Source organism: Prosopis cineraria, unplaced genomic scaffold (assembly GCF_029017545.1).
Source record: "Prosopis cineraria cultivar Desert tree isolate PC_DT_omini unplaced genomic scaffold, ASM2901754v1 PC12, whole genome shotgun sequence".
Classification (NCBI taxonomy): Eukaryota; Viridiplantae; Streptophyta; class Magnoliopsida; order Fabales; family Fabaceae; genus Prosopis; species Prosopis cineraria.
In genome coordinates this window covers 15,100,334-15,172,422 of record NW_026555343.1, presented here as the reverse complement: position 1 = coordinate 15,172,422, position 72,089 = coordinate 15,100,334, and the positions used below count along the sequence as shown (strand labels likewise).

The window sequence follows — 72,089 nt, the reverse complement described above, 5'->3', positions numbered from 1 at the left end:
TTATGACGTGAAGAGACAAAAATATTGATTTTTTTACCCATGCATGCTTGTTTTAAATTGAGGGACTAACTTTAGAATGCTGGTTGTTAACAATAGTTCTATTAACCCTTAGGGCATTATGATTAAATCCTAGCTAGGTTGGTATTTGTGAGCATCATATTCATGCTTATTATTCGTGAGCTTAATATTCATGCTTGTTATTTGTGAGTTTTGTACTTGCACTTATTTTGTGGCTTCTAGCCATGCTTTATTCTTTTGAGGTTTTAAGCCACGCTCATTAGTTACTTACACTCATGGATTATGTATCTATATTTGTTAGTTACTTACTATCATAGAATGTATATCCGTGCTTGTTGGTTACTTGCCTTCATGGATTGTGTGTCCATACATGCTTGTTAATTGTCCTAAATTCTAATTAAATCTCACTAAAAAATTGAGTTTTAAAACTTCCTATTTATTCTAGATGATATTTGTTGAATGAGTTATACTACTTTACAAAAGGATTTTGAAATGAGTTATATATTTCTTAATTGTTTAAAGCAGATATTGTAGTTTGAAAGTGAAACTCAAATGCTACGGTATCATTATCTGGATTCATACATATATGATTTATACATTTGCATAGAATCATGTGTGGCCTATAAGGTATGGGTTTATATTTTGTTTTCACATGGATGTTTCGTTAAATCCTTGACTATGTCATCAGGACACATATCCTTTATTTTTTTATCTCAGATATATTAGCTAACGTTGCACCTTTTGCTAACCATTGAGGGACTTTATTGTTGAGTTGAAGTGAAGAACTGTTGATCAAGCTCCTTCTAATGTAAATTTAAATCCATGTATTATGCTTTGTAAATCTTATGTTAGGTGTTTCACATAAGCTATAATTAGAGTCATCATTTTTATTATTTATATTTTTGCCTGCCTACTAATAGGAGCAAAGCTCCATGCTGCTATTGTTATTTTGTGAAACTCAGTTGTAGTAGGGTTTTCATGAGGTCTTTTTTACAAGGGAGGTATGCCAAAAAATAATAAAAAAAATAAATAAAAAGGCTTTTTGTTGTAGGGAAAGCATTGAAGAGTAGTCATGATTTTACTGCAAATATATTCATGATTTAAAAGAATTGGAAATTTCTTGAGTTAAAGCTTAAAGAATGTGAGTTTTGGTGCATATCTCATACCGGTCACTTCTATATTTTGGTGTTACAAAAACCCTCAAGTGTATGGCAAAGATTTTATATTCCCTAACAAGCCGTACTGTTTGATGACTCGCTAGCAACGTGACATTATTTATTAGATAAATAATTCATTTTTTAATACCAGTGCATAGCTAGGGGAAGATTTAGTTAACATTAGAGCAAATAATTCTTCTGCTCCCTATCAATGGTTTGACAAAAATTATAGTGTCTAAATTGTCATTTGACGCATGGCAAGCAATTCAATTCACACATCTATTTGCTTCTTGAAAACATGATCAAAGCTAATAATTTAGTCTCTCATAACTAGGTCTTTGATCTTATTAATAGTATTTTTGAGAGGGTGGTTTTGAGAGAAGTCTTGTTGAGTAAGTTTGAGGGCTTTAGTTGAATTGGAGTATACATGGACCTTGGTGAAATTGCTATTCCAACAAAGGTTAAGCCTCCTAAAATACCCATAAGTTCTACTGTAGTACTAGGATAATAATCAAGATATCTAGAAAAATTTTTAATCCAATTTTCTTGATCGTCTCAAGTGATACATCCATGGGTGACAGAGCCATTGCTGCCAATAGAGCCGTCAATGCCAATCTCATCTAGTGAGATTTTGGAGGACACCATTTTGCATGAGCTTGATCATATCTCAAAGAATTGCCGTTGATTTTCAATTGCAGATTAAGGTCATTGATAATGTCTTGAGTACATGTGAAGGTGGTGTCTTTGACAGGATAGTCTTCTTCAAAATAGATGAATTTGCATCTCTAGCTCCTTCCAGATATTCTAGCAAACATGAGCAATAAATAATATGGTGGGAAGGGGAGATCAGTTTCAGCAATAAATAATTTATTCTGTGTGTGTTTATAAGATGAAAACTTTCTTAAGAAGCCTTTTTGCGCAACATTTTATATTGCAACAAGCGGAGAAGAGAGTGTTTCAGCAAACTCACAGACGAAACGAGTGTGTGTGTTGCGGGTTAATTATCTTCTCTTTCTTATTCAGAAATAAAATAATATGGTAGTTAGGGGAGGCACTTCTAGTTCTATTGGATGGAGGGCCACTGATGACGTCTTGAGGGTGTTGGAAGAGTCCACAAGTAATTAATTCTTATTGACGTATATGAAATGAAATTTCGTTTCATATCTTTGAACATTCAAATAAAATCGGCCATGATATCTTAGAAAATAAAAGGCTAAGGTACATTTTTATTTATTTTTATTAAGCAGCGATGGGTATCCTATGTTAATAAGTGAGGCAATTTTTTTAAACTATTTTTTCAAAAAGTAAAAAACCCTTTCTACTAGTCAGCTATTAATTTTGTCATTTTTAATTGATGTAGCATATGTGAGGGGTGCACGCATCATGACAAGGAGTATTTTGACCATGTTCTTTGATATTAATTTATTCTTAAACTCTTTTCTTAAAAGTGCAGAGCACTTTAAAATCTTTTCCTAAAAATGTTAGACAGCTTGAATTCTTGTAAAATAAAATTTAATAAATATTATTAAGATAGTAAATATTTTAATATTTAATAATTTAATATTATTTAATAATATTATTCAAATTTATAAATTATTTTTTGAATATTAACTTTTCAACCTAGTTTTTCAAAAAAATTTAATATTAATTAAGTTTTTTCAATTTTTTAGGTCCTTCTCTACAATTTTTTTTATTAACTAATGATCTTCCTCCAAAATATTGTACTATCCAATTTTATATTTTAATATTTTGTAATTTTGTAATTTTACATTAAAAACAAAGGGAATGAACCCCAAATTGATAGAGGCATGAACCTCCAAATTTAATATATTCAGGGACAGAGTGAGGAACTTTTATTAAAAAGGGGCCAAGATGACAAAATATATATAATAATTAAAAGAAAGTTATATGTATATATATCACTGACATAATATAAATATTTCAACATATATATATATATATATGTATTCAATTTTGCACATATATAACAATCTATATATATATATATATATATATATATATCTATATTAAGTTTTGCTCATCAATTTTTCATGAAATTAAAATTATTAGTTATTATGTCTATGATAAATGCTTTGGCAATTTCTTTCTCAATATAAATTATTATTAAATTGGTAAAAATTTTATCATCCTTGAGAGTATTAAATGATTTAAATACATTATTAAAATTTAAATTTATGTTCAATGTAATAAACTCTATTACTTACTTATTAAATTTACTATTTAATTTTTTTTTCAATTGATAATCATGGTAAATAAATATATTAACACATTAATAATGCTCAATTGTCATAAAATCTTTATGTCAATAAAATTGAATTATATCATAGTAAAAACTATTTATATCATAAATTTCAATAATTTGATTATAAACAAAAAAAAAGAATGACATCTTTATCAAACTTCTTAATTTTGGATAAGTGATTTTATGATAAATATCAACCACATAGAATTTAATATATCTTGAAATTTTTGTTGCAATACTTAACAAAGAATTCTCATATTTTCTTTCATTAAATATAAAATGAAAACAAAATGACACCAATACTTTAAAAGCATGTATAACATTATCTTGTTGAAAATAAGTAGATCTCATAACAACCATATCTTCAAGCTATTAAAATAATTGTTTTATATATAAGTAAAAAAACTACATATAAAATTGAAATAAGAATTCTATTTAATGTTTCATAACTTCTATAATGTGTTAACTTATAAAAGCTGAAAATATATAACTCTTAAGTTTTACTAAAAAAAAAATTAAAAGTTAAGGGAGCAGTGGCCCCTAGTGGTCCCCCCCCCCCAATCCATCCCTTATATATTGTTTCAAGCTAAATACGTTATCAATGACATCCTACAAATAGAAATTTTTGAGTAAGAAATGATAACTTATAAATTAAACAAAGATAAATTATAAAGAGTCTAAGGTCCAATTATCACAGGCTAATTCACCATCTAACAAATTTAAAATCCCGCACCTAGGGTTTCTTGGGGAAAAAAAATCAAAGGGATCACAACCACACCTCATAAAACCCATAGCCACTAATTGCTTCTTTTATAAGCAAAATAATCAGTCAAAACTTCAGATACAGTACAATTATTACGTTCTTCCAACACAGCCTTGAAGCAAGTAGAGATCATGTGAATTATATTGAAGGAAGAAGATGTACTAGTTTCACTTAACGAAGATTTCTTGAGTCTAAAATGATTATTCTCCATTTCAGTCACATCTCTGGCTTATTTAAAAACTATATTCCAAACATATCGCCACGGCTAACACCAAAATTGGATGCGATGAACCTTCAAATTTCTGCAAAATTTTAGTTTTGTCCTTACTTCATTCCTCCATAAATTTCAAAATACCCACATTTTAGTCCTCACATGGTATTTAGGAGAATTAATTACTCTTTAATGACTTCCCATGTTACACGATCTTGTAGATTTTACACAATAAGAAATTCTTACATAGACTAAGTGCACCATATCATTTGTGGTTTGCCTAATAAAACAGAAAATTCAGGGAGCATTAAATATAAATAGATTCTATTATAATAATAAAATCAATTAAAATAATGTCATATAAAATTTTATTTAGATGTCTTGAAACATTCTAATTGGATAGACCACAACAAACCTCAAGCCATTCACTCATGGTGTACTTGGATTAATGAGGATTTGAATCAAATCTCTCATTTAGATAGAAAACAATTTATGAATTTGGATTTGGTTCAAATCCAAATTCATTTTAAAATAAATTATTTTTTTTAATTTCAAATTCTTTCTACACTATATTGCTTTGAAATTTTCTCTCTATAATTCTTGTATCTTTTTATCTCTTATTAATCAAAAAATAAAAAAAACTCATCATTTTTAATTTTTCATTTGAAAAATTTTTAAACTACCTATGAGTTTTAAATGTGAGATTTGAAATGCAAGATTTTAAATCTAAAATTCAAATTCATCAATTCAAACACTACCCTCAAGGTTTTATATGAGTAACCTAAAATTAATTAACACACATAGGGTTCTTATAGAACCAACCCAACCTAAGTACACAGGCAAATTGTATAGAAAGAGAGTAATTCTAATATCGCTATAGATGCCTCTTAGCAGAATAGTTAGGTAGCTTGAACTTCTTTACAAATGTCAACATATTTTCTTATATGTATCTGTGTGTATATTGAATGCTTGAACTTCATGATCTTTTTATTTAAAGTTCCATCTTTTAATCATGGCAAAAGAATCTTCTTGATTACATCAATAAGCTTCAACGTCCTTTTTTGTTCTTTGCTCAGCTTCAAGTAGTAATCGAATTTCCTACTTGAGATGACAACGCCTAATTTTTTTTTTCAACCATTAATTAATTAATTAATGATTATCCATTAATCCATAATTTGATTGATCATTGTGCAGATCTACGCTAACACAATAACACCAAGTAAACTTGATGCTTGTTTTCATGAACTCTTTATCATTTAATAAATTACCGAATAAAATATTATTTGAAATGATTTTCTTAATATTTTATCATCCTCACATCAATAACAAGTTATCTAAGAGTTCCATCTAACAACAATAATATAATTTTGTATTATGCATTGATATAGTTTTGATACGCATGTTAACTTAGTGACGCGATCCAGCTCATTTGTGTCGCCGGCAACTTCATGAAAGGCGCGTGTGTAATCCATGTTCATTTCACACTTTTTTTAAAACTATATTTTAGAATTTAAATTATACTTAAATTTACAACATTATCTTTCTTTTCAAAATTAAAATTATAATGATATTTTAAAAATATTCTTAAATTTAAAATTTAAAATTTTCATTTAAATAAAAAATAAAACAAAATTTAGAATTAGATGTTCCAGATTAATTTATATAAACCACTTAAATATCCTAGCTGACAACGAACGGAATATAAAATGTTAATTACTTATTTGTATATATAATACTTGGACCTTGTCATTAAATATGAAAACATACTCTGTATTATTTAGTACAAATAATTAAATTTAAATACCTAATTTAATATCTCTAGTTTTCTTTTTTTCTTTTTTTTGTATTAAATTCTACCCAGCTTTTGAAAGTCATATTAAACCCCGACTAATTTGAGCCAAGCTAAACTAGCAAGGATAATAAGGGTCACAAAACTCTTTCACCAATTATTTAATACATCTTATTTTGATGGACTAATTAGTTCTTGACATGAATCTAATTTTGGTAGAAAGTATATCTGCATAGGGTTAATTTAAGAAATGTGATATGGAGAATACCAATGAAGGACTTCTAAAAAAATTTAATATATGATAAGGACATGAAAGGATTGGATATTTGTTAAAATAATAACTTTACTTGTTAATTATTAATGTTTACTTGTTAGCAATCCTTTTATAAAATTCAACTGCTTCGGAGGTCCTTTATTGATATTCTCCCTTACCCTATTTTAATTATGAAAATAACTTCATAACATAAGGGGAAAAAAAATCAAAATCCTCTTCTGTCCATTCAAAATCATCAAGAGATCGAAATATATACATGAGATAAAAAATTGAAATAAATTAAATCACACTGTTTATAAACAAAATAGGTTTTTTAAAAGATCTCTTACATATTTATAATGAATGACATCCTTTATAAGTTAAAAATAGTATCATATGTTGTTTTATGGAGCCAAAATCTAGCTAATAAAATAAAAATATAACAAATATTAGCCACTTTTTAGTTTTATTAAGAAAAGAAATTGCACAGTTTACCAAGTGAATGCGGCATAGATGGCAGTAGTCTAGGCTCCTTAAACATTATTTCAAGGTTCGATTAGAGGTGTGTATGAAAAAATTACTTGAAAGAGAATAACCCTTTAAATAGCGTTCAGATTTTTTGAGGAATTACTCTCATAATTGCCAGTTATAGGGATACCTTAGGCAACTATAAAAAAAAACAAAAGAAAAGAAATTGGTTTTCTATCATGAATACCATATTTGCGTAAATTACTTCGTGATTTCTTTTTCTTTCTCTGCCAAATTTTCTTAATAAAATTACATTTTCAAACGTGTCAATGTCAAAGACAATGTCAAAGACAGCTAGGCCAAGCCACAACAAAACCTAATAAATTGGAAAATATATAACATAAAATCGTCAAATTTTCAAAGATATATGATGTCGCTGCTTGGAAGACTAAAAAGTGTTCGAGTATATCACGTTTCTTTACCACTTTTTGGTTTCCCTAAATATCTAATATAGTATAGCCCTCGTCAATTTGCCTCCTACATTAAACGACACTTTGATTGCGATATTATTTGCATTTATCGTAGCCGTCCAATGAATCTCCTCCAAAGTCCAAAACTCTATAAATACACAAACTCTACTCTCCAACATTCACTATAATTAAGACTTGTAGCTTCTTCCACCAAATATTTTGTGATTTTCTATTCAGAAATATTTTGTTTCTGATCACTATCTCGATCATCATCACTATCATGGGCTGTTTGTATTTATGCAAACAGGTTAGTTCTTAATCCTAGATATTTTATTTCTATATCATTTTTCATTGCATGCTGTTTTTCTTAATTAAGCTCCACTCATTACATTCACACAAATATGGGTATATATGGAATATATAATTTGGCAGACTGAATCTAAGTTGCCATATATATATATATATATATCCTTAGCTTTTGATGCTCACCTTGAAGTTTGTATAGAAGGTATTGTTTATTAGATTATTTCATAAAATCTCTAATTAATTGTTAGGTATGTTTCTACTCAATAAATCTCAGCTTTTCCACCACTTTCTATGAATTAGTCATACTTAAAATCAGTTAGAAAGTATTATAAAAAAAAAATCAGTTAGAAAGTTGAGGAAACGAAGGTGTGATTTAAAAAAACACGAAATCAAAGCATAATGTTCTTGCTTTTTGTTGATATGATGATTATTAATGACTCCAACTTTGTTAAAATTATTAAAAGCGTTGTAATAATTCCTATCAAGACATAATTATGTCATGTTTATTTTAGCCAAACCTACACTTTTGGTTTTCTAATTTTATATAATGTTTTCATTTGATCACTTAACTTTATAAAATATCTTTTCATCATCTAACTTCAACACCGTTAATTTCATCTTGTAGGTTCCATTTAAAATATATATATATATATATATATATTTACTCCCCTACAGGAGCGTTTTGGGCCTGAAAAGCTCTTGTTGATAAGACCTACTAGAGCATCGTTTACAAGAAACGCTTTCGTAGGTTGTGCCTTCTGCTTTTAGAGTGTTTCTAAGTGAAAACACTTCAATAGGGGCGCTCTGATAGCATTTTTCTGTAGTGGTGAAAAAATGACAACGCTGCAATTTTAAATACTTTCAAATGATGATCTTCCAAAACAATCATTTCTATTTTTTTTAAAAGTAAACTTAATGTGTTCGTATTTGAAAATGTTTTGTCAGCAATTAAATTACAAAGTCAGCATTTTTTATCAATGAGATTAACAGTGTTAGGATTAGAAAATTGAAAAGACACTTTATAAAATAATTAAAATTAGAACGTTGAAAGATTCACTTTTACCTTTATTTTAAACTAAAAGACTGCAAAATAAATATTTTCCAAAGCAAGAAGCAAACAAACCCCTCATCGAATATTGACGTTGCTATAAATAGTAATATACTAATAGTGCAAAAAATATAAAAGGGATTGAATATTTTAGAGTTATACAAGTCAGTGGAGATATTCCATGCATCTTTCAAAGTTCATCACCATGTGATAATATTCTGAGATTCACAGAAATCACAGTAGACACGTCTACTCACCGTCACGAATTGTTCTTATTACACGTACACCAGACAGTACTCTCGGAGCCTATGTATGAACAGAATGTTATATTAAGTCTATGCAAAGTATCTAAATCTAAAATATTGTATTTATTTATTTAGGGCATTGCAACTGTTATTGAGGAAAGGACCAAGGAGGTTGAGGAATGTACCATTGATGGATCAACTGATTGGCGTGGGCATCCTGCAGCCCGAGCAAGAACTGGAACTTGGGTATCGGGATATTTAATCCTAGGTAAAATTGTGTGTGTTACTTCCAGTGAATCGTGAGCGCATATATATTTGTGTGTGTGTGTGTGTGTGTGTGTACTTCTAATGAATGTATAATCAGGCGGTTTTGGTGTTGGTTTTATATTGTTCATTTTTGAGTCGTTGTCATGATTTTATAATCACAGCATCATTAGTGTATTGAGAGCCGTAAACGATGCAGAACAGAGACAAATGGCGACCCAAAACAAATTGGACTGAAAACTGAGTGCAACATTAGCTCTTTAAATTAATAAGTTGTGTATATAAATAGATATGTATATATATTGATTTATAATTTTTTTTTGACACAGAACAACAGGAAAACTACACATCATTTGCACGAGATCGAGCCAAAACTTCCCCTCAATCGGGAAGATGTTGATTATTGATTTATTAATACGTATGGAATTAATAAATTTAATCAACACCTACTAAACTATAAGAGTATTCAGAAGAAATTATTAAATAACAATTCTTTTACTAAACTATACACCAGATTATCCTTTTATTTCCTATAATTTCACTTAATTTTAAATTTGATTCTACAATTTAACATTTTGTATTTTTTGTTACCTATAGTTCAAATGATTTTCAAATTAACTAGTGATTGTCATTGTGTGTGTGTGTGTGTGTGTGAGAGAGAGAGAGAGAGAGAGATCTTTATATTCCTTTTGTATTACGCAAGGGCTGATGTTTTTGTCTGCTCATTATTTGAACAAATGGAATCAGTATCAAATCACGGTATACACAAAATTGATATTCCCATAAAGCATACAAACGACTAATTAAGTATTACACGATGCAGTGAATCAAGGGCTGGCAACTTTGGCATTTTTTGGAGTGGCAGTGAATTTAGTGTTGTTTCTGACGAGGGTTATGGGACAAGACAACGCAGACGCAGCCAACAACGTAAGCAAGTGGACTGGAACTGTCTATATGTGTTCCCTTATTGGAGCCTTCCTTAGTGACTCATACTGGGGAAGGTATAGGGCTTGTGCTGTCTTCCAGGTCATCCTTGTTCTCGTAAGTTCTCTTCATATATTTTTTGTATTTTACACGTGCACTTTCACATGCATGTGAGAAATGCAGTTGCCACAACATGGGGAAAAAAATAGTACTACTACCTCGGTCTCGGTTTAAAAGAGACTTTTATATGTTATTCAGTTTTCAAAATAAAGACATTTTGACAATATAAGAAGGTTTCATTTATTACACTTGCTCCAATATTATTATTCCCTTCTTATTATATTTCTCCCTTTATTTAATATTTTATGAATAATGTTATATTAAATGGAGGGTATTTTTAGAAATCTATAGTTGTTAAAAATATTATGTGGTTTAAAAAAAAATATAGTATTGCAAAACGTATTTAACAAACTTTATTGGTATATATAATTTTGACAAAAGTGTTTATAAACTGGATGAAGGGAGGATTATTCAAATCATGCCTAAATGCCTAAATATTTTCAGTTGTTCAATGAAAAAAAATAGAGAAAGTATTATCATATGACATTTCTTATAATTCGAATATTTTAGGATCGATAAAGTTACGTTCTTCCGTGCACACCGTCTTTGATCTTGTGAGTTTCAAAGCATATGCTCCAGTGAATTTCATATGTTATTATATTATCACGTTACATTCCTTAATTAATTCGAATGTTTTTGTATTGATGTCGTGTTATACGTGATAGGGTCTTGGCCTGTTATCTCTCACATCCTACAAGTTTTTACTAAACCCTAATGGTTGTGGAGATGAACAACTCAGTTGTGGATCCCATTCGGCCTTCCAAGAAGCTTTGTTCTACCTCTCAATATACCTAGTAGCCCTAGGATATGGAGGATACCAACCCAACATTGCGACGTTTGGTGCCGATCAGTTTGATGAAGGAGACCAAAAAGAAGGACACTCAAAGATAGCGTTCTTCAGCTACTTCTATTTGGCTCTCAACCTTGGATCTCTCTTTTCCAACACAATTTGTGTTATTTTGAGAACGAGGCTTTGTGGACTCTAGGGTTTTGGGCTTCAGCAGGATCTGCTAGTCTTGGCTTGATCTTGTTCCTCTGTGGCACTACAAGGTATAGGTACTTTAAGCCAGGAGGGAATCCTCTTCCTAGATTTTGCCAAGTTTTTGTAGCTGCAATCAGAAAATGGAAGGTTAACGTGGGGTCTGGTGATGACAAGCTTTTTAAGGTTGAAGAATATTCTAATGGAGGGAGAAAGACACTACACACTGAAGGATTTAGGTATTCTAATGATCTCATCAACTTATTAATTATTCTTCCTCATCAGTTACATTTATGAGAACGATAAAGTTATATTTATTTATGCATAGATATGCATATTTGTGCAAGATATCATATAGGCATCTTCGATATATATTGGCCCACGCGCTTTCTGGCTATTGTTTTTGTTCATTGTCATACGTTTTGTCTTGTTTTCATCAAACAAGTTGGATTATTGGCCAAAAAAGAAATAAGATAATTTGAAATTACCAAAGTTTTTAAATCTGTATCAGATGTATTTTAACCACTTTGTTATTTATATTTACTTAATGTCCATTTTTTGTTATCTTTGCTATTTCTTTTATTGCTTAGCCCATTTGAAACTTCGAACTTCTTATTTTACATATATACACAAGGTTTTTCAATTAATTATATGTGCATATTGTTCTTGATAGTATCTAATAAAGACGGAATATAATTTCATTCAAGGCAAATCATTGAGTTACTGATGATATATCTGCATCTATGTCATCAGATTCTTGGATAAAGCAGCATTTAAAGCACCAGAAGAGCTGAGCAAGGTGGAAGAAAATAACGTCAATCCTTGGCATCTTTGCACAGTGACTCAAGTAGAGGAAGTGAAATGCATACTAAGACTACTCCCAATCTGGCTATGCACTATAATCTACTCTGTTGTTTTCACTCAAATGGCATCAATATTTGTAGAACAAGGTGCAGCAATGGACACTAGAATTTCTTCATCTTTCAAAATACCTCCAGCAAGCATGTCATGCTTTGACATTCTCAGTGTTGCCGCCTTCATCTTCATTTACCAGCGAGTTCTTAACCCTTGGGTCAACCGGAAGAACAACAACAAAGGGCTCACTGAGTTGCAAAGGATGGGAATCGGACTCATCATAGCAATGATGGCCATGGTTTCAGCAGCAGTGGTAGAGCATTTTAGGTTAAAGAATGCTAAAAATGAAGTGTCAAGTTCATTAAGCATCTTCTGGCAGATACCACAATATGTGCTTATTGGAGCTTCGGAGGTATTCATGTATGTTGGTCAATTAGAGTTCTTCAATGGACAAGCACCTGATGGATTGAAGAGCTTTGGAAGCGCGCTTTGCATGACTTCAATGTCACTAGGAAACTATGTCAGTATTTTGATTGTTGCCATTGTCATGGAGATTTCTGAGAGAGATGAGAGCCCAGGATGGATCCCAGGAAATCTTAACGAGGGACACTTGGACAGATTTTATTACCTTGTAGCAGCATTGACGGCAATAGATTTTGCAGTTTACGTTGCTTGTGCTAAATGGTATACGCCTGTCAGATTTGAAGAGAGGAATGAAGAAGAAGACAATAGCAAGAAGATCGGCCCAGAGCGCAGCGTTTAGGATTTTTGGATCTCATAAGACCACTAGCTATATATTGAGATTTGGATCCTTCAAAGTTAACAAATGATCAAGTGCTAGAAAGAGATATATAAATAAAACAGAAGAAATATGTGAAAAAGAAAGAAGTGTGCCGTGAATGCAATCTCATCACTAGTTCGCTTATTATGTGATTCACTTCTTACTTAAGCTAAGATCGATGTGTGCTTTAACTTTAAAGGATCTAAATTTATTTATATATATTGTGCCTATTTTTTGTTGATTATATGTTTATTATATATGCATGTACAAATGTATAATCACTGTGAAATAAGAGAACTGTTTTTTCGTCTCTCTATGTGGAGCAAATAATGTATAAATCTTCATATTTTTATTGAAATTATGTATTTCAAAGACTGGAGCCTTGTTATATAGGTAGCTTCCATTCAATTTCCCTGAATTTAGAACAAGATATTGAATTTAGATTCCTTTTCTCATAAAGTCCATTATCACGTGTTTGCAAAGAGAAGTGAGAAAAGTAATTGCATTAACTTGCTCTGAAAGTACACTGTACATTGGTTTATATACACAATTTTCCTCAAACTAATTACTGTTATTTACTTAACAATAAATAAAATAGATTAACTGAACTAAATTCTGAAGCAAACTGTTACTTCCCCCGTTACCCCCCCCCCCCAAAAAAAAACAAGCTAGTGCATGAATATCACAGAGACCCAGCTTGAGCAAGAAAGAAGAAAAGGGAGTAGGAGCAAGAGATTTAGTGTAGATATCCGCAAGCTGGTCTTAAGAGCGAACAGGCAAGAGATGGATGACACCACCTTGAACTTTGTCATGAACAAGATGGCACTCAATTTCAATGTGCTTAGTTCTTTCATGGAAAGTGGGATTGAATGCAATCTGAGTGTGATAACCCATAATTCTTAAGAAAAATTTAAAAGAAGTAATGATATATTTTAAGAGTATTTTTGTTAGTTTTGAGAGCAAATTTAGCAAGAAGAAGAGCTGTTTCAGTGGAAATTATGCAATCAATTATTTAATTGGTCCACAGTTCGAACCTTCCAGGGCCAACAGTGAGAAATTTTATCCTTTTGCCAAATTATCATTTTGCCCCTATTAAAAAAATAAATAAATAAAAGAAGGCAGACACGCAGGGGCATTATTCATTTTCATCCTCTGCTTCCTCATTCTCTCGATCATTCCAGTGAGGTGAGAGTGTCGGCCCTTCTCTTGAGATCTCCTCGCCCTCTTCCTGTTTTCGATCAGCTCGCCGGCATGCTTAAGAGTGTTCGCTGTGGTTCCTCGTTTCTTTCTTTTCTAGCCACTGTAACAGATCGAAGCTTCCTTCCTCCTGTCATCGCCGGCGTCATTTGTGAGAAGAGGAGGTCGCTGGAGAGGAGGTGCATGGACGAGCATCTTGTAGCTGCTGTCGGAGGTTGCTATCAGTCTCCTCTTTTCCCTTCCTCCATCATAACTATATCTAGGAAACAGAATTTTTCCCTCCCCTGTTCTTCACTGTGTTCTTCTCCTTCCTCTTTTGTGCTGTTGGTGGTTTATGGGGGTAAGAAGCTTTGATCTCTCATTTCTTTGTTGCTGCGTGATATGTTTATGGGTTGAGATTGTGAGTTTTTCCTCCATTTTCCGCAGAACCGTGAGTAGTGCAAAGTGGAAATTTGATTTCTCTTGAGTATTAAAAAAAAATGTTTGATACAAAGTTTAAGAGAAGTAAATAAGTTGGTATGGCTAAAGTATTATGGAGGAAATTAGTGACATGAATGATAATATTTGGACATTGTTATTTGTAAATCTAGATTGTTTCTTTTCCTTTTTGCAAAGGATTTTATTTAAAAAGTTATTGAGATCTTATCTGAACTCTAGATTATTGGGAATTGCAAAGTTGAAACTTTGTAAAGTATATTATTGTTTTAGAAGTCATACTTGGATGATTGAAAATGGTTGGGCAAGAGAATTAAAGGTTATATGTTTTATTGAATTGGATTGGAATGTTGCACATTATATGTTTGGTAAATATATATATATATATATATATGTTGCTAAAACTTCAAAGTTTTTATTATTAATTTTTATTGAGTGGATTCTCTTCAAAAGAGGGACTAGTTGGTTCAAAAGTAAAGGCCATAAAGATCTTAGTATATTTTATAGGGTGATTATAAGAAGGGTAACTCGATTGGAGTTGTAAGAAGTGAATTTCAAACATTGAAAGCACTACAGGTAAGTAGATAGCGTCCCAACTGATGTTGCATTAAAATCTCCTTTATTCAAATATTATATTTTTATACAAATCCTTTTTATAGCAACAATGTGATTATTGGATATTTTGTTGATTAAAGTATTTTATTTTTGTGAAGTTATCTTTACTAGATTTGATAATTTTATTTTATCAAATATTGGATTGATACAGAGAATGATTCTTGCGAGTTCAACTTTGAAATTTTTTGATTATTTGATAAAGGCAAGCATGAGCGTTGGATATGAAATTTTATTCTGGAAAGTTTCAATGCTTAAAAGTATTCATGCGAGTTTGATTTTGAGAATGAGAACTGTATCTTGAAAGTGATGATTTTCTCGCATGTTTGAAATGATTTTAAAAAGGAACTTTATATAGAACACTGGTTGCTAACGGCAGGTCCGTTAGCCCTTGGTGCGCTATGGTACACCTAGCTAGCAGGGTGTTTATAGGAGGTGCTAGCCCCGTGCGATGGCCAACGCACGTGGAATGGAGGGATGGTTATTCGTGAGCATCGTACTCACGTTTGATTTCGTGGCTTTGAGCCGCGTTTGGTTATCATTACCCTCGTGGATTGTGCGTCCACGTTTGTTTCGTAGCTTCGGCTGCGTTTGGTTACTTATCCTCGTAGACTGTGTCTCCACGTTTGTCTTCGTGGCACAAGCCGCATTTGGATTATTTACCCTCGTGGACTATGTGTCCACGTTTGTTAATTGTTCTGATAAGTCCCTATAATTATGAATTTGATCATTTGGTGATTTTATATTCCGTTGATTTTTATTTACTAATTTATTTACAAATATTTATTTCATTTATGTGACTTCTTAAAAATCAAGTGCTATGATAGTTCAATGGTTCAAGATTTTATTCAAAATTTTATAGAATCATTTTATTTTAAAGTTTATACATTTTTTAATGGAAATTGTTGTCCCTTTAATTTACATGATTATTTCAAACTTTTCTTTTTACTCATGTTAAATTATTTATTGTTGGGACGTTATTCACTGGAGAATTATTTTTGGTCTCAGATACCTTAGTTGACGTTGATCCTCATGCTGATCTTGAGAGCTGTTACACATGCTGAGTGGAGAGTTCATGAAAGTCCCTCCTTTTGCTGTAATGTCAATTTATGTATGTTTCACTTCAAAAAAAAATATAACTAGATGCTCGACATAGACTATAGCTAGAGTTTTTATTTAATATATATATATATATATGCTGATTGCTAGTTGGGAGGAGTTGAGCTCCCAATTGATATAAGATTTTTATGGAAACTTTTGTATTGTAGAATCTTCGAAAGATCCTATTTACAGGTGAGGTTTTGCCAAAATTTCTACCAAACGTCGAATGCTATGTTATAATGATTAATATTAAAATAGATCCGATTATTTTAGAAATGGAATTAACTTATGAATTGAGGCTTACGGGAACGTGTGACATGGTTCACACCTCGTGCCGGTCACTCTCTATTTTTGGGACGTGACAGATTGGTATCAGAGCTTAGGTTTTTCATATAGCTATATGGAGCAAAGACTCTTCAATGGGGTCTCAATTATCATTATGAACTCGGGCATAATCATAATTGAGGCATCATTGAAGGCCTTATAGAGGATCTTTGAATGTGGTCCCTTTCCTTCTTATTAACTTCCCTTGATATATAGTTTTGTATTTTGAGCTAAACAATTCCTTTGTCTCTTCGAATACTAAGAAAATGTTGACTAGACACTGAGTATTAAGTAGAAGGACATGAAGTAGGGAAGTTTTTTTTAGAGTCTGAACTCAACCTAGTGATATATCCTTATTCTTGATGCTCAGGTTCTTTCATATTTTATAATTTTTGTTAAGCTTAGAGATCTTTGTGTTCTCATTTTTTTTAAGAGAAGTTAGACCCAAGATCATGAGTGCCATAGGGAATATGACTGAAGTGGTAGAACTCTAATACTCTTAATAGATGCTTCATCTCAAGGTGTTGAAGGATCCCTCTTCAATTCTGTAATAAAAATACAATCTCTACTCAAGGTTTGTGTAGGAATTACTTCAATTCATATTTAGAAGAATAAGCATATATATATATATTGAATAATTTAAGTCATGGGCTAATTTGGTATGCTCCAAGTTTTATATCATTATTAGCTGGACTGGTGGGAGCAACATTTAAACTACAAGTAGATATGTTTCAAGAAAAGGTAATATTATGTTTAGCTCTCACAAGACTTGTGCTATTTGATTTTAGTATTACTTGTTGTTATATGCCTAAGAATCATAATAGCAATTCCTATTATTGAGATGTTGTTGATGGATCAAGTGTATGAATCTTTTACCATCAATTGAAGGAAAACGATTTTTTGATGACTATACATAAGTATCATTAGGGTTTATTTGATGAAATAAGTGAGAGATGAATCCTTTATTTATTGAGACAACTAAGTGTGATGAAGGTATCTTTGAATACCTTGTGAAATAAGAGTTATTTATTTTCTATGATAAAGCTAAGGAAATTAAAGAATTTTCTTAAAGACGTATAGACTTGTGTTGGAAAGTGTTATGGAAAGATTATGAAGATTATTGGTTTAACTTAGGTTTTGAAGTGCAAAAAAAAAAAAAGAAAGAAAGAAAGAAAGAAAGACACCATTATGCTCGATGAGGTTAATTACTTTGAGTTAGAGGTGTTATGAGAGTTGTAAGTATAGGATGAGAAATTGTATGTGCTTTGAATATAGTGTACTTATAAAAGATTAGTGAAGAGTCTTAATAATAAATTACTTACACTTTATCTAGGAAAGAAAGCATGAGGGACATAGAGATGGGGAAAAATTTAATATGCCTAAATAGGATATTGGATTTGTGAATATTTGTTGGTGATTAATTGAGTCATCATTAGTTGGATGAGAGATTTATAAGTTTGAAACCCTAAATGATGAGAAATTTAAATTAATGCTTAAAGAAGAAAGTAAGGGTTGATATGGTTTAGTATCAATTATATATGATTTAGTGTTTGTTTATGTCATTCAAGCTTTTACTTTGAGTTATAATGTCAATTTTAAACAGGGAACTAGATTTAATGCCATGTGAATATTCAGAAATTCATTTATGATAGAGAATTGTAAGAGAATGTAAGTTCAAGTATTTGAGCTTTCAAAATAAAACCAAATTACTAGTAAAACATATGTCCGCACTTGATGGCCCTACATGTTGAGTTTGAAGCTGAAATTTGGCATTTATCTAGGGGACATATAAAAGTTTCATTCACCCACATATAGTAATTTTTGGAGCTCTACATAATATTTTATGAATTTTTTTTAAATTCATTTCAGACAGCTATCATGAAACAGTTCTGTGTTTTCTGTATCAGCCCTGGTGTTTTATGATTTTTCTGGACTAAATTGGCTCCAATTACGTTGAAATTTTAATAGTAGATAATGTATGGATATATCTTTTTGGGGAGTCCTAAATTGATTCAATTAGATGTTCATAGTTCAATTTATGATCATCTAAGTTTAGGATCATTTATATGTTCATAACATGCTAAAGTACGTGAAGAGGGGTTAAGCATTAATGTTGTCTTTGTTAGCTATAGTGGTTACTTATGAGATGTTTTGAGCATCCTAAGTGAGTTGGAACCTCCTTTGTTGGTGGCTGGTAGAGAGAGAGCAAGTAAAATAAGAAGATGGTAAATGAGGAAAAGCAAGAGTACTAATGTTTTTGCGTAGGACGAGCATGATGCTTAGAAAGTAACTCGATAGATTATGATAGAATTTTAGATGAAACTTTGGTGTATTTAAAATAGAATACACAATGACTTTAACAATCTTTATATATAAAGTTCTTGAAATGTGAATTCTAGCCAGTTAAATTATTATTTTTATGTTATGCCTAAAGATGAAATTTAAGCATGCCAAGTAACGTAGGAGTTCAAAACTAACAATTATCACTATGGTTGTTGGATTCAAATATTTTTGGGTTTTAACTAAATGTTATCATTGTATATAGAAATTTTCTTGACTGGCTATACTATTGACAAAGGTAATCCAAAGGAAAGTAAAATCTGTAAAGGATAAATCTGGAGAAAAGAGTATTTAAAAGTTACATGAATGTCCACCGTTCACATTGCCTTTAAGTTGCCATCAGGGGAAGAGAGATTTTAAATGGCAGGAGAAGTATGATGGAACTGTTGAAGAATTATGATTGTATTATTTAGTATTTATCATCCTACTAGTAGAGTTGATATTAAGCAGAGAATCAATGAATAATTTGGTGCATATAGTAGTAGCAGTATCAAGAGACCATTGGCAAATGGATTCATAGACTAGAGTAAAATGGAATAAAGTGTGAATTTGAAAAAGGGCATTTTGACTTGTGGGCAAATTGGCTCTTCTCTAAGTGTTAAGGTCACAGATACTTGAGGTAAAAAAAAAACAAAAACAGAGAGAGAGAGAAGAAAATCAAAATCATGCAAGTTGTCCGTAGCAATAAGAAAATAAATTGATATTAATCTGTTATTGTCTGGGAGGGAATATTAAGATGCAATAGTAAATTAGGCATACCTTAAGCAAAGGGTATCATAAATAATAGATTTAACTCAATGTACAATAAATATTATTCACAAGGTTAGCAAAAATATATCAAAATTTATTAAATAAATAAACCATTGTATTGTGGGATAATATGAGGAAAGGTGTAATGGATTTTATCTCAGGATGCTTGGGTTGTACACAAATTCAGGTTAGTAGTAGAAAAATTTTGAGTACATCAATGATTATAAGAATCTGTAGTATTGTATAAAGTTTGACCATCATAAGTGGTGGATTAAGGTTCTAGTCTACTTTGTGCCTTTGATAAGCCTTTGAAGAGGCTTTGGGTACTATTCCAAATTGAGGATCGACATGAAAGAATGTTTGAATATGTTTAAATCTTATATTTTGGCTCATAGTGGATGATTGGATAACTTGGATTTAGTGGAAAGGTGTGTAGTAATAGAGATTAAAATTGCGTTTACAATTTTTAGTTGTACGATGTAGTAAAAACCTGTATAACCCTTCCTATGTGATCGAGACTTAAGGAATACCGATAGGTTCAGATTTATCATATAAAAAAAATGTGATTGAAAGAAATAGCTTTAGAGGGAGTGTGTGGCATAACCGTCAGAGGAGGCTATTTAAGAAGTCAAAAGTAAAAATGTGTCAAGTATCCACAATTGTTCAAAAGATTGAGATAAGCATACTTAAATTCGGAGGACCGAATTTTTTTGAGGGAGGGAGAATGTGATAACCCATAATTCTTAAGAAAAATTTAAAAGAAGTAATGATATATTTTAAGAGTATTTTTGTTAGTTTTGAGAGCAAATTTAGCAAGAAGAAGAGCTGTTTCAGTGGAAATTATGCAATCAATTATTTAATTGGTCCACAGTTCGAACCTTCCAGGGCCAACAGTGAGAAATTTTATCCTTTTGCCAAATTATCATTTTGCCCCTATTAAAAAAATAAATAAATAAAAGAAGGCAGACACGCAGGGGCATTATTCATTTTCATCCTCTGCTTCCTCATTCTCTCGATCATTCCAGTGAGGTGAGAGTGTCGGCCCTTCTCTTGAGATCTCCTCGCCCTCTTCCTGTTTTCGATCAGCTCGCCGGCATGCTTAAGAGTGTTCGCTGTGGTTCCTCGTTTCTTTCTTTTCTAGCCACTGTAACAGATCGAAGCTTCCTTCCTCCTGTCATCGCCGGCGTCATTTGTGAGAAGAGGAGGTCGCTGGAGAGGAGGTGCATGGACGAGCATCTTGTAGCTGCTGTCGGAGGTTGCTATCAGTCTCCTCTTTTCCCTTCCTCCATCATAACTATATCTAGGAAACAGAATTTTTCCCTCCCCTGTTCTTCACTGTGTTCTTCTCCTTCCTCTTTTGTGCTGTTGGTGGTTTATGGGGGTAAGAAGCTTTGATCTCTCACTTCTTTGTTGCTGCGTGATATGTTTATGGGTTGAGATTGTGAGTTTTTCCTCCATTTTCCGCAGAACCGTGAGTAGTGCAAAGTGGAAATTTGATTTCTCTTGAGTATTAAAAAAAAATGTTTGATACAAAGTTTAAGAGAAGTAAATAAGTTGGTATGGCTAAAGTATTATGGAGGAAATTAGTGACATGAATGATAATATTTGGACATTGTTATTTGTAAATCTAGATTGTTTCTTTTCCTTTTTGCAAAGGATTTTATTTAAAAAGTTATTGAGATCTTATCTGAACTCTAGATTATTGGGAATTGCAAAGTTGAAACTTTGTAAAGTATATTATTGTTTTAGAAGTCATACTTGGATGATTGAAAATGGTTGGGCAAGAGAATTAAAGGTTATATGTTTTATTGAATTGGATTGGAATGTTGCACATTATATGTTTGGTAAAAATATATATATATATATATATATGTTGCTAAAACTTCAAAGTTTTTATTATTAATTTTTATTGAGTGGATTCTCTTCAAAAGAGGGACTAGTTGGTTCAAAAGTAAAGGCCATAAAGATCTTAGTATATTTTATAGGGTGATTATAAGAAGGGTAACTCGATTGGAGTTGTAAGAAGTGAATTTCAAACATTGAAAGCACTACAGGTAAGTAGATAGCGTCCCAACTGATGTTTCATTAAAATCTCCTTTATTCAAATATTACATTTTTATACAAATCCTTTTTATAGCAACAATGTAATTATTGGATATTTTGTTGATTAAAGTATTTTATTTTTGTGAAGTTATCTTTACCAGATTTGATAATTTTATTTTATCAAATATTGGATTGATACAGAGAATGATTCTTGCGAGTTCAACTTTGAAATTTTTTGATTATTTGATAAAGGCAAGCATGAGCGTTGGATATGAAATTTTATTCTGGAAAGTTTCAATGCTTAAAAGTATTCATGCGAGTTTGATTTTGAGAATGAGAACTGTATCTTGAAAGTGATGATTTTCTCGCATGTTTGAAATGATTTTAAAAAGGAACTTTATATAGAACACTGGTTGCTAACGGCAGGTCCGTTAGCCCTTGGCGCGCCATGGTACACCTAGCTAGCAAGGTGTTTATAGGAGGTGCTAGCCCCGTGCGATGGCCAACGCACGTGGAATGGAGGGATGGTTATTCGTGAGCATCGTACTCACGTTTGATTTCGTGACTTTGAGCCGCGTTTGGTTATCATTACCCTCGTGGATTGTGTGTCCACGTTTGTTTCGTAGCTTCGGCTGCGTTTGGTTACTTATCCTCATGGACTGTGTCTCCATGTTTGTCTTCGTGGCACAAGCCGCGTTTGGATTATTTACCCTCGTGGACTATGTGTCCACGTTTGTTAATTGTTCTGATAAGTCTCTATAATTATAAATTTGATCATTTGGTGATTTTATATTCCGTTGATTTTTATTTAGTAATTTATTTACAAATATTTATTTCATTTATGTGACTTCTTAAAAATCAAGTGATATGATAGTTCAATGGTTCAAGATTTTATTCAAAATTTTATAGAATCATTTTATTTTAAAGTTTATACATTTTTTAATGGAAATTGTTGTCCCTTTAATTTACATGGTTATTTCAAACTTTTCTTTTTACTCATGTTAAATTATTTATTGTTGGGACGTTATTTACTGAAAAATTATTTTTGGTCTCAGATACCTTAGTTGACGTTGATCCTCATGCTGATCTTGAGAGCTGTTACACATGCTGAGTGGAGAGTTCATGAAAGTCCCTCCTTTTGCTGTAATGTCAATTTATGTATGTTTCACTTCAAAAAAAAATATAACTAGATGCTCGACATAGACTATAGCTAGAGTTTTTATTTAATATATATATATATATATGCTGATTGCTAGTTGGGAGGAGTTGAGCTCCCAATTGATATAAGATTTTTATGGAAACTTTTGTATTGTAGAATCTTCGAAAGATCCTATTTACAGGTGAGGTTTTGCCAAAATTTCTACCAAACGTCGAATGCTATGTTATAATGATTAATATTAAAATAGATCCGATTATTTTAGAAATGGAATTAACTTATGAATTGAGGCTTACGGGAACGTGTGACATGGTTCACACCTCGTGCCGGTCACTCTCTATTTTTGGGACGTGACACTGAGGAGCTGATTAACTATCACAGCACAAAAGATCAGGCTTTAGATGAGGAATAGACAAATCTTGAAGCAAGTAAATGAGCCACTGTATTTCACAAGTACTGGAGGCTAATGCACGATATTCCGCCTCAGAAGAAGAACGAGAGACGGTTGTCTACTTCTTAGAACGCCAAGAAATCAAACAGTGATCCAAATAAACAGTAAAACCAGTTATAGATTGTCTGGAGTCAACACAGCCAGCCCAGTCAGAGTCACTAAATGCTTTGAGCTGAAAATCATAAAAAGAAGGAAAGAAGAGACCTTTCCCAGGTGATCCTTTGATATATCGAAGCACTCTATGAGTAGCTTGAAAATGCTGTGTGGTAGGACATGAAGTAAATTCGTTAAGTTGTTGGACAGCAAAAGAGAGATCAGGTCGAGTAGTGGTCAAGTAGAGAAGTCGACCAACAAGACGCTTATAACAACCAGGATCAGGAAGAGGAGTCCCATACTTATGACTGAGCTTAAGAGAGCGGTACATTAGAGTTTTATGAGGCTTACAACCTAAAAAACCAGCTTCAGAAAGAAGATCAAGGGCAAAATAGCATTGGCAGAGGGAAATACCAGACTTGTTTCGAGCAACCTCAAGGCCCAAAAAATATTTGAGTCAGCCCAGATCTTTAATCTTGAAAGCATATCAAGAAGAGACTTAATGCGAGCAATTTCAAAAGCACCATCACCAGTAAGAATAACATCATCAACATAAACCAAATAAAATAGCAATGAAAGTAGCATTTTTGCGTACAAAAAGTGAATAGTCAAACTTAGATTGAGTATACCCGTAGGAAATCAAAGCCTGAGAAGGCTTAGAATACCATTGTTAACTAGCTTGCTTAAGCCTAGAGAGACTTCTGCAACTTACAAACTAAAGAAGGATCAGGAGAAGAAAAACCAGGAGGCAAAACCATGTATACTTCCTCATTAAGATCTCCATGAAGGAAAGCATTGTTGACATCTAATTGATGAAGATGCCAACAGCTAAAGCAAGCAAGAGATGAACAGTAGTCATTATAGCAACTGGAGAGAAGGTGTCAAGATAATCAATACCTTCAGTTTGAGTATAACCCTTTGCAACTAATCGGGCCTTAGCACATTCAATAGAACCATCAAAATGATACTTGTAACAGTAGACCCATTTACAACCAATAGGCTGTTTTCCAAGAGGAAGAGGGGTAAGAATAAAAGTCTTACTAAGGCCCGTATTTCAGCATTCATAGCCTTAACCCATACATCTTGTTTGGCAGCTTGGTTGTAAGTACGTGGCTCAACACTAGAAGAAATAGAGAAAAGAAAGTGTTTGTGGGAAGAAGGCAAAGAATGATAAGATAAAACAAAGGAAAGAGGATGATTAGTAGACTTACTAGCGGATGGAGAGGCAGCTGAGATGTTGAAGAAATGCAATTCTCGCAAGTAGCCCGAATGCTTTTTAGTTCATTGTGAATGCCGCGGAGATGGAGGAGAAGAATGGTATTATGGATCAGAAACCGGAGAAGGAGAAGAGGGAGCAGAAAGAGAAGGAATAGAAGTAGGAGTAGGAGGAGGAGAGGAAGAAGGGTAGGAAGATGATAAGGGGAGAGAAGGATCATCAAGAAATGAAGGTGAAGATGTAGGAAGAGAAATGGAAGAGAAATCAGTAGAAGAGGCAGGAGAGGAAAAAGGAAAAACAAGTTCATGGAAAATGACATGATGAGATATGGAAATGTGTCTAGTGTGTAAGTCAAGTAAAATATATCCTTTAGAGGATAACCAAGAAAGCAGCACTTGTGGTCCCTAGGGTCAAATTTGTACGGTTAGAAAGGAGGGAGAAGAATAACAAAGAGAACCAAAGACTTTGAGATCTTGAAAATCGGGTAGAGTATTGTACAAAAGCTGAAAAGGTCTATTGTTGTGAATGACAGGAGATGGAAGACGATTAATGAGAAAAGTAGCATGAGAGAGTGCATATGACCAATATGACTTGTGAAGTATAGCTTGAAATAGTAAGGCTCTGGCACCATTAAGTAGATGTTAGTGTTTACGTTCAACAAGGCCATTTTGTTGAGGGGTTTCAACACAGGAGGTTTGGTGAATGATGCCTTTGGAAGCAAAAAATGAGTTCGTGGAAAATTCAAGGCCATCGTCAGTACGTAAGATCTGAAGTTTGGTATTAAATTGTGTTTCAATAAGAGAGATGAAAGTAAGTAAATGTTGGCGAGTTTCAGATTTAGCAGACATCAAATAAGTCCAAGTATAACGACTAAAATCATCAACTAAGGTAAGAAAATATTTATGGCCATGAATAGAAGGAATATGAAAGGGACCCCAAATATCAGCATGAACTAACTGAAAAATTTTATTCGATTGAATAGTGTTTATAGGAAAAGAGAGCTTCCTTTGCTTAGTAAAATGACATGTATCACAAGGAGAAGTGTTACAATCAATAAAACGATATTGATGATGAAGTATAGATAAAGTGGAATGCGAAAGATGACCTAAACGAAAATGCCAAAGATTACACGAAGATGAACTTAAAGAAGTAGAAACAGAAGCAGCAAAATGAGAACCTGAGACTTCTTGCCATAGTAAGTAAAGACCATCAATCACCTCAGCTATACCAATCATCCTCCAAGGAGTCATCGCCTGAAAATAACAAAAAGAATGGCAAAAAAATAAGGCAACAATCAAGATGAAGAGTTGTTTTGGTAACAGAAATGAGATTACATTTAAACTCAGGAATGAAGAAGACATCATGAAGGATAATGTCATCAGAAATACAAATGGTGCTAGCAATAGTAATAGTGACACAAGTACCATTAGGAAGATTAATCAATATAGGAGGAATAGAATGATAAGAGGAGAAGAGGTCAAGAGTAGAACAAATATGATCTATGGCACCAGTGTCAACAATCCAAAATAAAACTGACTTGTATTAAAAGGAGAGGGAATAAGAGGAGCAGTAGAAACATGATTTAATGAATGAGTAGAGGAAGAGGGAGGAGCCGATTGTACCAAGCTGATAAGTTTTCAATATTGTTCAGGTGTAAAGCTATAGTGCTGTTGAGCAACGAGAGATGGAGTAGGTAAAATGTCATGTGCATCAGATACAGAAATCTCAGGTACAACAGCTACATTATGGACAACTAGAGAATTGCGAAATTTAAAGCCTGGTGGATAGCCGTGCCTTTTGCAACAGGTTTCAATGGTATGTCGTGAATTTCCACAATAAGTGCAAACTTTATTCTGAGACTGAGACTTGGAAAAAGACTGAAGAGGTCAAGAAGGTTCTTTCGCTGCCAAGAGAGCCTTGTGTTCAAGACCAAAGGTTTGTTCACGTTCTTGCTGAGTAATGAGGTTAAACACTTCGCTAATCGGTGGAAAAGGCTTGAGAAGCATGATTCGGGATTTTGCAGTAGCAAAATGATCATCGAGGCCCTTGAGAAAGCGAATTACAAAATCTTGATCCTGATAAGTACTAGCACATGTACTAGCACCACAAGAACAAGCAAGAACACAAACGCAAGATTTAATAGGTTGAAGATTAACAAATTCATCCCATAGCACATTCAATTTAGTAAAATACTCACTGATCGATAGATAGCCCTGTTTGAGCATGTAAATTTACTCTTGAAGTTCAGCAATCCGAAATGCATCTCTTTGAGAAAACCGATCACAAGGATCATTCCAGATATCATGGGCACAATCAATCCACATGATACTTTCAGCAATGGTCGGAGAGATAGATTGAGTCAACCAAACCTGAACCATTGTATCACACCGTTCCCAGGCCGAATGAAGTGGATCTGTCAGAGAAGGACAAGGAAGAGTGCCATCGACAAACTTGAGCTTGTTCTTGGAGAGAAGGGCCATCCGCACGCACGTGACCAGGGATGATAATTGGAACCAATGAGAGCAGGAGTAACGAGCACAAGCGCCAGATTTCCATTGGGATGCAAGTAGTAACGACTGGCCGAATTAAGTGCTGCATCGGAGAAGGGCAGGGTGACCGAAGAAAAACCACTGGAAGTACTCATGAAAGAGAAGACGGCAAAACCGAGATGAGAAGGCAAGAAGGAGAAAAGAAGCAGAGAAAGGACAGAAACGACGAAGCAGACGAGATTTGCTCTGATACCATATCACGTGTTTGCTCAGAGAAGTGAGAAAAGTAATTGCATTAACATGCTCTAAAAGTACAATGTATGTTGGTGACTTGGTGTATATACACACTTATTCTCTAACTAATTACTATTATTTACTTAACAATAAATAAAACAGATTAACTGAAGTATGTCATTGCAATTCTGAAGCAAACTATTTCACATCCCCTATTATACATGTCACCTCAATCATTCAAGTCCACAACATTTTAAATTCGAATGCCTAATAGTGCCTCTTTAATTCCCTCACTTCTTTTAGCTATATATTATACTTGGGGAAAACACAGTTTCGATCTTCAAACTTTCACCTAACTTTCAATCTGGTCCCTCTGTTTTTAATCGCTATTTATTCAGTCCTTAACAACCAATATTTTACGCCTCGTAATCAGTTATCAATAAATTTTCCGTTTGTTTGGTCCTTATTTGTTGATCATTGGTTTATTACTTTCAGTAGTGTTACATTACATGTAAGGAATAAACCTAAATAGATTCTTTACTCAACCTTATCCACCTAACCTAACCCCACTTTTCTTGAATTCCTAAAAGAGCATTAAGAAGAAATTATTAAATAACAATTCTCCTACTAAACTGTAGATGAGATTATTCTTTTTAGTTCCTATAACTTCACTTAATTCTTGATTTTTTTTTATAATTTAACATTTTATATTTTGGTACCTATAATTAAATTGATCTTCAAATTAACTAGTGATTGTCATTGTGTGTGTGTGTGTGTGTGATCTTTATATTCTTTTTCTATTACGCAAGCGCTGAAGTATTTTTCTGGTCATTATTTGAACAAATGGAATCAGTATCAATCAAATCATGGCATACACAAAATTGATATTCCCATAAAGCATACACACGACTAATTAAGTGTAAGTGTGTGATTATGTATACGATGCAGTGAATCAAGGTCTGGCAACTTTGGCATATTTTTGGAGGAGCAGTGAATCTGGTGCTGTTTCTGACAAGGATTTTGGAACAAGGCAACGCAACTCACTTGTGGATCACATTCGACCTAGCAGACCGAGGATATGAAGGATGTGTGTTTTTGAATTAAAAATTATAATTGAAGTTTGGATTTAATTGAAGTTAGTAAATTAAGGTTAGAAGAAAATTCAGTTGATGTTACATAATTTTTATTTGAATATCATTTTTTTTAAAGTCAATGAGATAAAATGAAATTCGTTTGGATGGTTTAATTCAAAAGCTAGTTGAAATATTTAATGGTAAAAATAAACATGAGTTTTTTATCTTAAATATTAAATCTTAAATAAGCATGTTTATATTTTTTTGACTAACTAATAAATAAAAAATGTTAAACTTAAAATCACAACTAATAAGTAAAATATCTTAAATATTCAACCATGAAAATCTAAAATAAATTAATATTTAATTGATATAATTTACAAGTTGATCTTTAATTATATCACGAACACGCTGCATCTGTCTTGATGATCTGGGTAGATTTGACGAGAATGCTTCACCAATTTCGATAGCTTCCTCCTGGACTTCTACACTTTCATCTTTAGCTTGTATGAACTATTCGTCAATAATTGAATTTCTCCTAATAAAATTATGTATTGTCATTGTTGCACAAACAATTTGAACTTGTGTTTTATATTTAAATTTGGACATTTTTTGTATAATTGCAAACCTATTCTTCCACACTCTAAAAGTTCTTTTTATAGTGCATCTTAGACTTGAATGATAATAATTGAAGACCTCATCATTATTTGCAAATCCTGCAACTCGCCTAAAGTCTGGAAGGTGATAACGTTCACAACGATATGGACCAAGATACTCATTTAGTGTTGGATAACTAGAATCAACCAAATAATATTTATCTATTAAATGAAACGAAGTGATGTAAATTTGACCAACATTAAATCAATGCAATAATAATTATAGTGACTTTAATAAAATATACCTGGAGGTGGATGCGAAAAATGCATTGAAGGAGTTGATATGGCATTATCAAATACTCGAGCATCATGAGCCGTACCTTCCCATCCCGCAATGACAAAAGTAAAACACATGTCCCAATCATATATAGCCATAACATTCTGTGTTGCATATCCCTTTCTTCCAATAAATTTGATTTGATTAGCAACATTAACCACGCATGGCATATGAGTGCCATCAATTGCTCCTATAGCATCCTTAAAGAATGGCCAATGCTGTAGATCATTTTGAATTTTTGAATGATATTGTTGAAACAAAGGATCGAGTGGCTTTATGTTTGTCTTGGAAAGGTTAAGGCAGGTATCTAATACTTTATGAAAATTTCTATGAACAATTTCCCCTGAATGCTGAAATCATTCCTATATCATCCTATTACCAACTCCATGTCCAACTGTATTTAAAAACATTTCAACCATTTCTTCTACTCCCATTTTTTTAGATTTCTTAGACTAAGATCAACTAGTGTCGCACACAGTTGCCTAAACAAATATTTTTCCTTTTGAAACATTTCATAACAACGATCAGGATGACCTTGTAAAATCTCATTGACCCACATTTGTCCTGTTTGCATGCTAGTTCTCCATGGCTTTTTACACACATATGGCATCACATATTCACTAACTAATTGACATATTTCTTCTTGTTCCGTTATATCTTGCTGTAACAAGGGAAGTAGTTGATGAGCCACATTTACATCTCAACCTTCATTCCAACCTAACATATATTCATTCGAATCTTTCATGATTTTTAAACCTGAGGTAAAATAGTATGTAAATATCATTTGTATATAATATAAAGTACATAGTATATAAATATCATAAAAGATAAAGCATAAGATAAACATTAGATAAGAGTTAAATATTCACTATAAACCAAGTCATCATTTGCAAATTATAAGTCAAAATAAAGCAACTACAAGTCAAACACAAGTCAAGTCATCATAAGCCTAGATAAAAATTCATCCAGATGTATTTTTTGAAATCCAATCTGGTGGATGGTAAACTTGGTGCTTCAACCAATTGACCAAGTAATTAGGATGATCTTTAAGTTGCCAGTAAGCATCTCGCATAGACTTGTACAGAACAAGATTGACATATCTCCAATGTATATCTTTATCACCAAAAACTTCTGGGAGTCCATTTAGGTGAGCCACAACCTCAGAAACTCCGATGTCATTTGCTAAAATCTTGTTCACTGTCTCTGTTCTTGCTCTATTATCCTTAGCCATTTCACTCATCGCATCTGCTATTTTTATTGAGGTAGGGACTTTTTGCTTTTTCCTCCCACCAATGCTTACAACCCTCTTTCTCTTGCCTTGACTTCCGTCACCACTGGTTTTACCAGTATTTGTGGTCACATTCAAGCCCAACAGCTCATCGGTGACCCCTGTAGGTGCTGCAGTGTTAGATAAATTTAGTTCCTCTTCACTATCACTGGAGCCTTCTCGAAGGTCAATAGTAGGGCAGTACACATCCTCATCGTCATCATCCTCTATTTGGGTTTGGGTAACAGATGGTACAAAAAGTGTCTCTCCAGTTACCAGGACATTCTTGAATATCAAAGTTAATTCCCTTGCAAATCTCAAACCTTTATATCTAAATTTTCATAAAGGGGATTTTCCTGCAACCATTCAAATAACCAACAATTAAAATTCTCAAATTAAATTCTTAAAAACACTTAACAACTAATCCATACCAAGATTTTTCACTCCCACCACTCATCTAGAGCATCAACAGTATTCTTGTCACTGTCTCATCCTAAGCTGGTTTCACTTGAAAACAACTTATGCCATACATTTCATTCTTTCTTCATGTTATCTAGCTATTTTTCAATTGGTTTCGCTCATACCTTTTTCCTGTTTTTGCCTCAAACCCCTCAATTATTGCTTACCACCCATTTTTGTTGAAAGTAGTTCCCTTCCTTTGTTTCTTGTACACTTGCTCCAAGCATTCCTTATTGAAAATTTCTGTCAAGATTGAATTCCACACAGCTTTTCCATTGTCGCTATTCATTGTTCTATAAACTAGCCAACCATCACAAACATGTAAAATTAATATATATCTCTACATATATGTATCCTTGAAAATGAATAGGGGATTGTAATGAGATCTCAAGCTTTCAAGAATATTAGCTACAGTCATCTCCCTTAATAAACCTAGCTAACTCCTAATTTCTCTTATCCAATTAGACTAACATTAAGAAACAGATTTTAGAATCTTTAAACTTTAAAAAGAATAAATTAAGAAAATAAATATGTAATATAATAAATTGTAAGAAAAAATAATCTAATTAGTACATTAAAATATGACATGCATGCGTTTTCCAGGAAGCTATGTACACTAAATTTTTTTACAGGAAGCTACGCTTAAATAAATATGTACACTAAATTTCCAGGAAGCTATGCTTAAATAAATATGTACACTAAATTTTTTTCCCTTCTATCTTTGCAATCCCAACCATTTATTTGTTGATAATGTATAGATTTCTAGGATTGTAAAATAACCATGGATGATCCAAACATTCTCAAAATTTTCTAAATCCATGTTAGAAAGTATGCCTTTATTCCTTCTATCAAAGCAAGAGAAATCCATGTTAGAAAGCTATTTTCGTACTGCATTATAGAAGAATCAATTCGCACAGCATGCATGCGTTTTCCAGAAAGCTATTTTTACCTTTTCAAGAATATCATGAGCTTTCAACTCACCAAAAAATAAAATGAACAGGGAATGAATGAACAAGGGATTGCTTTTAGATTTCAAGCTTCCATATTCATCTAACAGCATTATAATAACAATAACTTTAGTTCCAGAAGATCGGCCGTAAAAACAAGCATTATAACAACATTATCAGTCTTTCATACACGCACACATGCAGAGCATGACAGATCAAGAAAACAAAAAATAGCAACTCAGTTCCAAAAAAAAAAACACAACTCTTCCTCTGCTCTAAGATAAACGAAATAGGGGATGGAAAATAAAGAGGAGACCAAGCACAGATCAGTTCTGGAATAGCAGAGGACAACAAGCCATGAAAATAAAGACCAGTAACTCGAGTTCAAAAAAAAAGCCAAGTCTTCCTCTGCTCTAACGTAAACAAAACAGGGGATGGAACGTAAAAAGAATAACAAGCATTATCAGTTCTGGAATAGTAGAGCACGACAGGTCTAAGTAAAAATAGTCTTCAAAGAATGAAGAGCAAAACACGACAAGAAGGAAGCAAAGACAGAGATGAAAAAAAGAATGACATTACTTGACAGAGACAAGCGATAGAGAGCAGATCTGGTGATGGGAAGTATAGATTCGATGGACACAATGGAGATCGAGAGGCAATAGGAAGAAGAAGCACTTTGAAGTAAGGTGGACGCTAGAAAAGACAGTAATGAGCTGGAGATCGGTTGGACGCAGATGACTGGAGCTAGAAATTGGCCAGAAGGAGCAAATGACTAACAGAAGGAGGCAGATCTGAGGTGTGTAGAGCTTTATAAGAGATCTATGTGTGTTTTAGAGTAGATGGGAAGGTCACGAGAATAAAAGTAACACACACAGAGGAAGCTAAGCACAGCTATAGGAGATAAGAGAGAGAACGTATCAGAAAATGTATTTTATTGCTTTTAACAAGTACTAACGTCACTACTACAGAATATATCTTTAGGAGCGGGTATTTAAGAGAGCTTTTTAAATAAGCACTCTAAAATGTAAATGCAGAATTTACCGGAGCGCTTTTATAAATAAGCGCTCCTGTATGTCAGGCTTCTCAATAAGATAACGCTCCTAATTAATATAAATAAAATATTGTAAAAAATTTAAAAATACCTTTGAGAGCGCTCGTACTTAAGCGCTCTGGAAGATACTGTTTAATGTTGCTGCTATACACCAGAGGAAGCGATGCTGTGAAGACCACCGTTTTCGCCGTGCGTTGCTGCTGTACAGTGGAGGAAGCGATGTCGCTGCTGCCATGAATACCGCCTTTATCTGCCGTGAAGACTACACTTTGAAGTTATTTTTTTAATAATTAATTTATATATATTTAAGAATAAATTTAAATATTTTTTAATAATCAATATTATAGATAATATATGAATTGAAGTTATTTATATTAAAATTATGGAATAATTGTAGTTGATAATTTAGATTAAAGTTGAGGAAACTACTTGAACATTTTTATTTTATTTATGAAATATACTTTTAAGAGAGATTATTGTTATTAATTAAATTACAATTGATTGACAAAATTTAGATGCATTATGCTACTAAATTTTTATTTGGATGAATTGATTTTTTTAGTTTAAATGTATTATGTTGTGGAATTTGATTGTTTGATCATTTAAAAAGTTCTTCTTTTAAGGAAGATGTTGTTGAATTTTTTTTATAGAAATCTAAGTCTTTTGTTTATTGAATTTTGGTAATCATATTAGTGATATAGATCATAAGTGGATGTCAGCTAATCGACTATCTAGATAATATTGGGATGGTATGGATGAATTCATTGAATTTGTATTTTGTCGTGATTAAGACCCCCGTGGAGTCATATGTCCTTGTTTGAAATGTTGCTATGGAAAAAGAGTAAAGCCAATAGAATTGAAAGATCATTTAATATGTATTGGGATTGATCTAACTTATACTTGTTGGACCATGCATGGGGAGACAAGGAATAATGCATGTGATTGGAGGGATAGTGCAAGCTACTCAACATTTGATCGTGATAGTGGGATATATGATGTTGACCGTCTTGATGAAATGATTGATGTGATTGAAGAGGATCTTAGGGACTGTCTTGAGATATTTGAGAGATTGAAGAGTGATGCTGACAAACCATTATACCCTGGTTGTAAAAAATTCATAAAACTATCAGTTATTTTGAAACTATACAACCTAAAAGCAGCAAATATATGGAGCGATAAGAGTTTCATAGATTTGCTTGAACTCTTATATGAAATGTTACCCGAGTACAACGAGCTTCCACCTAATACTTACGAAGCTAAAAAAGTGCTCTGTTCTATTAGGATGAGCTATGAGAAGATACATGCATGTACAAATGATTGTGTCCTCTTTTAGAAAGAGTATTCAACCTTAAATAAGTGTCCAAAATGTGATGCATCACGGTACAAAAGAAATGGATGTAGCCCAGCGAAGGCATTGGTATTTTTCAATCATACCAAGATTTAGACACCTATACAGCATTGCAAAAGATGCTAAACACTTAACATGGCATGCTGATGAGAGAATTAAGGATGGCAAACTACGACTCCCTGTAGATTCTCCTCAATGGAAAAATTTTGATCTTATATACCCTGAGTTTGGGGTTGAAGATAGAAACTTACGCCTTGCACTAGCCACTGACGGAATGAACCCACATGGCATGCAAAGTAGTACTTATAGTACATGACTGGTTATTTTGATGATCTATAACCTTGCTCCAGCATTGTGCATGAAGCACAAATTTATGATACTGTCATTGTTGATTTCTGGGCCTTGACAACCAAGAAATGATATAATGTGTACTTAGCTCCTTTGATTGAAGATTTAAAGATTTTGTGGGAGACAGGTATGGAAGTTTATGATGGGTATAGAGAAGAACATTTTCATCCTGCAAGCAATGTTGTTTGGCACTATAAGTGACTTTCTTGCCTATGGCAATTTATCAAGATATAGTATCAAAAGATGAGATGCATGTCCAGTATGTGGGGAGCATACTTGTTCAGTGTGGTTGGAACATTGTAGGGAGAATGTCTTCATTGGTCATCGATGATTTTTGCCGCAAACGCATCATTACCGATAATTGAAGAAGGCCTTTAATGGCCACCCGGAGAAGGGTAGAGTTCCCATGCCATTAACAAGTGAGCAGCTCTTTAAAAAGGTTAAAGATTTAAATATTGAATTTAGAAAACCATTTACAAGTAAGATTGTTGAGAATAGTTGGAAAAAGAAGACCCTAGATGTTAGGCATTTCCTGGATGCAATACACATCGAAAAGAATGTCTGCGATAGTCTTGTTGGCACATTACTCCACATTTCAGGAAAGAGTAAGGACAGTATTAATGCAAGGATGACTTGATTAGTATGGGGTTAAGAGAAGAGTTGGCACTAGAGAGGAAGGGAAAATGCACTTTTTTACCTCCAGCAGCTCACACCTTGTTTAGAAAGGAAAAATTAGCTTTCTGTGAATTCTTGCATGAAGTTAAAGTGCCAGAAGGATATTCTTCAAATGTAAGTAGCCTCGTATCCATGAAAGACCTCAAACTAGTAGGTCTCAAGACTTATGATTGTCATATCATCATGGAAAATTTATTGCCAATTGGTATACATCCATTTTGCTGAAGAAGGTGCGAGCCACGATTACTAGATTTTGTTTCTTCTTTAAGGCACTTTGTAGCAAGGTGATTGACCTAGAAAAATTTCCAAAGCTAGAACATAAAATAGCTAAGATTTTAAGCGAGCTGGAAATGTATTTTTCGCCTTCGTTCTTTGACATCATGGTTCATTTATCATTTCACTTAGTTAGAGAGATAAAGTTGTGTTGCCCCGCTTATTTGAGATGGATGTACCAATAGAGCATTACTTGAAAGTATTAAAAGGATATGTAAAAAATCGAAGTTGGCCCGAGGGGTGTATTGTTGAGAGGTACATCATGAAAGAAGCAGTTGAATTATGCACTGGATATCTCTCTAATATGGATGCCATTGGGTTGCCAAAGTACACAAAAGACACCACAGGTGAACAGGGTGGAATCATTGGGAAGAAACTCATTAGCACAGACAAGACACAATGAGAGCAAGTTCACTTGTATGTTTTACACAACACTGAGGAAGTTCAACCATATATCAATAAACACAAGGCAATAGTTAAGAGTCAGAATAAAAGTAAAAATGAAATATGGCTAGCAACATATCACAATCCGGTACTTTATATTTTGGTTTAGAGCTCGCATCTCTGAGGAGTCTCACCCATCAGAAAGGTTGAGGTTTTGGCTAGGGGTCCCGAATTTGAAGTGTTTTCTTATACATGTTATGTAATTAATGACTTTAAATTTTATATGAAAAGCCAAGATGCTCAAAGCACTATACAAAATAGTGGTGTAACGCTTAAAGCTCAATCAATGCATGTCTCTAGTTTTAAAGACAAGAACCCAATCTATGTAATGATGTCATATTTTGGGATTATAGAGCACATTTGGGAATTGGATTATATCAAGTTTCGCGAACCTGTCTTTTGTTGTATATGGGTTGACAATAAAAACGGCTTTCGAATTGACGAGTTAGGTTTTATTCAAGTAGATCTTAATAAGGTGGCTCATAAAGATGAACTATTCATTTTAGCATCACAAGCTTGACAAGTGTTTTATATGTCAGATCTAGCACATAAAAATTGGTCGATTGTTCTTTTAACAAATAAAATAGTGGGTAATGAAGAGGATGAAGATTTCAATGTTGAGGATGACCCTTTCATGGGAACATCACAGACATTTGATGTTTCAACTGGGGATAATGCCTTCTATATTAGAGAAGATCACGCGGAAGGGACTTGAATTGATGAGGGATATGTAGAACACACAAAAGAAAAAACAAAAAAAAAAGAAAAAATAAATTTTAACACTTGTAAGTTTTTTATTTAAATTTCCTTTTAATTGTTAAAAATTTATTTTTAGGTGTTAAATTTTTTTTATTGCTAAAAATTTATTTTTTTCCTTTCAGGTATATGGCTACCCCACTTGAGAACAGTGGTGATGCTCCACCCACTAAAGAAGAAGCATTCAAGGAGGTTAAACGGGGTAAAAGTGTTATGAAAGCAGTAATACGAGCTCGAGAAACTGGTCGCAAATTACCAGTAAATTGGAATGATAGGGGCCAATTAGTTAAGTCTCCTCAGTTGGTCAGTTACATAGGGGTCTTAGCTCGTCACTATATTCCCTGTTGCATTGCAGACTGGAGAAAGAAAAATGATCCATAGCTTGAAGAAGTAAAAAATAATATATAAGAAGATTTGTGTATATCTTTTGACCTGGATGAGAATCATAGGCATTATATCATGAGAAAAGCAACATATGCTCATAGAAAGTTTCGAGCTACCCTCACAACATATCATCTAAAAGATGCAAATGAAGAATTCAATCCTCATCCTCCTAAAATGTATCCAGAGATCCAACAAGAGCATTGGGATGAATTTATTAAAATGCGCCAGCAGCCTGAATTTCAACAGATCAGCCAAGTCAATCGCTCTAGAGCTACAAATACTCCTTTTCAATATAGAGCAGGAAGAAAGAGCTATTCAAATATTGAACATGGTTTGGTAAGTTTCAATTAATATTGTCTATTGATATTACTTATATATATATATATAAGAAAATATTTTTTTTAATTATTCTAATATCTTCTTTAAATAGAGGAAAGAAGTTGGACCTAATGCTCCAATTTCTCGAGCTCTTGTTTGGAAGACTGCTCGAGAAGATAAAGAAGGCAAATTACTTGATGAACGTACTCAAAAAGTCTGGGAGAATTGTGTGAGTATTAATATTTTAGTGTATTACTTTATTCACATTATTTACTTAATAATTAGTTTATAATTTGTTCAATAGGAAGCATTATCACAATCAATATCACAAGATAATATGGGGGAGCATGTGGATGACCTTAGTAGGGCATTGGGAGCTTTAGAGGTCTCTAGTCATGTTAGAGGAGTCGGATTTGGCATTTCTCAAGGCACCTACTTTAGACGTCGGTCTAAAATTTTTACTGAAGATGATTTTAATGCAAGGATGGCGGAAATGGAGGCGAGAATGGAAAAAAAATTTCAAGCTCAAATGGAAAAGAGATTTGAGCAAATGATTGGAGTTGTAAATATGCCACAAAGTAGTCCTAGTGATAAAGATAGTTGCTCCTTCCATACTAAAGAAGACTTTCTTAAGGTTATAATTTTTCTTTCTATTATCTTCTCTTTATTCACAAATTATGTTTCACATTTTTTTAAAATATTAATTTTTATTTTTAGGGCAAGTCTCAATGTCAATTATGGTTAGAATCACCACATTGTCGTGTTGTGGCACTCGAATCTATATATAATGACAATAGTGTTACTATACACTCCAGACCATTGCTTGCTGATCACTTAAAGGTGACTATAACTATTCCAATAGAAAATGATGCTGAGTTGCCAGTGCAAATAGAAGATGAGGATATATTCATGATTTTTGATGCCATTGGAACTTATGTGGCTTGGCCTTCAAAGCTCATTAAGTTACAAGTATAATAATTGATGGTCTTTAAAATCATTCATGTTTTCTTACGGCCTTACCAATCCATTTTACATCTTATAGTCCTAAAAATTTAAAGAAGTTATAAAGAAGCCAATCAAAGTAAAAGGAAAGCCGTCAAAAGGATCTACCTCTGTGACTAAGGCAGGAAAGACCAGCACAGAATTTACTTAGTTGAAATATCATCATCAAAATGCACTTGAAGTGATTATGCAGACAACATTTAAAAATGAGATCCGTGAAGTGGAATTTGAAAAGGAGATTTATGGTAAAATAATTAGCGAAAAATTAGCAGCTGAAAATATTAACGAGATTTTGACAAGGATTGCTACAAACCACACAAATTAGTTTATACATCAGGTACTTTCTCAATTTTATTACTTATTATGGTATTTATTCAATTTTAATTGTGAATGATTCTATTTGTTTTCATTTTAGGTACTTATATCATACTTTTGTGGTGCCGAGCTCATTGATAACAAAATTTTCATTTATTAGCCCACACAACACTAGTACCTACGTGTTGAGTACCATTCTCAAAAGATTATTGATGCATTCAAAGCTAAAGGCAAAAGAAACATGTTATTTTTAGCTCCTCACAATCCAGGGTAAATTGTTATTATTGTTTATTTTTAACTTTAATTGATATTTTAGTTAATATTTTAGTTAATGAAATATTTTATTTTTTTCAGGCAACATTGGGTGCTTATTTGTATCAATCCATTTGTCCCTGTGATTTATTATCTTGATTCATTAAGAGATAGTGACTTTAAGAACTACAAATCTATAAGGATATTATTTAATCAGTAAGTTTTTAGTTCTATATTCTTTATATATGTTTATTATAATAATTAATTTTTACTTAGTATGCTTAATCATTATATAATAGGGCTATAGCACGTTATCGAGGAGGTGAAAATCTCCCTCCAAACACTGAAAGACCTGATCCTGTTGAGTTTTATTCATGGAAAAGAATAAAGGTTTGTATTATTTTCTTAATAAAACAAGTTGGTACATATCTAAATGATTATTTGATTGATATTTTATATTTATTATTCTGAATATGTTGTTCTGGATTGATGTAAAATTTTTGAAAAATTATGAAACTTACAAGTTATAGGGGAGACTCTATCGAATTTTTGACAACAAATACTTGTATCATATATATAACTTCATCACTGAAGTATTTTAAATTAAGTGAGAATTTATTTCTATCATATTTTTGATAATGACATCTTTTACTGTTTTATAGGTACCTACAAAATTACAAGGTTAGGAGTGTGGATACTATGTTATGAGGTTTATGAGAGAAGTAATCATACAATAAGAGTTGATCATTCCTGAAAATGTAAGTCAAAAGCTTTTAAATTAAGTTAATATAATGTTAATTACTTATATATTGCTTTCATGTCTTGTGTAGTATTTTGTTGGAGCAAGATATTCGCATTTTACTATGGAGCAAATAGAAGATTTAGTTGAAGAGTGGTCAGAATATATTATTGTTTGTTTGTGATAGGAAGTTAGATTTCAATGTTAAAAAAATAACAATAGTTTCATTTGTTAGGCTTGTTAGAAATTAAACTAGGTTAGTTAGAAAATTGAAATTGTTGTATCAGTTTTCAAATTCTTTTCTTGTATATAAATTTTTATGTTGATATTATTTTTAAATTAGTTTTTGATATTATGATTTGCCATTGTTAAAGGTATGTAAAAGGAGAAATTTGAAAAATTTAATTTAAAAAAATAAAAATAGTATACAGAGTGTTCATTTGAAGAGCGCTCTTGTAAAGTAACTTATGGGAGCGCTCTAATTCTCTGGAAGAGCGCTCATATATGACACATACGGGAGCGCTCTTTAAAAGAGCGCTCCGGTAATGTGTCAGCATATGGGAGCACTCTTTTAAAGAGCGCTCTTGTATGGAGACATACAGGAGTGCTCTTATAGAGAACGCTCCAAAGCGCTTCTATACGGCACATACAGAGCTCTCCGGTAAGGTGAGCATATGGGAGCACTCTTATAAATAGCGTTCCTATACGGCAACATATAGGAGCACTCCTGTAGAGAGCGCTCCTGTACATGACGTGTGCCTTATAAATCGAAGCTCTTTTACGGGAGCGCTTTTAGAAGAGCGCTCCTGCATATCGTACATAGAGGAGCGCTTTTTTTAAGTGCTCCTGTATATTTGGAGAGCTCGATACAGGAGCGCTTCAAAAGCGCTCCCTAAGGTAAAAAAAAAAAAGTGCTCCTGTAAGCTTATTTTGTAGTAATGCGTGAACGCGTAGAAGAAAAAGCCAGGCAATGAGTTTTTAACTCAACGCACTTTTTCATGCCAACTGAGGTTCAAAGATTTTGCTAATCCAAACAAGATAATTTTATCATTTTACCTCCTAACCTCAATTTTCTTATTCTAACTGAGGTTACAATGCAATCCAAACATGCTCGATATCAACCTAACATTGCCACATTTGGTGCTAATCAATTTGATGAAGGAGACTGTAATAACCTCAGAAATTTTAATAGGGATTAAAATTTATGATAAAGTATTTTAAAAGTATTTATATTAATTCTGAAATAAATTAGTTTAGTGGAAACTTTGGTCAACCGATCATGAGGTATTGCGTTTAAATATAGTGGAGGAATTTTCTTTTATGATTTAGCATTAGTAAAATTACTAAAATGCCTCGTTAAAAAAAAGACACAAAACACACATACCAAGCAATGACTAATGAAATTAAATTTTAAATTAAATAAATTCTCTCTCAATTAATATTTAATTTATTTTTTTTAATTTTATAATAAATGAGGAATAATGACCTAGTAAAATTTTTATATAAAGGCTTAAGATTCAAATCATATTTAAGTCGAAAGTTAATTTAATTTTCTTTTATATATAGACATTACTGAATGTACCCTTCCCTCTTTCCTCTTGTCATAAAAATATTATAATAATAATAATAATAATAAAATTTGATGGGGTATTTTCCGTGATTTCACCACAAGCTTCGTATTTTATCTTCTTCCCCTCTTCCATTCGGCCAACTTCGCAGAGCACAGAGGAGAAAGATCACGATTGTTCTTCACTGCTTTTCTCCTCTCCCCTGTCACACTTTCCTTCTCTAATTGTGGATCAGTTCTTCCACCGCTCTTTTCTCCGTCCACGTTCGTCGGCTACAGTGGGGTTGGGCCGCTGTATTCTCTATTCTTCCTCCTCTGTTCACGTCGCTCTTCCCTCTGCTTTGCATAACCGGCCATTCTTTCTTCTCCTCTGTGAGAGTCGTGTAGCATATCCTTCTATTTTGTGTTGTGGGAGTTGGTTCATGGCTGCAAAATGTTCAATCTGTTGGTCCTTCCACTTTCCCCTGTGACGTCGCTCTTCTTCCTGGTTCAAGCGCCGCCGTCAAGTGTGCGTATTTAAATATCTATAGCCATTTCTATTTCTATTCCACGCTACTAAATACTATTATAAATAATAGTTATTCGTCAATTTTAATTTAAATATTTAAATATTTATAATCAAATAATTAAATATTTATAAAATAAATTATTATTAAAATTTTAATATGTCTAAATATAGAATAAAATTAAAATTCTTGATTATTATATAAAATTCAATTAAACTATAATATGAGAGTTTGATTTTTTTTTTAAAATAAAAAAATTTTAAATTGGATAAGTTTAACTCAAAAAAAAATTTTGAAATTCACTTTTTTTTATTCATTATTTTTTACATAATTAATTCATTTTTTTATTTATTTTATATATTATATATATTCTATTTTTATTTGTATTCAATTTTTATTATTTTTTTGATTTTGAATTTTTGTGATTTATTTTTTATTTTTATTTCTTATTAATAGTGTTAATTAATTAATTCATTGTCACATTATCATTACTATTATTTTTTTATTTTTTTTATTTTTTATTAATAAAAAATAAAAAATGAAATAAAATTAAAAATTTATTTATTAGTATTATAAAATTTAGAATAGAATTTTAATAATAGAATATATTAGTAATAATATTAACTTAATTTTTATTAATTTAATTCACAAAAAGAAAAAAATACAATTATTTTAAAGAACAAAATGTTTGTTATGCTTAATATCTTTAGTTTGTTTGGTCGATATTTGTATTAGTTCTGCTCTTTATTCAAGTAGTTTTTTCTTCACAAAATTACTTGAAGTCTATGCTTCTTTTGAATCCAATTATAAATATTATGCCAGCAATACCTGCATTTTTTTTTCTCTAGCTTTTGTTTGGCAAGCTGCTGTGAGTTTTTAAAGGGATCTTTAATTTGAATACTATCATAAAAAAATTCATAATTTATTTGAAAAAAGATTCAAACATTTTAATAATATTGATTTCTAAGATGAGATAAGTTTTACATTGTGAATCCTCATGTGTAGTACAAGAGAATCTATTCTCTTTCTTTTTATGTTAATGATCTTGGAGATTGTGTAATGTTTACTCTAAAACTTTTTGTTTACACAGTAGTAATATTATTTGTTTCTCTTTTCATCTTCGAATTTCTATCTAACAATCCACGATGTAATTTGGGATGTGAAAGTTTTTTGTGTTTTCCTTGCTTGTGCTTGATTTTGAAATATTCTTATTATCCATTATCCATTTTACATCTTTCAATTTTAACTATTATATATAATAAAAAAAGATTATAATTATGTTCAATTAAAGAAATAATAATAATAATAATAATAATAATAATAATATAAATAATAATAAAATTTAAACAAAAAAAGACTATGTTCTCTAAATTTAAAAGGTAAATAAAATATCAAATTATTGATGAAAATGGAAAGAGAGGGATTTGAGCCCTCAGTGCGAAAAATTCATACAATGGATTGGCAATCTGATGTCTTAGTTCACTCAACCATCTCTCTCCAATTAAAAAGGGCCCTTTCTTCTTCTTCTTTTTTTCCTTTCTTTTCTTATATTGAATTTCATGTTTCTATCTTATCTCTATATGTCTCTATATGAATATTTATATATATTATAATATTCAATTTAATAATTTTTTTAATATGTTAATCTTATTACTTATTAATAGAATAATTTAATAGAATAAATAATCTAAATACTAATCTAAAAATAATTCTAATACTAATCTAATTCCTTCTTTTAATATCTAATACTAATAAATAATTTAAGTAATGTAATAAAGAATCTAAAATAAAAATATTATAATATAAATTAGAGATTTTGAATTCTAGAAATTCAAAAATTCAAATTAATTTTATTAATTTAATTTTTTAATTATAAAAAATAAAATAACAAATAATAAAATTAACATAATATAAAATTAATCTAAATAAATATAAATATTAGTAAATATAATTAATTCTAATTAGAATTTTTATTATTCCAATAGAATATTATTAAGTATTATTATTATTAAGATTATAATAGAATAATATTCTATATTCTATTTATAGATTATAGAATAAGGATTAAAAAAATTTAGCTCTGCTAGGTACTAACTCGGCCGGGCCTTTTTTCTTCTCATAATTACGGATAAAAATGATTTATTTGATCTGAAAAAAAACACTTGTTTTTGAAACAAGATCAAACATAAGAATGTCATTTCTTATTACTCTTTCTCTTTTTCCAATAAAGTATCTAACAGAAAAAGGAAAAAAGAATGAAACTAAGGATTCTTGCACAATGCATTTTTATATTATAATTTAAGTAGTTTTGTCGAGATGCATCGGTCAAAGCACCTTTACTTTAGCAAAACAAAATTCAAAAATCAAATGGGTCCTCTTTTCTTAATTTCATTATATCTCCTTATGAAATACATCAACACTATAAATTTTATGATTCTTTTATGATCCTATTTCTGATTTCCTTATTATTATTGGACAAAAGTTACATTAATATATAATAATCACAAAATAGGTATTGTTTAGTGGTAAAAGTATGTTCGTTCTATGGATCCCTTGCTAGTTAAGGGACCCCTCATTTGATTCATGTTATGATCAAAAACTTTATTTCTTATCTTAAAAGGGTTTAATCCTTTACTTCTCAACAAACAATTCAAGGAATAATATACATTATCATAATTTGTATTAAAAAAATCAATTGAAAATTGACAAATTGAATTATGAAATTACAAAACATAAGTTTTTTGAATTGGATCAATACTCCTAATTCTTTGAGTATGAGTAAAGGATTCATGGAGAAAGATATAGAAAGTTTTTTTTATTGTAACTAAATCTTCCATTCTTTTTATTTGTATAGAGGGTTTGAAGCAAAATAGGTATTAAACAATTACTTTAGTTTACTAGAGATATCGATATATTTTTTTTGGCTCGATGAAAAAAGAATGCTTTTCGTAAGGATTCTTTTAAATAGAAATAGAGAATGGAGTAATTAGAAAAAAAAATGATTGTTTGAATCCACCTCTTCTAGATTCTAGAGGGATCATCTAAAAAGCAGGATGTTTTGAATGCATTCAACAGAAGGGCTAACATAGATATTATGAATTTTTTACATCTTCCATTTATTAATCTCTTCCATAAATTATTAATCTCTTCCATAAAGGAACCGAATGAAACCAAAGTTTCACGTTCGATTTTGAATTAGAGATGTTAAAAATGATGAATCAACATCGACTATAACCTATAGCCTTCCAAGCTAATGATGCGGGTTCGATTCCTGCTACCCACTTCTATTATATCTTTTTATTCTATTCGGATCTAAATTTTTGTATCATAGAATTAATGTTATAGAATTAATTCATTAAAATTAAATTAATATAATATATAACTAAAACTAATTAACTTAGTTATTTATTATTTAGTTTTTAACTAAAAATAGACTAGAATTTGAAAAAGGAAATAGAATTCTTTAATTCATTCTATTTCTTTAATCTAATTATCTAATTAATTTAACATAAAAACAGTAAAAATAGAAATGCAATTTATCATTAAATTGAATACACAATCCCTGGATCACATATTCTTATTTTTTGAATAGAAAAATAAAAAACAATTATAATGAAAAAGAAAAACGTCTATTGTCTAATGGATAAGACAGAGGTCTTCTAAACCTTTGGTATAGATTCAAACCCTACTGGATGCAAATTATTTGCATATAAATTTAATTTTCTTTTTATGTCAAGAAAAGGATTTTGAATGCTTTAAACTTAACAAGAGACACTTAGACTAGACTTTTAGAGTAATTTTTAGCGTAATAACTTAACTTATATACATAAGGTCTACATAATTTATATCTTGACCCTCTCCTCTAGTTTTTATAGAATCTTATAAAACCATGGATTCTTTAAATAAAATATATTAAATAGAAAAATTAATTAAAAATGAATATAATTTTCATTTTTGATTAATTAATTAATGAAAAATGAAATTTTTAATCAATTTTTTTCTACGTGTTCCTAAAGTAAAAAGAGTTCCATCTGTTCTTGAATAGCTTCTTTCAAAAGGGCCTCTACTTCCTGAATGTATGTCTTGTAGAAGATATGATTTCTTAGAATTGAGATTTATTCATTTTTAAGTAGGCACGTAACTCAATAAGAAATTTCCTTACCTATCCAATTTCTAATGAATCAAGATAACCATTCGTTTCAGTATAAATAGTTATTATTTGTTCTTCCATAGTGAGAGGGGCTGACTGGGATTGTTTGAGCAACTCGCACAAGCGTTGATCTCTTGCCAATTGATTTTGAGTAGCTTTATCGAGATTAGAAGCGAATTGTACAAAAAGCTTTTAATTCTATGAATTGTGCCAATTCTAATTTTAATTTACCAGCTACTTGTTTCATGGCTTTAATTTGAGCCACAGATCCTACTCTAGAGATGAAAATACCCACATTAATTACTGGTCTAATTCCAACATTGAATAGATTAATAGATAAGAATATTTGTCCATCTGTAATGGAAATTACATTAGTAGGAATATAAGCTGAAACATCTCCTGATTGGGTCTCAACTATTGGTAATGTAGTTATACTTCCTTCACCTAACTGAGAACTTGATTTAGCGACTCTTTCTAAAAGGCTTGAATGCAAATAAAAAACATCTCCTGGATAAGCTTCACGACCCGGTGGTCTTCTTAATAGAAGAGACATTTGTCGATAAGTATGTGCTTGTTTAGAGGGATCGTTATAAATGATTAAAGTGTGTTGTTCATGATACATAAAATATTCAGCCAGAGTTGCTCCTTTATAAAGAGCGAGGTGTTGTAATATAGCTAGAGAATCTGCCATTTCAGCTACTACAATAGTGTATTTCATTGCTTCCCTCTCTTGTAAAGTAGTCACCACTTGAGCCATAGAAGAGGCTTTTTGACCAATAGCTACATAAACACATATTACACAAATAGAAAATTATCAATGTGTTATTTCTTCAAGAGAAGTTCCTATCGAAGTTCACTATGAATCTTTAGGTATCTATCATGAGATTTATGGCACTATCTATTAGTAAGAAGTATAAAAAAAAATTGTTGTATATACATTTGAACCACTGTTGGTCATATTTCTTTTTATCGAGAAATTGAAGAAGCTATATAAGGCTTTTGCAGGGCCTATTCATATAGTATCTAATCATATAGATCGTATCTAAGCAAAGTAAATTATGATATTGATGTCAATTTGGGTTTCTTCAGTTCAACTAGGATCATAGTTCTTAAATTTCTACACGAATCAAGATGAAGAAAAGGAAGTTTTCCAATCATTGACTCAAACCATTGTCAAACCAAACCCTACTAAGCGAATATGGAGGTACTTAATGGCAAAACGGGCCAATCTAGTATTTCACAATAAAGTGATAGACGAAATTGCCATTAAATGACTTATTAGCAGATTAATAGATCACTTCAAAATGGCATATACATCACACATCCTGGATCAAGTAAAAACTCTAGGGTTTCGACAAGCTACTATTACATCCATTTCATTAGGAATTGATGATCTTTTAACAATACCTTATAAGGGATGGCTAGTACAAGATGTTGAACAACAAAGTTTGATTTTAGAAACACCATCATTATGGGAATGTGCATGTGGTAGAAAAATTACCCCAATCTATTGAGATATGGTATGCTAGAAGTGAATATTTGTGACAAGAAATGAGTCCTAATTTTAGGATGACTGACCCTTTTAATCTAGTCCATATAATGTATTTTTGGGAGCTAGAGGAAATGCATCTCAAGTACACCAATTAGTAGGTATGAGAGGATTAATATCGGATCCACAAGGACAAATGATTGATTTTCCCATTCAAAGCAATTTACGTGAAGTACTGTCATTAACAAAATATATCATTTCTTGCTACGGAGCCCGTAAAAGAGTTATAGATACTACCATACAACATTAGATGCTGGATATCTGACACGTAGACTTGTTGACGTGGTTCAACACATTATTTACATAGAACGGATTGTGGCACCATTCAAGGGATTTTTATGAGTCCTAAAAATAGGATGATGCTAAAAAATTTTGATACAAACATTAATTGGTCGTGTATTAGCAGATGATATATATATAGGTTCACAATGCATTGCCATTCGAAATCAACATATTGGGATTGGACTTGTCAATCAATTCATAACCTCTCAAACACAACTAATATCTATACGAATCCCCTTTACTTGTTAGAGTACACCTTGGATTTGCTAATTGTGTTATGGCCGGAGTCCTACTCATGGTGACCTGGTGGAATTAGGAGAAGCTGTAGGTGTTATTGTGGGTCAATCTGTTAGAGAACTGAGTACTCAACTAACATTAAGAACTTTACATACTGGTAGAGTATTCATAAGGGTACTGTGAAAGATATATGAGCCCCCTCTAATGGAAAAATCAAATTCAATGAGGATTTAGTTCATCTAACACGTACACGTCATAGGCACCCTACTTTTCTATGTTATATAGACTTGTATATAACTATTGAAAGTGAAAATATTCTACATAACATTGCTGTTCCAATAAAAAGTTTTCTATTAGTTCAAAACAATCAATATGTAGAATCAGAACAAGTGATTGCTGAGATTCATGTAGGAACATACACTTTTAATTTTAAAGAGAGGGTTCAAAAACATATTTATTCTGACTTAGAGGGAGAGATGCATTGGAGTATTGATGTATAGCATGCACCCGAATTTACATATAGTAATGTCCACATCTTACCAAAAACAAGTCATTTATAGATATTATCAAGAAGGTCGTGCAAGTTCAGTGTAATCTCTTTTTTACTCAACAAGGATCAAGATCAAATGAGCATTCATTTCTTTCTACTAGAGGAAGATTTATTTCTAACCTTATAGTAAGTAATGATCAAGTTCAAGTACGACACAAATTCTTTAGTTCAAATCCTTTTGATAAAAAAAAAGCAAGATTCCTTATTATTCAAGGTTTAATTGAATCCTACTGTATAGGTCATTTTAATTGCATATCCTGCTATTCAGGGGGGATATAGTGAAATTGGTAAACGCTACAGAATTGAGCCTTGGTATGGTGCTTCAACTATAGCTAGGTCTAGAGGGAAGTTATGAGCATTACGTTCATGCACAACTTCCATACTAAGGTTAGCTCAGTTAATAATATCAGCCCAGGTATTAATTACACAACCTTGCCTATCAACTACTAATTGGTTGAAATTGAAATGATTTAAATTGAAAGCCATAGTACTGATACCTAATGTGGTAAACTAGATACCTACTATAGGCCAAGCAGCCAGGAGGAAATGTAAAGAATGAGAATTGTTTAAACTAGCATATTAAAAGATCAATCGGCCAAAATAACCACGAGTAGCTACAATATTATAGGTTTCTTCCTTTGGACCAAATTTGTAACCTTCATTAGTAAATTCATTTTTTGTGGTTTCCTTGATCAAACTAGAAGTTACTAAGGAACCATGCATAGCATTGAATAGGGAGCCACAATATACCAGCTACGCCTACCATGTGAAATGGATGAATAAGAATATTGTGTTCATCCTAAAATACAATCATAAAGTTGAAAGTACTAGAAATTCCTAGAGGCATACCATCAGAAGAGCTTCCTTGAGCAATTGGATAAATCAAGAAAACAATGGTAGTAGCTGCAACAGGAGCTGAATATGCAACATCAATCTAAGGGCATATACCTAAATGAAAACTTAGTTCCCACTCATGACCCATGTAACAAGCTATACCAAGTAAGAAGTGTATAACAATTAGTTCATAAGGACCGCAAGAGTATAACCATTCATTAACGGATGCCACTTCCTATATCAGATAAAAGTGCAAACCTATAGCCACGTAGGTAGGAATAATGGCACCAAAAATAATATTGTTTCCACAAAGTAGAGATCCGAAAATAGGCTCATGAATACCATCAATATCTATTGGAAGGGTAGCAATGAAAGCAATAATAAATATAGAAGTTGCAGTCAATAAGGTAAGGATCATCAAAACACCAAACCATCCAATGTAAAGATGATTTTCAGTGCTGGTTATTTGATTATAGAAGTGACCTCATAGGCTTTCGCTCTCGCGTCTTTCTAAAATTGCAGTCATGGTAAAATCTTGGTTTATTTAATCATTAAGGACTCCCAAACACACAAATTCACTATAACTAGAGAATTGAAGGCTTGTTATTCAACAGTATAACATGACTTATATACTGGTGTCAACTAATACCAATGTCCATAGGATACTCTTACTCATTTAGATTTCTCAGAATTCTCATTTTCTTTTACCTCATTTCATTCATTCAAAATAAAAAATAAAAAAATTTAAATTTATTAAAAAATTTCTATATATTTATATACATATGACATGATACATATGACTTGGATATATTAAGTATAATGGGTTGCCCGGGATTTGAATCCGGAACTAGTTGGATGGAGTAGATAATTTTTTTGTTAATCTAATTAAACATTAAACCACAAAATAAAAAAAAATCCCTCCCCAAGCCGTGCTTGCATTTTTCATTACACACGGCTTTCTTTATGTATACATCTAAATTGATTTCATATTTCATAATAGAATAGAAATGAATGAATTCTTTTTTTCTCTTTTACTCATTTAAAGATATTTTCCATTTATAAAGTATGATAACTAGCTATTCATGATTGACCAAATCATTGATGAAAATCAAAAATATCCAAATACCAAATCTGACCTCTATATAACCTCTGCAAAGTAGAAGAAGCTCTTGAAAAGATCAAAGAACAAATATCTTCTTCCTCTGTAAAGAATTCTTCCAATAATTCAGAACCTAATATTTTCAAAAAAAACCTGTACATTACTTTTGTATTTATGTGTCAAAGTTTTAATACAAGAAAGCTGAAGTATATATTTAATTCTATACAAACTCTTTTTTTTTAGGATCTGTTATAATAATGAGAACAATTTCTGCATATCTACAAAAATCTATTAATAATATCAAAATCAAATAAATCAACCCAGACCGGCTTACTAATGGGATGTCCTAATACATTACAAAATTTTGCTATAGCCAATGATCTAATTAGAGGAATAATTGGAATTATTGTATCAAACTTTTTCATAAGATTTTTCATTATAAATGACTTTTCTAACATTTGACTTCATAGATTTAGCCGAACATTTGAAAAATAACCCAAAAAGTAAAATGAATGCTTAGATAATTGGTTTATATGGATCTTTCCTGGTTAAGACTAAACATAAAAATGACATTGCCATAAATAGATAAGATAATACTTCTACTTTTTCATCAAAAAGGGCGTATTCCTTGAAGCCAGAATAGATTTTCCTTGATATCTAACACAATGAATCAAAGGGTCCTTGAAGAACAAGAGAGTGGACTAAAAATCCTTATCAAAGACTTCTACAAAATGTTCTATTTTTGCATAGAAATAGATTCTCTCAAAAAGGACTCCAGAAGATGTTAATCGTAAATAAGAAGATTTGTTACAGAGAAAAAGAAAGATGGATTCGTATTCACATACATAAAAATTATATGGCAACAGGAAAAATATTAGATTATTTTTTGAAAAAAAGTAGAAATCCCTTTTTTTGGAGTAACAAGACTATTCCAATTACAATACTCATAAAGAAAGAGCCTTAATAAATGAAAGGAAAAGGCATCTTTCACCCAGTATCAAAGGGTTTGAATCAAGATTTCTAGATGGATAGGGTAGGGTATTTGTACATTTGACACATAATTTAAATATGGAATTTTTTCCTCAAAAAAAGGAAATGTTGAATGAATTGATTGTAAATTATAGGATTTTATGATTTTTGCCTCCTCTAAGGAAGAAATTAATTGTAGGGAAAATGGAATTTCCACATTGATGGCAAGACCCTCAGATATTATTTGAGAATACAAATTCTTGTTGTACCCTCAAAATGGATTTTTGTTAGAATCATTAGCAGAAATAATCAAATGATTCTGTCAACCTAGATTTTGCACCAAAATGGAACTATTTAAACCATGATCGTAAGTGCATAAATATACTCCCAAAAAATAAGTGGGTATAGAAAGTCATGTTAACGAGATCTTTCTAGTCCTAAATATACTTGAAATTCCTCCATTTTTTAAATTCAATTTAGGCCAAGGATCAAAGATTTATTAGGTTCTCAGATAATATATAGTGCGATACAGTCAAAATAGGGTATTCTATTCTAATAAAAAAGAAATAGATACCTAGAAAACAAGTAAGGCTCATCAACAGACTCTCTCTACTCACATTTTTTTTTCATCTAATTGTTTTATGTTCATTCCAGGATAACAAGATAGTTAGAAATTATTTATTTTCTCAACCCAATAGCTCTTTTGATTTTTGGAAAAAAAATCTTTATCAATATACTCTTTCTTCTACACATTTACCACCACCCCATAATATAATGGAGAATAGCAAATAGTTAGGATTCATAACAAAAATCAATAATCCATTCATGGGAAAAGCTTTTCCCACATCAAGTACTAATATTTTGATTTTTAACGTATAATTAGATGGAGTAACCATTCAAATTCAAAATGAAAGCTTGTTCCTTTTTGTTTTCATATAATTGGAGCCACCAAACTCTATCCATTTATTAATTCAACTCAACTGTGAATTTATTTTGTTATGAGCCAAGAATTCAAGCATGAATGTGGGTCCGATCCAATAATAATGAAACATTTTTAGAATTCTCCATTGATATGACATGCTGCTTTTTCCATTCATTCCTTTCTAAATCAGTCGTGGTCTTACAAACTCTACCAATGGTATGGACAAATCCATTGCTTCATAAAAATATGTAAAAATTTGAGTCACACTTAAAAGCTGAGTACTCTACCATTGAGTTAGCAACTCTAAAAAAATAAACCACAAAAGTCAATTACTAAGATGTGTAGATACAACTACAATCAAAATAAATAAAAAGATTAAATTGGATTGGATAACAAAAAAAATATTTCATTAAAATCTAAAATCCAGAAAAAATATTTTAAAATACAAGAGAATGTTCTCATATAAGAATGTTCAGATCATATTAAAATACAAGAGATTTTCTTAGATAACAGATAAAAAAATAAAATAACAATTTATAGACCACCTCTTTATCTCCTATATTATACACTATTCTCATTTTATTTATTTATTTATTTAAAAATATTTATTTAATCTATTTATATTCTAATATTTTGAATTTCTAATTTAGATTAGAACATTATTATTGTATATATATATTCTATTATTTATTTGAATTATATATATATATATATTATTTATAAATATTATCTATAAAGTTGAAATTTTACATTAGAAAGAAAAGAATTTTTTAATTGACAATTCAAAAAAGGTATTTCTTTAATAAAAAAAAAGAACTTCTTTTCTCCTTGCTATCACATAAAATCCAACGAACCCATCTTTTTATTTTTTATGAAGTAAAAAAATCATATGGAATGGGAATAAACTGATCCATTTATTCATGATTGAATTATATTTAGTTGATACACTGTTATTAATATTAATGTTGAAAAAAAGAATACAATGGAGAAAATAAATGAATTGAAAACTTAACAATTTAATAAATACCAATCCAATTTAATTTAATTCAATCAAATTATAAATTCTAATAAAATACGAATAATAAAAAATAAGAAATACTAAGAAAAGAAAAGTCAAATGATTATAAAATTAGAATATATATATATATAATAAATATAATTAAAGATTAAAGTATTAAATTCATTTAATTTTTAAATTTCAAAATAAAAAACCAAGCACTTTATTAACACTAGATAAATAATCAATATAGATATAAAAAAGGCGCATGCAAAAATGAAAGAAAAATGTAGAGATGGCAATTAATAAGAATTCAAAAATAGAATAATTCAATCAATATAATATAAATAGAATGAGAAAGCTTAACTTAACCCCTTTTCTTTTTCAATTTCTTCAGAGAATTCTAACAAAAACTAGCTCATTGAGGATAAAGTATTTATAGAACCAATTACTTCATTTATTACTTAATTTATTCATTTGCCCATTTTTATATTATCAATAAAAATGGATTTTTGTAGTTATAAAAAAATAGCATTCTATGGCAGCAATAGCAATAGGAAATCAAAAATTAGAAAAAATTAGGTATGAATAGAATGAGAGAGCCAGGGGGGATAAGAGAGAAAAGAATTATATAAATCTATGTAAAAGTCATCCATACCCTCTTTTTTATTTTATTTATTAATTTTTTTAATTGAAATTGAATTTCGTTTGTTGATTAGGATTAAGTTCCATAAAAACACCCACCTTTTTTGAAATATCCTGAATAGTTCCTATAGGTTGAGCACATTTTTTCAAGGAAATAAAATAATAGGAATATTTAAATAGGTTTGATTCTTTATAAGATAATAAAAACCCACTCTCTGAAGATCTCTCCCCTCTCTTTAGAATCAAACATCAATTGCAATGATTCAATAAATGGCTCATTGGGATAGATATAGATAAATAATACACCCCTTAGAAACATATAATAGGTTTTTTCCTCGTACAGCTCAAGAAAATTTGAAATTATGTCTATGTATAGAATTATGATGTCAAATATATTCATAAAATTATCAAATCAATTAGACTCTAATTTAAATTAAATACTTTTTTCTTATTCTTTCTTGAAAAAGAAATCACTTGTATTCGCAATCTTATAACTCAAGTTGGATAACTCTCAAATAACTTAAAGGAAAACAAAACCTTTAGTTAGGTATTTTATCTCATTTATTGAGCGGTCTCTACCTCCTTTCTTGTCCGTCCCCTTTAGAATCCTTTGTTTGTCTTTAGTCAGTCTAATAGAGTTGTTGAGACAATTGAAAACGGTATTTACTTGTTCCACGATCCGTTAGCTTTTTCTTGAATCATTGGGTTTAGACATTATTTTGAGGATCTTTAATCATTTCAAAAATGACAGCAACATACCAATTTTTTTTATCTCTTTCCATCAAAGAATCATACAAATAAATGGTTGATTCCCCCAGATCCACTTTTGATTGAAATAATTTTACCAATTCCAACAAAGTTTACTTTTTTTTAAACTTGCTTGAATTGGATCCTTTTGATTTCTACAGTGAAAATATACTTACGAAGTTGTTCTAACTTATTAATTTTCACTAACCCTAAAAACTTGCCCCCGAGAAATGAATCAACTTAAGCTCCATCATGTACTATTTTCATCCTCAAACCCTTTCTCCTCCTCGAAGAAAGAAATACGAGTGAAATAGAACAAGTAATGTCAAGAAATAGCACCTTCATTTCTATATAACAGAAAAATGGTGGATGTAAGAATCCATGGATAATGTAATCATGTTTTTCAAGTCGCACATTGCTTTTTACCACATCATGTATATCATCACATCTCTCTAGTTTGGAGCCGGCATATAATTGATTCAATTCTGAAATCATGAATAGCCATTAATTCAATTGATACATAATAATTCATATTTTTTTCTTTTATATGAATGGAAAATTTTTAAAGTAAAGAAGCATAAAAAAATTCAATTGGTATGATCTAGATTTTATTGGTATGATCTAACCAATTCAATTGTTTACTTATTCAATGTTTTAATTTCAATGAGTGAATTCTCAAGTTCAACCAACTCATTTTCAAAATATCAAGTGGATTTGCTCTATTAGTCCTCCAGGGTCAATTTTCTACCATGAACTATTTGTGTCAATGGACGATCCAAAACTTAAGATAATGGGTGTAATCTAAAAAAAGATTTATAAGTGGTTGTTAATGGAGTTGAAGTCACCAAATTTTGAGGAGTCAATAACAATTTATACCTAATTTCTCCATATATAGTTCCTTTAACCATATTTTCTAAATGAACAAGAGCCAATCCAAATTGATCTTGTAAGAGATCTGCTATGGAACAATATGTTTATTTTTCATATGATTAATATCATCAAGTGTACCCATTTCAAATTTCATTCCAATTAAATGATCTGCAGCTGTTAATTTATCTCATGGTAATAAAAATGAATTGTTCTAAGGTACATCAATATTCAGTCTTCGGTTCATATTTCATCGACCAATTCTTCCTAATTCCCATCTTTATTGATTTTTTTTTGTAATTCCTTACATAAGGATTTAGAAAATACTAGATCTCCGCCCACACAAGCAAATTGTTGATAAAACTCTAAAATAGCATTTTCTTTTGACCTGATCTTTTTTTTTCTCCTTATCATTCAGGAAAGACAAGAGAATCTCAGGGTAGCAAACATCCTCTAGAATTTCCCTTAAATTCAAACCCAAAGCTGATGATAGAACTAAAATAGAAATTTTCTATTTCCTACTCACATGAGCCCATATCCTTGTTATTCTATCAATCTCTAATTCTAATCTACCTTCCCAATCTAATATTATGGTGCTAGTATAGACCAAAATTCCATTATGGTTTAATTTTGAACGGTAATAGACCGTGGCTTTGCAATATTTGATTGATTACAATTCTATATATTCCATTTATTATAGAAGTTCCTAAGGAATTCATTAGAGGAATGTTTTCAATAAAAATTGTTTGTTCTTGGATATCCCTACAGGTTTTCCAAATTAATCCCACGGATACATATAATTCAGAGGAATATGTGAGTGAGTCATATGCAATTTTTTCTTTTATCAAGTGTTCTACTAATTGATACGTTTTCACAAATAATTGAAATTCAATTTCTTGATCTGTATCTTTAATTTTTGGAAACTTAGAAAGTTCTTCTGTTAAGCCCTGATCAATGAGCCTACAAAACCCTTCAATTTGTATCTGATTCAACCTGAGTATTATAGACATTCTTGTTGCATTTACACCCTTAAGCATTTTAACTTTTCCCATTTATAGAAAATATCTCACTATTTGCTCCCATTCTTCATTGGATCATATGAATCGATTTAGAAATAATGGAATTTCTATTTTTTTATTGAATTACAAGAAATTTTACTTAACTCCGCATATGGAATGTATGAAATACCTATTAACAGAGGAATAAATAGAGCAATAAATTTATACTCAAATTGAAATTTGCAACAAACGGATAGAATATAAATTCTAAATAGAAAGGAATTGAAAAATTCCACATAAACTTATGGAGTTTTTTAAAGAATATCCAAACCAAAAATGGATTCCATTTCTACCATTATTATTATATTCCATGTTCCAATCCAATTCGATTGGATACCAGTAAAATAAATGAATTGGGAATTTGATCTATTCAATGAGATAAAGACCTAATAATCATAAATAATATAGAATTTCTTTTTTTAGCACTCAAACTTTTCATCGATTCAATTGTTCAAAAAAGAATTCAAATTTGCAAAGAAGAGAGAAAATTTTACCTATTTTTTTTAGTAGAATCTATAGAATAGAATTGAGGTATGTAATAAGGCTTAGATTTATTAAACATGCACAGATATAACTCTAGTCTAGCTATAGTTATCTATATAGATGTTTCCTCCTTTATTGCAGTCCTATTCATTCGGAACAACACATGTCTGTCGTGTTAAATTTTTATTTTCTATTCAATATATTTAATGACTATTTAATGAAAAATTGTAAAAAAAATGCAAGTAAAAAACTTTTTTGAAAATTCCCTTCTTTTTGAAAATTCCCTTCTTATAGGCATTATATACGGATAAGCTACCTGATTAGATAATATTTATGTAACAATTTATGTTTTAGGGTTTACATATACTGATAATTGCTGTTATAATTGAATTGGGATTCTTTTCTTGAAAAATAAATATTGATTAGTTATGTCTCAATTTAGAATTTCTTATCTCATTAGGAAAAAACTATTTTTTTAATTAAAATTGAGGAATCATTCATGAATTAAATTAATATTTAATGGTTCCAATTTGTCTTGAATTTTCACTTTTTTGACTGAAAATGCATTGTTTTTTTTTAAAAAAAGGTGTAGGGAAGGGGCTCTTTTAAGATCTAAGAATGGGATTAAGGAAAACAGAATCAAAGATACAAACAAATAAAAAAAAGAAGTTTAGAACTCCCTTTTTTAGTTTTTGGGGGTATTCTCATATATTTTTTTATATCATTTTGGCGACATGGCCAAGTGGTAAGGTAAGGGACTACAAATCAAATCGTTAATTATACCCATAATTAATATACATAAAATTAATATGACAGGAAGTGTGTTTCCAGTGTTGGATGGGTGAGTAACGCATAAGAACCTACCTTTGGGAGGGGACTAATAGTTGGAAATGGCTGCTAATACACCGTAGGCTGAGGATTAAAAGAAGGAATCTGCTCGAGGAGGGGCTCACGTCTAATTAACTAGTTGGTGAGGCAACAGCTTACTAAGGCAATGATCAATAGCTAGTTCGAGAGGATGATCAGCCATATTGGGACTGAGACATGATCCAAACTCCTACGGGAGGTAGCAGTAGGGAATTTTTTATAATAGGTTAAAGCTTGATGGAGCAATGCCATGTGGAGGTAGAAGGCCTATAGGTCATTAACTTCTTTTCCTGGAGAAGAAGGAATAGTAGTATATAGGGAATAAGCATCAGCTAACTCTGTGCAAGCAACTGGGGTAAGATAAAGGATGCAAGTGTTATTCGAAATGATAGGACGTAAAGCATCTATATGTGGTTTTTTAAGTTTGTTGTCAAATCCCATGGCTTAAGCCCGGACAAGCAGTAGAAACTACCAAGCTAGAGTACAATAGGGGCAGAGGGAATTTTTGATAGAGTGGTGAAATTCATAGAGATAAAAAAGAATACTAACGGCAAAAGCACTCTGCTAGGCTGACAGATACTGAGAGACGAAAGTTAGGGTAGAGAATAGGATTAGATACCCTAGTAGTCCTAGACGTAAATGATGGATACTAGGCACTATACGTATCGACTCGTGCAGTGTTGTAGCTAATGTGTTAAGTATCCTGCCTAAGGAGTACGTTTGCAAGAATGAAACTTAAAGGAATTGGCAGGGGCCTGTACAAGCGGTAGAGCAAGTGGTTTAATTCGATGTAAAGCAAAGAACCTTACCAAGGCTTGACATGCCCTAAATCCTCTTGAAAGAGAAAGGTGCCTTCGGGAATGTGGACATAGGTGGTGCATGGCTATCGTTAGCTCGTGTTGTAAGGTGTAACATCCAAAAAAATTTAACTATGGTTTATTAGCCTAACGAGATTAATTAGTAAGTTAATGATGTGTGTGGCCAGAGGGATTTAACTTGGCATAATTGTTATGATTTCAGCCTTAGAAGTGAGTCTAGATCGATAGCGGGCCACCCGAGCAAGGAAAGAGAAAGAAAAAGTGAAGAATTATTCTCTGTGCTACATGCTACGATGCATGGTTGGTCCATCATGGCACACGAAAACAAATTTAAATGTAATAGACTCCTCTGTGCCATGCGCCACGGTGGAGGGCAGCGTGTGCCACAGTGCATGGGCAAAATTTTTAATAAATTAGATCACATTTGTATGAGAAAACAGAAGAGAAGGAGAAGAAGAAAAAGAAGAGAATGCTGGGCTCTACTAGGGCATGCATTTTGGCTTCCATTGTTGACATTTTAAAGCTCCCAAACACTCAAGGTAGGTTATCTAAGTCTCATTCTTCCTTTTCTCCCTCATTTATGATGATTTATGGTAGGGTTTGAGTTGGGAATATGGATTTTCAGTCCATAGGAGTATGAATCTGATTCTATTGGTTAAAATAAGTATAATGGGAGTTATTTAATGTATTGAAACACTGCATTGATGATTTTGGAAGTGGTTGATCCATAGGAGCATTTATTATCCAAAAAATTGATATTTATGAGGTAGTTGAGAGAGGTTAATGTGTATTAATGATGGTTTAAGGTGTTATTAATGATAATGTGTATTAATAAAATTTAATGAGCTCATTGGGTATGAATGGGTAGTGATTATGAGTTGATAAAAATAGGTGTGTGGAGTTTTATGTTGATTAAATTTCAAGAGTTAGACAATGATGACAGTCTTATAGTATGGTTGTAGAGAGGTTCATTTTTGGCATCATTCAAGCTTATTGAAGCTTTGAAAAGTTGGTATAGTGAGAGGTAAACCTTTAACCTTTGAAAGATTTAAGGTAACCGAGAGAAATTTAATCTTTATATTTGAATATTAATTGTGTTTATGAAATGTGAATTATGAGTTAAATTAATGATGCATATTGGCAAAGTGTTTGATTGTGAAATGGTTTTTAGAAAGAAAATGTTGATTTGCCACTCTTGGTGTTTTATAAATTGATTGTAATTTATTACTAAGGTAGAGAATTATGATGAATTATGTGTTAAATTGTGAAGTATTTGAGTTATACGAGTTCATGTATTTTGAATTGATTGTTAAAATATATTATATAAGAAATGTGCATAGCATGATCATTAGCGAGAGTTCGCCTAAGGAAAGGAGTAGATTGGTTGAAAATTCACGTGATATTGGCAGAGACCATTAGAATTAGGAACTAGTTGTGGCACCGACTGTTGGAATCGGTAGGTAGCCCTTGTCCCATGGTTGATTCGGGACTATCCTACTTATTTTATAAGGGACTTGAACCTAACTAGTCTTTACCAGTTCATGAGGAGGTTATATTAAGGGTACGACACCCCACAGTTGTTAGTATTGGAGGAAATTAGATTACATAAGTGAGCGAGTTAACCCTGGCCTAGTAGCTCCTCACAAGTGGAAGGTTGGGTTAGTTCGTAAATGATATAGCCACGTGATAGTCACTGGTTTCATATTGGAGGTAACAGGAGGATATAAGGTTAGCATATAATCATGCATATAAGTTCAGCCACATGGTTGTTAGTTTTATGGTCCGACGTGTGCTGAGGGCGTATGGTTATTATTTTTGCGACCCTTTGTTATGTTTTTGTTAAATAACATGATAAATGTTTTATGACAAGTCTGGTCACATGGTTGTTAGTTTTGTGACCCATGGCTGAGTATTATGTGATATATGTGCTTATTTTCCTAATTATATCTATTTACAACTGATATGCAACTGTATAGGTTAAGTGAAACTTGGTTATTGAGTGGTTGTACTCACCCCTCAATTCTCAATATTTTTAGGACCTAGCTCATTGGATTTGAGTTAGGAAAAACATACAGAGGCTTAGGATTTGTGGAGTAATCCTTTATATGCCTCTCTTTTGTTACTTTCATATGTATTTGTTAATGTAATTGCCAACTAGGATCATTTGACGTGCTTTATACATTACTTGCATGATTTTATGTATAATTAGTATATTTTGTGCCCTGGGTTAGTGAGTTTTGGTTGTGAATCCGTGGATAGGGCCAAAATACTTGTGTAAGTAGAAACATATGTATTTTGAGAAATTTGGAATAAATTGTTGATTTTGTGCAACATTTCCTCCCCCTTTATGTTTTGTGAAAATCGAGGTTGAATGGTAATTTTACAATATAAGTGTTTTTAATTGTGTGTGGTGCATTGCATGAGTCTACAAGAGTCCATTGAGTGTGGTCGGATGGTTAGTGTAAGCTATTGGCACATGTGGTTGAGTTAAGACACCTATTTATGAGATTTTGTGAAAACGTTATCAAAATGGGTTTTGATGTTCAACTTTTTATAGAAAATGAGTTTGAGTGTGAAACTAGTGTCATCAGTTAGAGCTGGGAGAAAGCTCCGTGTAGACACCAAAACTACCTCAATCGAATATCGGACAGAGATTTGGGATGCGTTGGAAGTTTGTGCCTTGTGCTGTCATATGACAACACTAATACTGTCAAATTTAGTGTAATGCACCGCAGCGCATGACACCTCATGCCATGGCGCATGGCACAGAGGAGACACACGGCGGTGCACGTGACACTTTGCATAAAATCTATTTTTGAGTTTTAAGATTCATAATTTTAGGTCCCAATTGATTTTTAAGCTTTCACCTTACTTTCAAAACTCTGATTTAGACTTATTAAATCATGTTTGAGATTTGAATTGTTGAGATTGGGCCCCTTGAAAGAATTTTGAGAAATTTCTCTTATAAACTTTACGGTTTGGTAATCCTATGAAGGTTAAACCCTGAATTATCATGATTTAGAGTAATTTGTGGTTTAACCTCTAGGAGGTTACATAAAGTGTTAAGTTAAGTCCCATAACAAGCGCTGTTAACCTCTAGAATTTCATGTTATTTCATCACATTTTCCTTAGATTCTAATCCATTTTGACTCAATTGTATATGTTTTTATTATCCAAATTAGGAAAATGTGCATTTTATTTTGAACTTGTATTCTTCGCTTTGATTTGATATTTTTAGGCCTAATTTTGTGTTATTTTGGTTGAAGACATGGTAAGAAGAATTTTTGGAGCTTTGTGGATGTTTTTGGAAAGAGTTTGGATGAAGAAATCAAGTACAAAGTGAATAATTTTCGTTTAGGTACAAAAACTGTGTAAAACTGCCAAAGTCGTCCTAAAGTCGTGACTTTCACCATTGCTAGAAAATACTGCGTTTTGTTAAATATGAAATTGGTTGGGTAGGACACATATATTTAGAGAGCTCGACCCAAAAGTCATTCTACACACTTAAAGACACTTTGTGAGCTTTATTGTGCTAGGGTTTGAGCTTTGGATGAGTTGGGCCTAAGAGTTAAAGCTTTGAAGAGATTTGAAGCTCCATTTCTTCGATACCTTTGCTTTTTCTCCATTCTCTTCTTGTAATCTTGTAATGGCTATGAATATCTTGTGTATTTGTAGCTTTTTGATGTTTATGAGTAGCTAAACTCTTTGCTTTAGGATTGTTTTAAACTCTTGTATGGATTAACATTATGTTCCTCTTCTCTTTTTGTGATTAATGATGTGTGTATATGTGTGTTTTTATTTTACTCTTTCCTTAATGCTTCTAAGTGATTGGCCACTATTTAGATGTTGTGTTCACTTAATTGATGCTTGAAAGGGCTAGGTTGAGTGTAGAATTTGGGTAAAATTGTGCAAGAACTTGATATTTGTATGTTGAATTGATGGTTTTGCTAGTAAAATAGAAATATACTTTCTAGCCTTGCATAACCACATTAAGGTTAGTGTTTAAAATTGAGTTTTATTAATTGTAACAAGAGATTGAGCAATTAATTTAATTAAACACTTGTTCATAACTTGAGAGAATTTGTCCAAGTATTTTTTAGAATCCTAGGTTAGCACTTATTTTCATTAAAAACATATATGAAAGGAGGTAATTTTGGTGTCATGAAATGCAATGGGGATAAATAATCCTAGATCTCAATTTGTGTTTGAAGTGTGTGAATCAATTGTTTTTTTTTATTTTCTAGTGTTAATTTCATTTGCAAAATCATTTTCACCTAACTATGTGTGGCTCAACTTGATTGAAATTACTTAGTCTTTTATTTGATTATTATTTTTAAACAAATCCTTGAAGAAACGATACTTTATTTTTATTATATTACTTGCTACGACTCGTATACTTGCTGTGAACAACAAGTTTTTGGCGCCGTTGCTGAGGATTTGCTTTTGAAAATATTTTGATCAACCTTAGATTAGTGATAGTAGATTTTGCTTGAACTTTATAGATATTAGTTCTAGATTTTTATTTTGTCTTTGTTTAGTGTTTTTGTTTTAGTTTGATACTTTTTTAGTTGTTTTCTTCTTCAGGTACCCATTTGGCATATGCAAGCCATAGGTCCAGAAGAATTGAAAGTTATACTTGAAGGATTAACAATCTTTGAAGAAGTCAAGTTTTCAAATTCTAAAAGAACTCTTGAAACTCAACTGAAATCATGACAGAAGACCAGTATGATACTGCCTCAGTTAACGACTTTACTAATCAAAATCTGAGGGGTACTTAATCTTATATTCAAACGTCGGAGTTTCAAGCACATACTTTTGAGATCAAGCCTGCCATAATCACACTGCTTCAAATGAATGAGGTGTTTCATGGTCTATTCAATAAAGCCATTTTACAAATAATTTCTCATGAATTTATTGGTGTTACGCTTTTTTTCTTGGCGGGAATGAGTTATGATAGAATATGTCTTTATTATCTTGACAAAATGGGTGGAATGGTTGTTTCAATGCCAAAAATATTCACAATTTTTAGTATCTTATTGATGGCTTCTCTTGTATTGCCAGGCATCAGCAGTTTTCTTGCAAAATTGATAGTTTTTTTTTTGGAATAGTTACCAATGAAAAATATCTTTTAATGACAAAAATACTTATCACTTTTGTAATGACAATTGGAATGATATCAACTCCTATTTATTCATTATCTATGTTATGCCAAATGTTGTATGGATACAAATTTTTTAATAAACCAAACTCTTTCTTTTTTGATTTTGGGCCCCAAGAGTTATTTATTTTGATTTCTATCCTTATACCTGTCATAGATATTGATATTATAATGACTCTAAATTTTAAATTAAAAAATTTTTTTAATAAATATTTTATTTAATATAAGTTTTATAACCATTAGAAAAGGATGGTCTAAAGGGTGGTCTATAGAAATTTAGGCTAAAAACTTTCATAGGAATCTAGAGTCTAAATATTTTTGAGCCAAAGTTTGGTTTTGAATCACAAGAAATTTGTGTGTCCTTGTACGTTGTTGTGTCTTTCTTTGTGATTTTTTTGTGCTTTTTTTGTAATTTTTTTCAAAGGTTCTTTCGATCTGATGCTATTTCTCTCACGCCAAGAAAAAACAGAGCATCGTAATCGTCATTTTTTTTCTCTCCCACCGCCATTATACACTCTCTAGATAGATCCTCATAGTCGGTTATTTTCTCTGGGTCTTATCAACATCCCTAGCTCGCTGTCGACTGGGGATTCTCGTTGCTGTTGCTGCCTTGTCTACTGCTGTCCTCGTCATCTTCGTTTGCCTGGCACCGTGAAGTTTAGTTGCTGAGTTTTTTTCCCTGTCATCGTGGTTAGTCTGTGTTAAGTGAGGTGCGTAATACGCGACTTTTTTCCTTGCTATATCAGCCTATTGTACTTGCTGTCACCTTCTTCCTCTTCTCTGTCTAGGTTCGTCTGTCACAGTGGCTGGAGAAGTTTACAACTTTCTGTCATTCTTCTCTGTCACGAGCTTTCGGTGGTGAGTAGGAAAATAGATTTCCTTTTCCTTCATCTTCACTTACTGAACATCCATGTGTGATGAAAGCTTAATATTTGCTTCTTCTTCTTTTTTTTGGTCCATGAAATCTGCCCCGTCTCCTTCTCTTAGACAGTTGGGTTGAAGCCCTTTTCTCTTTCTTCATGCTATCCGTGAGTTGTGTGTGTGTCAGCTGCTACTGTGCATTGGTTGAGGTAAGATGTTGATTCTTCTTCTTCCGTGAGTATGAGTTTTATTGTGCTGTGCGATTTACCCTTCTTTCTTCATTGGACGGAAGAGTGCTCTGTTTCTCCATATTGTTGTCTTAAGGTTGTAGGAATATCTAGGTGTTGTTTGGATTGAATACTATGTTAGTATATGCTGAGCTAAGATTGGCAAAGACACCAGAAGATGGAAATTGTTGGTTTTGTCTCGATGCTTGCCTCGTGATTTAGTAATGGTGCATGTCCTCATAGTAATTGTTAATATAATTGAAAGATTTGTGGGTGGAAATAAGGTTTATTAAATTTTACAGTAGATCTTAGAAAAATTCTAAATATTACTTGAGGAAGTATATATTTTTCTCACACAAGTTGTAAGGTTGAATTGCTCATTAAAAAGTGTGTAGCACCAAAAGTGAAATTATTAGACTACATAATAATTAAGATTTTGTTAAGTTGGAATAAAGGTTATGTTGATGGTTGAAATGGAATAATGTCAAGTATGATTGAACTACATGATAAAAGTTATTGGTAAGTTCAATGAGAGTTTAAGGGGTTAATGAGAAATTTAAATAATTGTTGAAGAGGCTTAAATATTAACTTAGATTGATTATTATAAAAAAATTCATAATGATATGAGAATTGTTGGGTTTTGTGTTAGATTAAGTTCGGACATCATTGGAGTAAGTAAAAAATTGAGAGAGTTTGACTATAAGCTTTTAAAATTTAAATAAGTGGGTAGCGTTTCAAATCAAATTCTGGTAGCATATTTATAAAAGCCTTTTAATTAAATTTTTTTATTATTTTTATTTCTTTATAAGTTGTAAAAGTATTCTTGTTAATCTTATCCTTCTAATAATTATTTTATTTATGAACACGTGTTAATATTACTAAGAATTTATATTATTGACAAGTAATGATTGAAATAAATATACGACAACTAATATTATTTCTTACAGCAACTTAATTCTTTAATTCTATGTTGATATAAAAAATTTATTGCAATAATTTGTGTATGAAGAAAAGGATAAAATATTCAGATAATAGTTGGATATTATTTGCTATTGAAGGTTTTGAAACTATTTTCATGCTCTATAAATACTTGATTTTACTAAGGGGGATTGAGTGTAGAACTGTCACACCTGAAATTAGAGGATGACTGGCACGAGGTGGAGATTATTTCACACGTCCCTTAAGCCTTAATTGAAATTTTTTTTTCTAAAATTTCTTCTTTTCTTCTTTTTTTAAAGTTATGATATAATTAATAATATATGCATTATAACAAAAGTTTTAATATTTTTATAAACATTTTGGCAACACCTTAATTGTATACAAAATTTCTCGAAACTCTACAATACAAATTTACAAGTAAAATATCACATATATCAATAGCATAACTCCATCCAACAAACAAACAGAGTATAACAAGTTAAGGACCCCAACCATAGCCTATATGGAGCACTTGAAATACAATTTACAAAAATAGGATTTCATAATTAAAGTTTTACATCAAGAAAAAGTTTAGATCCACAACTCCTCCACTTTTGATCATTAATAAAAATATCGATAATCAGCATCAGTTAATGAGTCTGAGACTAAAATAACTTTTCAGTAAATAACGTCCCAACTATAACATTTTATAGAATCAAAATGAATAAAATGCAATAGTTATATAAATTAAATGAAAAAGCAATTCTATATAACAAATTTGCAAACTTGAAATAAAAATTCTATATGTAACTCTGATAACAAAAAAAATTCAATCTATAAAGACAAAGTAGCTTAAACATTTGATCTTGACAAACCAAAGTGATTAAATAAATAATAAATAAGAATAACAATATTAACTAATTGAAAATCATTAAATATGAAATCATCAATTAACTAAAAATTTATATTTTTGGGAATTTATTAGAACAATTCACAAACATGAATACACAGTCCACGAGAGTAAATAACCAAACGCGGCTTATGCCACAAAAACAAACATGGACACACAGTTCACGAGGATAAGTAACCAAACACAACCGAAGCTATGAAACAAACGTGGACGCACAATCAACGAGAGTAATGCTAATTGTTGCTCACCGCAAGTGCACGGGTCGAAACAAGTAATATAAAATGAGTAGAGTATCGGTCCTTCGAGGATTTGTTTAAAAAAACTATAATCAAATAAAAGACTAAGCAAATTTGATCAAGCTGAGCTACACATAGTTAGGTGAAATGATTTTACAAATGAAACTAACACTAGAAAATAAAGAAAACTTCAAACACAACTTAGGACCTAAAATTATTTATTCCCCTTGTATTTCATAACATCAAAATTACCTCCTCTTATAAATGCTTTTAATGAAAATAAGTGCTAACTTAAGGTTCTAAAAAACTTGGACAAACTCTCTTAAGTCATGAACAAGTGTTTAGTTAAATTAATTGCTCAATTTCTTGTTACAATTAATAAAACTCAATTTTGAATACCAACCCTAATGTGGCTATGCAAGGCTAGCAAGTATATCTCTATCTTACTAGCAAAACCATCCATTCCACATGCAAATATCAAGTTCTTACACAATTTTACTCAAGTTCTACCCTCAACCTAGCCCTCTCAAGCATCAATTAAGCGAACCCAACATCTAAATGGTGGCCAATCAAGTAGAAACATTAAGGAAAGAGTAAAATAAACACATATATATCATTAATCACAAAAAGAGAGGAGAAATATAGTGTTAATCTATACAAGGGTTCCAAATAATCCTAGAATAAAGGGTTTAGCTACTCATAATCATCCACAAGCTACAAATATACAAAATAAGTGGACCCATTTCAGATTACAAGAGAGGAAAGGGAAGAGGAATAGAAAAACTGAAGAAAATGAGCTCCAAATGTCTTTAAAGCTTTAATCTCTTGATCCCAACTCTTCTAATACCCAAACCCTGGCACAACCAAGCTCCAAATATGTTTAAAAGTTTGAAGCATCTGTTCTGGGTTGAGCTCTCATCTTATATGTATCCTAGCCAACTAATTTCTAATAAATGAAATGTAGCGTTTTTTTGACAGTAGTGAAAGTTGCGAATGAAAGTCACGACTTTGGGACGACTTTGACAGTTTTGCATTGTTTTTACATCTAATGAGGATCACTCATTTTGCTCTTGATTTCTTCATCCAAAAGCCTTCTAAGAACATCCACAAAGCTCCAGAAATGCTTCTAATAAAAACTTCAATCAAAATAACATGAAATTAGGCTAAAAATATCAAATTAAAGCTAAGAACGCAATCCCAAAACAAAATGCACATTTTTCTAAATTAGGCAATAAAAACATATACAATTGAACCAAAATAGATTAGAATCTAAGGAAAATGTGATGAAATAACATGAACTTCTAGAGTTTAACACACCCCCAAGCTTAGATTTTTACTCGTCCTCAAGTAAAACAAGTAATAAAACAACTAGATTGATCAATTATTCATCTACTAAGCATACATGAAAATATTCTCACTAGTTGCCCCAAATATATATTAAAGAGGATAGCAGTGAAATATAAAGGAATGCCCAATTTACAAATTAAGATCATGCTTTCCAATAATTTAGAAATGTGTGTATGTGAGACCAGAGAATGATTTTTCTACAACTATCAAGTCAAAATGTAACAACTCAATATGCATGAAACAAGCTCAATATCAAGACTTCATATGCCTAAACTCTTCTTCTCTCTCTACTAAAAGATCACTTTACATAATTCAAAATCAATGAGACTTTGTAAGCTTGTGGCGTGGCCGAAGGTTTTGGGCTAATTGAAATGAAAGGATAAATGGAATCCAAAGAACTTGAGATAAATGACAATAAAAATCCAACCATTCCATCCTTGCTAGCCAAATACTTTTCCCCAAACTTATCTCAAATACCATTCCTTGTACTCCAAATTTATTGATATTGAAACTCTTTTTTTTGTATATTTCTATTTATTTTTTTCTTTATACTTTTTTTTCTTTCAGGAGCACAATTAGTAAAATTCCGAACTTCATTTCCATTCCTCACACCCAAATTTACAACAACAACACCTCCTTGAATAACTAAACCAATCTTCCCTACTAGCACACAATATTTTTTTTTTATTTTATCACTTATCTCAAGAGTAAGATAGTTCATGGTTTTTCAAGTTGTAGAGGCTAGGGTCAAATGTAGGTTTCAAAAAGAAAATACATAAGATTTTTAATTTCAGGCTCAAAAAGGGGTTCAAGTAGAAATGATGCAATAGGTGGGCTTGAAAGGCTCAAACGCAATTGAAAGAATGCACAAATCATATTTTAATATCATGCGAAGTGATTAAAATTTCTCAAGAGATTTCAAGATAGGTTCTAGAGTTTCTCAATTGAGAAAGAAAATGCACAACAACTTGCCACAAAATTTCCTAACAGAGGCATTCAAATCATTGTCTGATTCAAAAGTGTAAAAAAAAATTTCACAAATTACTAGAAAGCAAGCCTTAACTCTGCAAATCAAGCATGCCAAAATATTGCTCACAACTTCCTATAAAACAAACAATTTAAGCAACGTTCTATCATTGGATCACACATTCTATTCAACAAATAATTTCTCAATCTAGCTCAAATTTCAGAAGAGAGGAACAGTAAATAGCTAATTTTCAAAATTGAAATTCATGTCAAGTCAACCAAAATAATACTCTTACCTCCAAACTTAAATTGAACAATATCCATACTGTCAAAAGGGTAAAATGAGGGCCCTCTCTCATGCAACTTAACAACAAAAAGAAAGGTGCATGAGAGGCACAAAAAAAATTAGAAACCTGTAACAGTATAATTGAGATATATCTATAGGCAGTCCAAAAATACAACTAACTACACCAGCCTGCACAAGTTATCATAGAATAATTAGTTGCAAGAGATTAGTCGAGGTATCACATATTAGCTATAAAAAGATCAAAGTTAGCCCTACACAAAAGATATCAGAAGATCATTGCTAATCATATTTACCCAAAAAGAACTAATCAACAGCTAATTAGAATTAAAAATAGAAATAAAAGGCAATAAAGTAAAGAAGGGTGAAGTTAGTTAGCGTGAGTGTTTAAGTCTTGGCCAACATTAGTATTGGCCTCCTCTTCTTCCTCTGGCAAGTCCATCTAAAATCTTTGATGCAAGAATAACTTAATGTGGTAGAGCCTGAAGTCAGTTTGATCCAGCTAGCTCTGGAGGCCCTCATGCATATTCTGGATGAATGCTATGAGGTTGCTTAGTGTAGGCTCAACATGAGGTGGATCAATATGCCTCCTACGTTCCACAGCTGGCACCCCTCTTGGTCCCTCAGCACATTGAATTTCTCTATAATTGAACTTTAGCAAAGGAGGGAACATGAGATCCTTTGGAAAAGTGGGAACATTCTTCTTTAAGCACACTTGAGTAATCAAGTATGGGAACCCAAATGCCTGCTTGCAATATCTACTTCTAGGCAACTTCTACATATACTCAAACATGATTTTTGAAAAGTCAACAGGTTACCTCATCATTAAGGTATATAAAAGGGCAGCTTGATCAACAGTCACATCGCTCATATGGGTCACTGGGATCACATTAGATGCTAAGAAGTGCCACCATATACGAGTTGTCCTATTCAAATTACAGCGCAAAATACTCTTGGGATTGCCATGGGTGTCATGTTGCCAAATATTTTTATCAGGAAGGCATAGCATTCGGACTACATCATCAAATGGCAATTGAGTTCTATCATTCTTGTAAACGATATATTAGCACTCTTCTATGGGAGAAATGTTGCATACCTTTTGAAATGTGTCCTCAGTGATCTTTACCTATTTGCCCCGTACCTTACATCGCAAGGTATCCTTGCAAGCAGCGTAGGCATAGTAAGCTTCCATAAGCAGCTGAGAGGCATGGCTCTGTTCACGGATGAGGCTAGTGGCATGATATACATCATGCAAATCATTGTAAAATTACTCAGACCATCTCAAAGGGAAGGGTCTTTCTTGAACTATTTTTCTTTCCTTCAAATTTTGCTCAAAATAATCTTGAATCACAGCAGTGGCAAATCGGGTTTTATCCCATCCCAATCACTTAAAACTTTCACCAACTTCAGTGACCTTAGCCTTTTTTGAAAGTGGGATACTTTTCTTACCCATTGCCTACATAATTTCCCATAACACACCAAACTGAGACCACATATAGCAAAAATAAAAATAATTCTTAAATCAAAATTATAAGAGCACCAACATAATGAAAAATTGTGCTACCAATAGCCAGAAAATTCCCCAAGCAATATTCAATGAATGAGCTCTTTTTGATTTATTCAAAACATCCAGCAGGGCAATTTCAATCAATTCCAATTAAAATTTCTGATGTAACAAGTAGGGTGTCACAAGCTCAAACACTTGGTCAAAACCATGGAATTCCAGAATTAATATGTGAACATCAGAACAAGGATTTAGCTACCTAAAATTGGTAGATCAATCCTGGGTTCCAACATTAAATGGGAAAAATTCAAAAATGTAGCCTGAAGCAATCATTAACAAACACATGTATTTGCAGCATCATCTCCAAATGTTCTCGAATAAAATCCATCAGCCAGCCATTATGAAATATGAAAAATTGTGTTTAGGCCACAAATTCACATATCAAGTTCTCAGAATAACTGACCCACAGAACCATGATTATCATTAAAGTTTGCACTTTTCTCTGTAAAAATGAGCCACTAATGATTAATATTCTCAATGCAACTGCCAATATAGAGCCTAAGCTCTAAAAT

The 72,089-nt window shown here is 31.7% G+C and overlaps 4 protein-coding genes and 3 pseudogenes across 4 annotated transcripts; 4 read left to right on the top strand and 3 right to left on the bottom strand.

The window, feature by feature from the left end:
• Positions 1 to 7,672: 7,672 nt before the first annotated feature.
• On the top strand, positions 7,673 to 13,104 carry LOC129287839 (protein NRT1/ PTR FAMILY 7.3-like). The gene is given in 6 exon segments (XM_054924088.1): positions 7,673 to 7,699; positions 9,148 to 9,259; positions 10,079 to 10,296; positions 10,965 to 11,250; positions 11,253 to 11,517; positions 12,032 to 13,104. Coding segments are annotated over 6 exon segments (1,773 nt in total). The 3' UTR covers positions 12,897 to 13,104.
• An 853-nt stretch (positions 13,105 to 13,957) lies between these two features.
• LOC129287841 (uncharacterized) lies at positions 13,958 to 16,458 on the top strand. Its single transcript, XM_054924090.1, has 2 exons — positions 13,958 to 14,451; positions 16,167 to 16,458. Exons 1-2 carry the CDS (start codon positions 14,166 to 14,168, stop codon positions 16,220 to 16,222), a joined length of 342 nt encoding a protein of 113 aa, XP_054780065.1. The 5' UTR covers positions 13,958 to 14,165; the 3' UTR covers positions 16,223 to 16,458.
• Positions 16,459 to 20,521: 4,063 nt separating this feature from the next.
• Positions 20,522 to 23,062, top strand: LOC129287840 (uncharacterized). Its single transcript, XM_054924089.1, has 2 exons — positions 20,522 to 21,054; positions 22,772 to 23,062. Exons 1-2 carry the CDS (start codon positions 20,769 to 20,771, stop codon positions 22,825 to 22,827), a joined length of 342 nt encoding a protein of 113 aa, XP_054780064.1. The 5' UTR covers positions 20,522 to 20,768; the 3' UTR covers positions 22,828 to 23,062.
• A 7,260-nt stretch (positions 23,063 to 30,322) lies between these two features.
• LOC129289160 (uncharacterized) lies at positions 30,323 to 31,376 on the bottom strand. The gene is made up of 2 exons (XM_054925967.1): positions 31,255 to 31,376; positions 30,323 to 30,935 (listed from the first exon to the last, which is right to left on the bottom strand). Exons 1-2 carry the CDS (start codon positions 31,374 to 31,376, stop codon positions 30,323 to 30,325), a joined length of 735 nt encoding a protein of 244 aa, XP_054781942.1.
• A 15,997-nt stretch (positions 31,377 to 47,373) lies between these two features.
• Positions 47,374 to 49,059, top strand: LOC129289159 (DNA-directed RNA polymerase subunit beta''-like; annotated as a pseudogene).
• Positions 49,060 to 49,074: 15 nt separating this feature from the next.
• LOC129289158 (photosystem II protein D1-like) lies at positions 49,075 to 50,152 on the bottom strand (annotated as a pseudogene).
• A 538-nt stretch (positions 50,153 to 50,690) lies between these two features.
• On the bottom strand, positions 50,691 to 52,144 carry LOC129288031 (maturase K-like; annotated as a pseudogene).
• Between the last annotated feature and the right edge of the window lie 19,945 nt (positions 52,145 to 72,089).

What these genes read in the sequence shown, in the direction of transcription:
- LOC129287840 (XM_054924089.1), top strand. Translation starts at nt 20,769, where the DNA reads ATGCTTAAGAGTGTTCGCTGTGGTTCCTCGTTTCTTTCTTTTCTAGCC. An exon ending in GCTGTTGGTGGTTTATGGGG is followed by an intron (nt 21,055 to 22,771) that starts GTAAGAAGCTTT and finishes TTTTGGTCTCAG; the next exon opens with ATACCTTAGTTGACGTTGAT.
- LOC129289160 (XM_054925967.1), bottom strand. Translation starts at nt 31,376, where the DNA reads ATGAATAGCGACAATGGAAAAGCTGTGTGGAATTCAATCTTGACAGAA. An exon ending in ACTTTCAACAAAAATGGGTG is followed by an intron (nt 30,936 to 31,254) that starts GTAAGCAATAAT and finishes GAGATTTGCAAG; the next exon opens with GGAATTAACTTTGATATTCA.
- LOC129287841 (XM_054924090.1), top strand. Translation starts at nt 14,166, where the DNA reads ATGCTTAAGAGTGTTCGCTGTGGTTCCTCGTTTCTTTCTTTTCTAGCC. An exon ending in GCTGTTGGTGGTTTATGGGG is followed by an intron (nt 14,452 to 16,166) that starts GTAAGAAGCTTT and finishes TTTTGGTCTCAG; the next exon opens with ATACCTTAGTTGACGTTGAT.